Source organism: Mustelus asterias, chromosome 29 (genome assembly GCF_964213995.1).
Source record: "Mustelus asterias chromosome 29, sMusAst1.hap1.1, whole genome shotgun sequence".
In the NCBI taxonomy this organism is placed as follows: Eukaryota; Metazoa; Chordata; class Chondrichthyes; order Carcharhiniformes; family Triakidae; genus Mustelus; species Mustelus asterias.
Window position 1 is genome coordinate 25482869 of NC_135829.1, and position 72089 is coordinate 25554957.

A 72089-nucleotide genomic window follows, 5' to 3' on the forward strand; every position below is an offset into this window, starting at 1 on the left:
CTGGAGAGGTATCCGTCATTGCAGTTTCTGTTAGTATCAATCCTGTGGAAGCATCTCAGACTCCCAGAATTACACCGCTCCTCAAAAAACAGAAAAACCCCTCAAAGACTCCATTTATTCATTTCAACTCGAAAGGACTGTGTAAGTTACTTATTGAAGATTGTAGAAATGAGTTAAAGAGGGAGGGATGTGGTGATTTGTGCCGCTTGTTGATTTTCAGGCAGCACAGCAGAACAGGGTTACCTGGTTAGCAGGGACCAATTGGGATGGAGTCCTCTCTCAGACAGAAGGCATGTAGGGAGTAGGGCAGCTCGATGTGCTGCTCGAGCGCAGCCGTGTAAACTGCAAACCTCTGCACAGTTTTTCTTACTAATGTAAACCTTTTGTGTTTTTAGTGATGTCTGTGAACAGGCAGCATTCCAGACGAACCATTTTTTAACACAGTGCCCTGACCCCACGTTCTAGGTGCTGCCACAAGAGAAAACATTCCTACATGCAATATGTTGGGGCAGGGCTGGCACGGCGGCACAGTGGTTAGCACTGCTGCCTCACATTGCCAGGGACCCGGGTTCAATTCCTGGCTTGGGTCACTGTCTGTGTGGAGCTTGCATGTTCCCCCCGCGTCTGCGTGGGTTTCCTTTGGGTTCTCTGGTTTCCTCCCACATTCTGAAAGACGTGCTGGTTAGGTGCATTAGCCCAAACAGGCCCTGGAGTGTGGTGACAAGTGGAATTTCACAGTAACTTCATTGCAGTGTTAATGTAAGCTTGTGACTAATAAATAAACATTTTTTAAAAATTGAAGTTGAAAGTAGAGCCTTTGGATCTGCTAATGCTCTTTTAATTACAAACACTGCACTCACAGATTCCCAGATAACTGCCGATACTCCAAGTGCACTTCTTCTTCCCCGAGAGATACACAAAGGATAACCGCAAAACTGATTTAAAAAACGTTCCAGTTTTTCATCGTCATTTGGAGGAGTCTCCTTGTCGGTGTTGGAGAGCTGCTGCTTTTCCTGATCTGCTTCCATTATTGACTCTGAGCTCAGCAGGTTCTGCTTTGAAGTCTGCAATCTCAGGGGAGGTTGAGTTGTCAGCCTGTCTCAGTTCTGGCTTTACAGACGTGCAATCCTCATGCTCTACAACAGAAGAAACAACGAGAAACTAAACTGGAAACAACACGAATTACATTCAATTGCTGACTCTGCCCTCTCTGCACTGTCCAATAAATTCTCCAAGGACATTTTAACACAACATTCAAGGATTTTTGCGGGATCATATTAAGTGAGAAGTTTAAGTGCTTTTACAGAAACTGCACCATAGAATCCCTACGGTGCAGAAGGAGACCACTCGGCCCATCGAGTCTGCACTGACTCCCCAAAAGAGCATCTTACCCAGGCACAGGTGATTAGGTCTCCTGGGGGAGAGGGTGATGCCTGGGCACTGACCCTGACACTGTTGGGGTGAGGGTACCGTGTGGGGGTGTGGCTGTTCTATTTTGGGGAGGGGGTTCTCTGGGTGGGAAGCTCTGTGAAGGAGGATGGAGGTGGGCTCGGTGAAGAGGGAGTTTCTGTCGGGTGAAGGTTCTATTTTTATTTCTTAACTTTGTGGCATTCTTAAAAAATGGTGCCTGGGCCCAGTGTGGGCTGTATCCCATTTCCTGCCCAACTTTATCTGTTCCATTTTCTTGACCTGTCTGTCACACCTGCTGTATCCCTCTCTCTCTGTCCTTTGCCATGTTCTCCACTTTATTCTTTAACGGGATGTGGGTGTCACTGGCTGGGCCGGCATTTGTTGCCCATCCCCGATTGCCCTTGAACTCAGTGTCTCACTCAGCCATTTCAGAGGACAGTTAAGACTCAACCACATTGCTGTGGATCTCGAGTCACATGTAGGCCAGACCGGGTAAGGATGACAGATTTCCTTCCCTAAAGGACATTAGTGAATCAGATGGGTTTTTACAACAATACTTCAAAAGCAGAATACTTTTCATAGAAATCATAGAATCATAAAAACCCTACTGTACAGAAAGAGGCCATTCGGCCCATCGAGTCTGCACTGACCACAATCCCACCCAGGCCCTACCCCCACATATTTACCCGCTAATCCCTCTAACCTACGCATCTCAGGATTCTAAGGGGCAATTTTTAACCTGGCTAATCAACCTAACCCACACATCTTTGGACTGTGGGAGGAAACCGGAGCACCCGGAGGAAACCCACGCAGACACGAGGAGAATGTGCAAACTCCACACAGACAGTAACCCAAGCTGGGAATCAAACCCAGGACCCTGGAGCTGTGAAGCAGCAGTGCTAACCACTGTGCTACCGTGCCGCCCTATTTTGCAGCAGAATGCTGGAAATCTGAAATAAAAACAGAAAATGCTGGAAAAACTCAGCAGTTTTGGCAGCATCTGTGGAGGGAGGCAGAAAAATAGTTAATGTTCTGAGCTCCTGTGACTCTACTTCAGAGAATTTTTACAAACAATGATGATAGTTTCACATTCGCCATGACTGAGACTGTCTTTCATTTCTGGATGTCTAAAAATTGTATTCTAAATTTCACCATAGAACCATAGAATCCCTACAGTACAGGAGCAAGTCACTCAGCACATTGATCCTGCACTGACAACAATCCCTATCCCCATAACCCCCTGCATTTACCCGAGCTAGTCCCCCTGTCACTTTAAGGGGCAATTTACCAATCCACCTAACCTGTACGTCTTTCGGACTGTGGGAGGAAACTAGCGCACCCGGAGGAAACCCATGCAGACACAGGGAGAATGTGCAGACTCCGCACAGACAGTAACCCAAGGCGGGAATCGAACCCGGGTCCTTGGAGGTGTGAGGCAGTAGTGCTAACCACTGTGCCATCATGCTGCCATTGTTCATCAGTTTGGTGGATCGTATTGTTAACAACAATGAATAAAAATCAGAATCTGGGATGTCAGAGCTGGTGCAGTGCTCCTGCACTGAAGGAAACAGGAGTAGTTATTGCCCACAAATTTACAAAGTAGTAACTTACTTTGCAATGTCTCAGAGCTGTTCAGTGATGATGAACCCTTTTCGATCCAATGCAGTTGCCCAGAGGCTGCTGACTAGGCCACAGGCTCTCGCTAAATGCTCCCATTCAGCATTGCCTCCAGTTTTAATTGGTCACCTTATCTTCAAATTGTAACATCTTCACACATTTTGTCTCACTGTTGCAGAATACATTAGCTGCTTTTCCAGGGTCGCACTGTTCCTGGTGATGGTGAAGGCCCATCAGTTGGTTTGTGGTTGTCAGGGGCATGCAGTGGGGTGAAGTGACAAGCTGGCAGCATTTTATTGTGTCAAGAGAGCTTTCCAGCACCTCATCTGCTGAAGTGCTGTTCATAAAGAAACCGGATTGTCTGATCCTGCCAAAAATCAATGGACTTTTGGCTGGCCATCTGCAATGGGGGCAGGGTGGGGCAGCAGTGCAGTGGTATTGTCACTGAACTAGTAATCTAGAGACCCACGATAACTCTGCGACCCAGGTTCAAATCCCACCACAGCAGATGGTGAAAGTTGAATTCAATAAAAATCTGGATTTAAAGGTCTAAAGATAACCCCGATACATTTGTTGGAAAAACCCATCAGGTTCACTAATGACCTTTAGGGGAGGAAATCTGCCGCCCTTACCCGGTCTGGTCTACATGTGACTCCAGAGCCACAGCAATGTGGTCGACTCTTATCTACCCTCTGAAAGTTGAAAAGCAATTAAAGATGGGCAATAACTATTAGCGAGATCGGAGAAAGATTCGCAATGGAATTCCTCAGGTGCAACTTGAAACTACACAGATGTCTCCACATCCCATGAATACATTTTTAAAAATCGTTCCTTTTAATGAACTTTATTTAGGTTTTTTCCTCTCAGCACTTTCTAAAGACAGTTTCTATTTTTTATAACTGTGGATTAACGAAACCTTTGGGTGGGTGAAGTGGTGCACAAGGACTTTTGTGTGGATAAGGAAGTTCACAAAAGAGGAAGCTATGAAGGGTGTGAATTTACTGTATTGTAAAAGATGTCCTCGGACAATTTTACTGCTGTGTTCCAATTTATATTGCAATCGGCTTCAGTTAAGCTCTTACACATTGCTCAACTCTTGCATCATTGCACACAACAGTGGCCAGATTGTGGTCACTAAAGACCTACATTTTGAATAAGTTGTTCAAACACTAATTCTAGAGATACATCATGTTCTTCAGTAACACTGTCCATGGTGTATCACTGCCTCAGCCACAGATCGGAGAGTCCTATGGATGTAGCAACCGTTATGCAATAGTGACGATGCTTAGCCTTGCATGGGACAACCCAAGGCTGCAGGGAGCACAGTGTTAATTGAGTCATAATAAGTAGGACTTCCACTCAGACTACGTGGTAACTACTGCAAGGAAAGTCACTATTTTAGCTCCACATCAAGAGGATCTAGATTGGAATTGCATGTGGAGTGCAACTTGAAACTACACAGATGTCTCCCAATACTGACACCTGAGGAATTCCATTGCAAATCTTTCTCCGATCTGAAAAACACCCATTTATCACACCACTCTCTGTTTCCTGTCACTCAGCCTATGATCCAAGTGCCTACTTTCCCTTTTATTCCATCAGCTAGAATCTTGCTCACAAATTCAAAGGGCCTCTCTGCACTGTAGATTCTATGATTCTATTCTTCTAAGTCAAAAGGACGTAGACAAGTTGCTAGAGTGGGCAGAAAGGTGGCAGAAGATGCTCAACTCTGAGAAGTGTGAGGTGATGCATTTTCAGAGGAAGAACATGGAGGGACAAATAAAGTAAGGGGTAAAATTCTTCAGGGATGCAGGACCAGGCTGTATGTGTGCAATGATCATTGAATCATAGAATCCTACAGTGCAGAAAGAGGCCATTCGGCCCATCGAGTTTGCACCAACCACAATCCCACCCAGGCCGTATCCACATATCCCGACATATTTACCCACTAACCCCTCTAACCCATGCATATAAATGATTTGGAAGAAGGTGTAACTGGTGTAATCAGCAAGTTTGCGGATGACACGAAGATGGCTGGACTTGCGGATAGCGAAGAGCATTGTTGGGCAATACAGCAGGATATAGATAGGCTGGAAAATTGGGCGGAGAGGTGGCAGATGGAGTTTAATCCGGATAAATGCGAAGTGATGCATTTAGGAAGAAATAATGTAGGGAGGAGTTATACAATAAATGGCAGAGTCATCAGGAGTATAGAAACACAGGGGGACCTAGGTGTGCAAGTCCACAAATCCTTGAAGGTGGCAACACAGGTGGAGAAGGTGGTGAAGAAGGCATATGGTATGCTTGCCTTTATAGGACGGGGTATAGAGTATAAAAGCTGGAGTCTGATGATGCAGCTGTATAGAACGCTGGTTAGGCCACATTTGGAGTACTGCGTCCAGTTCTGGTCGCCGCACTACCAGAAGGACGTGGAGGCGTTAGAGAGAGTGCAGAGAAGGTTTACCAGGATGTTGCCTGGTATGGAGGGTCTTAGCTATGAGGAGAGATTGGGTAAACTGGGGTTGTTCTCCCTGGAAAGACGGAGAATGAGGGGAGATCTAATAGAGGTGTACAAGATTATGAAGGGTACAGATAGGGTGAACGGTGGGAAGCTTTTTTCCAGGTCGGAGGTGACGTTCACGAGGGGTGACGGGCTCAAGGTGAGAGGGGCGAAGTATAACTCAGATATTAGAGGGATGTTTTTTACACAGAGGATGGTGGGGGCCTGGAATGCGCTGCCAAGTAGGGTGGTGGAGGCAGGCACGCTGACATCGTTCAAGACTTACCTGGATAGTCACATGAGCAGCCTGGGAATGGAGGGATACAAACGATTGGTCTAGTTGGACCAAGGAGCGGCACAGGCTTGGAGGGCCGAAGGGCCTGTTTCCTGTGCTGTACTGTTCTTTGTTCTTTGTTCTTAAGACCTACCCTCCAAACTAGGCAGCATCCTGGTAAATCTCCTTTGCACTCTTTCCAGTGTCTCCACATCCTTCTTATAGTGAGGTGACCAGAACTGCACACAATATTCCAAATGTGGTCTCACCAAGGTCCTGTACAGTTGCAGCATAACCCTACGGCTCTTAAATTCAAACCCCCTGTTAATGAACGCCAACATACTATAGGCCTTCTTCACGGCTCTATCCACTTGAGTGGCAACCTTCAGAGATCTATGGATATGAACCCCAAGATCTCTCTATTCCTCCACATTCTTCAGAACCCGACCTTTGACCCTGTAATTCACATTTAAATTTGTCCGACCAAAATGAATCACCTCGCATTTGTCAGGCTTAAACTCCATTTGCCATTTTTCAGCCCAGCTCTGCAACCTATCTATATCTCTATGCAGCCTACAACAGCCCTCCACCTCATCCACTACTCCACCAATCTTGTTGTCATCAGCAAATTTACTGATCCACCCTTCAGCCCCCTCCTCCAAGTCATTTATAAAAATGACAAATAGCAGAGGACCAAGCACTGATCCCTGTGGCACTCCGCTGGTAACCGGTTTCCAGTCCGAAAATTTTCCATCCACCACCACCCTCTGTCTTCTGTTAGATAGCCAGTTACCTATCCAGTTGGCCAAACTTCCCTCTATCCCACACATCCTTACATTCTTCATAAGCCGACCATGGGGACTTTATCAAACGCCTTACTAAAATCCATGTATATGACATCAACTGCACTACCTTCATCTACATACTTAGTTACCTCCTCAAAAAATTCTATCAAATTTGTGAGGCAAGACTTGCCCTTCACAAATCCGTGCTGACTATCCCGGATTAAGCTGCATCTTTCTAAATGATCGTAAATCCTATCCCTAAGGACCTTTTCCATCAATTTACCGACCACCGAAGTAAGACGAACCGGCCTATAATTACCAGGGTCATTTCTATTCCCTTTCTTAAACAGAGGAACCACATTCGCCACTCTCCAGTCCTCTGGCACCACCCCCGTGGACAGTGAGGACGCAAAGATCAATGCCAAAGGCTCTGCTATCTCATCCCTTGCCTCCCAAAGACTCCTAGGATATATTTGATCAGGCCCAGGGGACTTATCAACTTTCAGTTTATTCAAAATTACTCGTACATCTTCCCTCCGAACATCTACTTCCTCCAGCCTATCAGCCTGTGACACCCTCTCTTTCTCAAAAACATGGCCCCTCTCCTTGGTGAACACCGAAGAAAAGTATTCATTCATCACCTCTCCTATCTCTTCTGACTCCATGCACAAATTCCCACTGCCGTCCTTGACCGGCCCCAACCTCACCCTGGTCATTCTTTTATTCTTCACATAAGAGTAAAAAGCCTTGGGGTTTTCCTTGATCCGACCCGCCATGGACTTCTCATGCCCCCTCCTAGCTCTCCTAAGCCTTTTTTTCAGCTCATTTCTTGCTAACTTGTAACCCTCCATCGAGCCAACTGAACCTTGTTTTCTCAACCTAACATACGCTTCCTTCTTCCTCTTGACAAGACATTCCACCTCTTTTGTGAACCATGGTTCCCTCACTCGGCCATTTCCTCTCTGCCTGGCAGGGACATACCTATCAAGGACACGCAGTATTTGTTCCTTGAAAAAGTTCCACTTTTCATTAGTGCCTTTCCCTGACAATTTTTGTTCCCATCCTATGCTTCCTAATTCCTGCCTGATTGCATCATAATTACCTCTCCCCCAATTGTAAACTATGCCCTGCCGCATGGCCCTCTCCCTCTCCATTGCAATAACAAAAGACACCGAATTGTGGTCACTATCTCCAAAGTGCTCTCCCACAACCAAATCCAACACTTGGCCCGGTTCATTTCCCAGTACCAAATCCAATGTGGCCCCACCTCTTGTCGGCTTATCCACACATTGTGTCAGGAACCCCTCTTGCACACACTGCACAAAAACTGCCCCATCCGAACTATTCGACCTATAAAGGCTCCAATCAATATTTGGAAAGTTAAAGTCCCCCATGACAACTACCCTGTGACCTCCACACCTATCCATAATCTGCTTAGCAATTTCTTGCTCCACATCTCTATTACTATTTGGGGGCCTATAGTAAACTCCTAACAACGTGCCCGCTCCTTTCCTCTTCCTAACCTCAGCCCATATTACCTCTGTAGGTAGATCCCCTTCGAAATGCCATTCTGCAGCCGTTACACTCTCCTTGATTAACAGTGCCACTCCTCCACCTCTTTTACCAGCTACCCTACACTTACTGAAACATCTATACCCTGAAACGTCCTACAACCATTCCTATCCTTGTTCTACCCATGTCTCCGTAATGGCCACAACATCGTAGTCCCAAGTGCCAATCCACGCCCCAAGTTCACCTACCTTATCTCGGATGATCCTTGCATTGAAGTAGACACACTTCAACCCACCTTCTAGTCTGCTGGTACCCACCTTTGACCATGATACCCTTCCCAGTACCTCACTACACTCACTGACCTCCGGACTACAACTCCTTTTCCCATCCCCCTGTCAAATTAGTTTAAACCCCCCCCGAAGAGCTGTAGCAAATTTCCCTCCCAGGATATTGGTGCCCCTCTGGTTCAGGTGCACCCCGTCCTGTTGGTACAGGTCCCACCTTCCCCAGAAAGTGTTCCAATTATCCACATAGCTGAAATACTCCCTCCTACACCATCCCTGCATCCATGTGTTTAACTGCACTCTCTCCCTGTTCCTCAACTCGCTATCTCGTGGCACCGGCAACATACCAGAGATGACAACCTGTTTTGTCCTGGCTCTCAGCTTCCACCCTAGCTCCCTGAATTCCTGTTTTAAATCCCCGTCCCCTCTCTTACCTATGTCTTTGGTGCCGACGTGCACCACGACTTGTGACTGTTCCCCCTCCCCCTTTAGAATCCTGAAGACACGGTCGGAGATGTCACGGACCCTGGCATCCGGGAGGCAACATACCATCCGTGAATCTCTCTTGGTGCCACAGAACCTCCTATCTATCCCTCTAACAAACGAGTCCCCAATAACTATAGCTCTACCGCTCTCCCCCTTTCCCTTCTGAGCCACAGGGACGGACTCAGCGCTGGCGATCTGGTCACTGCGGCTTACCACTGGTAGGTCGCCCCCCTCACCTGTATCCAAAGTGGAATACTTGTTGCTAAGGGGAACGACCACAGGGGATCCCCAAACCGACTGCTTCCTCCCAGCCCCTCTCACTGTCGCCCATCTATTTTTATTCCCTGGAGCAACTATATCCTATATATAACTATATTCATCTGGCAACATTTAGAGATTAAGGCAGTCTCTTTGCAAATTTGCTATCACATTCGCTTCCCCAATTACCTCGCAACCTCATTCTTGTGGCGTCACTAAAACTGTGCATTTCCACCAGTGTGACTTCACCCAACATTGCCACTATCTCAGCCCATCGGCTGCTGAAACACTCATTCGCAACCTTGTTTCATCTAGACTCAAATATTCCAACATATCACTGGTTGGTCTCCCAAATTCTACATGCCATTAACTTAAAGAAATTCAAAACACTGTTGCCATTGTCTTCCTGACATCCTCGGTTTCTCCCTCTGTGTCTGGATCCTAGACTTCCGAACCCACAGACCACAATCAGTGAGCAATAGACAACAACACCTCCTCCACGATTATCCTCAACACTGGTGCCCCACAACGCTGTGTCCTCAGCCCCTTACTATACTCCTATACACCTATGACTGTGAAGCCAAATTCCCCAGCAAACCACTTTTAAGTTTGCTGTTGACACCACCATACTGGGTCAGATCTCAAACAATGATGAGATGGAGTAGAGGAAAGTGATAGAGAATCTGGTGAAATGGTGTGATAACAATAATCTCTCCCTCAATGTCAGTAAAACGAAGGAGATGATCACCAACTTCAGGAAGCATAGTGGAGGACATGCCCTTCTCCACATCAATGGAGATGAAGTGGAAATAGTCGAAAGTTTCGAGTTTCGAGATGTTCAGATCACTAACAACCTCTCCTGGTCCCTCCGTGCCAACTCTATTGTTAGGAAATCCACCAACGCCTTTACTTTCTCAGGAGGGTAATGACATTTGGCATGTCCTCTACAACTCTCACCAACCTTTACAGATACACCATAGAAACCATCCTTTCCGGATGTATCACAGCTTGGTATGGCTCCTGCTCTGGCCAAGACCATAAGAAACTACAAAGGATCATGAACGAAGACCACGCAAACTAGTTTCCCATTCATTGACTCTGTCCACACCTCCTGCTGCCTCGGGAAAAGCAACCAGCATAACCAAGAACCCCATGCACCCAGGACATACTCTCTTCCACCTTCTTCCATTGGGAAAAATATATAAAAGTCTAAGATCAAGTACAATGAGGCTCAAGAACAGCTTCTTCTCTGCTGCCATCAGACTTTTCAATGGCCCTACCTCATATTAAGTTGATCTTTCTCTACACCCTTGCTATGGAACACTGCATTCTGCACCCTCTCCTTCCCTTCTCTATGAACGGTATGCTTTGTCTGTGATACATTGAAACATGGTTTAGAGAATTATTACCTGGAGACAGAGCCTTACCAAGAACTCCAAGGACACCAACAGGGGATAATAAATCTCTTCCATCCTCACAAGGACGGTCAAATATCAGCGACTCTAATGCATTACCGTACTCCATTCCCTCTGTCTCTGTGAAGCCTTTGGTTCCTGTTATTGCTGGTGGTGATCTCTCACTTCCATTGTGGAATGACGGATTGAAAGCATTCTCTATTAATAGAAAATGGGGAGCCTCCTGTGACACATTTAGTGTTCTTAGAGACTGCCATTAATTACAGTTACTGAACAAACACTTTCAGTTCATCCCTTTCACATCGAAACATTCTCAAACGATATTTTATTAATGACATGTAAAATCAAACTCTCTGAAGCCAATCTATAGTTTTCATAGCTCCATGTTTATCATCGGGGTTGTACAGAATGGATCTGTAATTACAGGGCCCAATTTTACCATCAGGTTGCGTCCGCTTGCAGGTGTGAAAACGTGGTAAAGTCGGGCGTGAGGCGAGTAGCACTATCCGTGCCCGTCTCCGCGCCGGTTCCCCCTTTACCACCGCGTTCGCCAATCCTGAATCGGCGTGAAACAGACACGCTTCATAAAAGTCCGATTCGGGCGCTCCATCAGTGAGGGTTAGTGAGGAGGTAAGTGCCGAGTGTCCGACGGCTCTCTGTTCCTCACAGGTGCCCTTTTGTTGTGGCCATTTTCTGTCTCGGGTCGGTGGGGGCTCTGCGAGTGTGTGGGGGGCAGGGGGGCTGTTGCTCAGCAGGGTCTCCAATGTCCGACTTGCAGCACGGACCCGGGTCTCAGCACTGACCTCGGGTCTTGCGGTGCTGCTGGGTCCTCGTGCACTCAGTTCACGAGGGGCTGTGATTGTGGGGAGCTTGTGGCTGGGGGAATTTGGGGTGGGGGCTGTGATTGTGGGGAACATGTAGCTGGGGGAATTGGAGGGAGGGGGCTGTGATTGTGGGGAGCATGCAGCTGGGGGAATTGGAGGGAGGGGGCTGTGATTGTGGGGAGCATGTAGCTGGGGGAATTGGGGGGGCTGTGATTGTGGGGAACATGTGGCTGGGGGAATTGGGGGGGCTGTGATTGTGGGGAACATGTAGCTGGGGGAATTGGAGGGGCTGTGATTGTGGGGAACATGTAGCTGTGGGAATTGGAGGGGCTGTGATTGTGGGGAACATATAGCTGGGGGAATTGGGCGGGCTGTGATTGTGGGGAACATGTAGCTGGGGGAATTGGAGGGGCTTTGATTGTGGGGAACATGTAGTTGGGGGAATTGGAGGGGCTGTGATTGTGGGGAACATGTGGCTGAGGGAATTGGGGGGGCTGTGATTGTGGGGAACATGTGGCTGAGGGAATTGGGGGGGGGGGGCTGTGATTGTGGGGAACATGTAGCTGGGGGAATTGGAGGGGCTGTGATTGTGGGGAACATGTGGCTGAGGGAATTGGGGGGGCTGTGATTGTGGGGAACATGTGGCTGAGGGAATTGGGGGGGCTGTGATTGTGGGGAACATGTGGCTGAGGGAATTGGGGGGGGCTGTGGTGGTTGTGACTGTTGATGTGCTCGGGGCAAACAGCATTCCTTAACCGCTACATGTTCCTTTCCACCCCCCCCCCCCACGCCCTACCCACGCCCCCCCCCCCTCCCCACGCCCCTCCCCCCCCCCTCTTCAGAGTAATGAGATGTCTTTTGTGATGTAACCAATTGATCTTGCTGTTCTTTTGGTTGCTGCTGGAGCTGAGGAGGAGGAGCTGGAGGAAGAATTGCGGGCACAGGAGTCTCAGACCTTACCACTTGCAGGAGTAGAGGGGGACGACCACTAGAGGTAGGAGATGGCCGCCATTCACCCAGAGGCTGGGCACAGGAGAAGGGACAGAGACACAGCAGAGACCCGGGCAGTTCCGTGCACAAGTGTCATTTGAACAGATGTCGGACACCGTGTGCCGCCGACGCCTCCGAGTCCGAAAGGAGACTGTGCAACACCTGTGCCCCTGCTGCAGGACCTGGCACCTAGAGGTGGGCGTGGGGGGAGGGGGGGGGGCGGCAGAGGGGGGGCACCCACTCTCGGTGGCTGTCAAATTAACGGCCTCTCTGAACTTTTACGCGACTGGCTCCTTCCAGACCCGGAGCGAACATGTCTGTGGCATCTCCCAGTCAGCTGTACACACCTGTGTCAAGCAGCTCATTGAAGCCCTATGTGCCCGGGCTGGGCAGTACATCAAATTTAACCTGAGGCCCAGCAGGAAGCCCGGGCTGCAGGGTTCGCAGCCATTGCGGGAATGCCTAACATTCAGGGAGCCATCGACTGCACACAGTCGCCCTCAAGGCCCCCCTACAGAATCCGCAGGGATTCATGCTGGAGGGCTGGCAGCCCAAATGAGGCATGCGAGGGCGGCAAGAGAGGCCCCGGTCACCAGATGGTTCACCCCCCCCACCCCACCCCCACCCCCTGCCCCCCCCCCCCGCCCCAAAGAATTCCTTCTATATCCTGCAACATTTTCACACCAGAGTGGTGGGCCTGGGTACTCTGTGTTAGCGAGTTATTTGGCAGGCAGGAGGGTGATGACGACTCACGAAGCACCAATATGGTGATGGCCCGGTGCAAACTAGTGTGACTCCTACCTGAGCTCCGCTGGCACCTGGGCCCACAGCTGTGTAGTGGGTAAGGGATCTGAAACCCCCATACAGGGCCCTGGGGCGGGGGGGGGGGGGGCACGGGTGGGAATCACTCATGGGGAACCAACGGCTTCCTTTTCTCAGTGACACAGCATTGAGGGGCCTCCCCAACTGGCATTAACATGAAGCATCCCTCTGGCGATCATCAATAGAAGAGGATTCCTATCCGAGACAAATCTGAGATGCTGACCTCGCCCCGTGGCCTGTGATGCATGTGGCGGGCATCCTCTAGAGGTCCTGGACCTTGAGGGCCCTGGCCTGCTTCCAGGTGTCTGGGATGTTTCCATGACACCCTCTTCATCCCGCTGCCCCTGAGATGCCCCAGTGTCAGGAAGGGGAGAGTCAGAAGGTGTTGCCATAGACACAGTCTCCTGGCTGGAAGGCCCCGGCATGGGCTCGAGCCCTTCCTCCTCCCTTGGGGTTGCTGTGGTCCCCTGGGTCACTCCATGGGACGGCGATGCTGCTGCAGTGAGCTCCAGAAGCTCCGGTGTCATCTGGTACTTGCAGTCCTGGAGGACCACCTGCGTCCTACCCATGGTGGTCGACCCCTCCACGATGGCCACTTGAGTCGGGGGCCGCCTCTCAATGGCCGCAGCAAGTGCCCTGTGAGACTGGGCCAAACTCTGCAAGCCCTCAGCCGTGGCCCTCTGAGACTGGGCCACCTTCTCAAGGGTTGCTGCCATTGCCCGCTGTGTCTCAGTGCTGTCCCTCTGGGTCTCCTGCAAGCTCTCGAGCCTCTCAGCCATGGGCCACAGAATCTCAAGAAGCCTGCTCAGTCCCTCCGCTGTGGCCTGCTGTGACTCGGCCATCGCTTGGAGCCTGCCACTCATGGGGAGGATCCCCTGCCCCAGGCTTTCCACCGCAGACGCCACCCTTGCAGTGTTGGCCTGGGAAGTAGGCAAGACAGGCAAAAGCTGGTCTGCCTAAAAGCTTTGGGGCTCTTCCCAGCAGCCTGGCAGTTGGTCCAGTGTGGCCGCCAGCCCCTCCTGCATTCCCTGGCTCTGTTGCTGCATCTCCAGCAGCTGAGGGAGAAGTGATCTCAGAGGCCCAGCATGTAGCCTGGGGCCAGTGGAGTCCACACTTCCAGCAGGCCCCTGCGTGCCAGAGGCCTCGGACGTTCCCTCCTCCACCCGATGTACATTATCAGATGTGTCATGCTCACCAGAGAGTGACCCAGAAGCCTCACCACTAACTGGACCCACCGACGTGTCAGTATCTGAGTGAGTTGTGAGGTGGAAACTGACGCCAAAACTATGCCACCCTCAGAGTTCCCTTCACCCATATCCTCCGAGGACTCACTGAGCTGTCTGAACCAGGGTGGGCAGGAGCTGCAGTAGGGGCCTGGAGTCCAGAGGGCCCCGGGGTGTCCAGATCTGTCCCTGTAACTCAGGACACAAGGTTAAGTGCAAGAGAGGGAGGGGAATCCGGGATGCCAAGCATGTGATTCACATTTCCCCATTGAACATAGAATAAAGCACCAAAAAATTATATCACAGGAACAGGCCCTTCGGCCCTCCAAGCCTGTAGCGACCAGGCTCCCCATCCGATTTGTTACCCCCTACCCTTCCGGGGACCGTATGTCTCTATTCCCATCCCATTCACATAGCTGTAGAGGTGCCCATTAAAGGTCACTATCGTTTCTGCGTCCGCGAACCCCCCCCGGCAGTGAGTTCTAGGCACCCACTATCCTCTGTACAAATAAACATGCCTCGTACATCTCCTTTAAACCTTGCCCCTTGAAACTCGTGCCCCTGAGAAGTTGCCTCAAAGTGAATGGAGGAATGACAGGCGCTTACGTCTTGACGGCAGCCCAACCATGCTGTCGCTGGCAGCCCACATCTCTCCTTCCCTTGACAGCTCCAGCGCCCGCTCCTTAAAGAGGGTGAGGACCCGGAGGTCTGGCTCACCACCCCCCGCCCTCTCATGGGTTTTATGGTCGGTCTTCTCCTGTGGGGACAGAAGGAGCCATGAAAGAAATGATGGCGAGACTCCTGCAGAGTATCAGGTGATGGCCCTTAGAGGCCAAGCGCAGTGGGGCTCTTGGGGGGGGGGGTAGGAAGGAGGTGCTTGGGGGTCAGGAGCTGGAAGCATGCAGGGTGCTGGGGAGGATCTGGGGGAGATTTGGAGGAAGATGCAAGATGGGGTTCAGCACTCACCCTTGCTGCACGGATGAGGTCATTGACTTTTTTCCGGCACTGCTTCACGGTTCGGGGGGGCCAGTGCCCTGGCACTGACCGAGGCGGCGACTTCTTCCCAGGCCGCATTTCCATCAGCCCCCCTGGGTTTGCGTCCTCCTTGTGGGGGGCGGGGGGGGTGGAGGTGAAGAGGGTGTCCTGCCTCGCGTCTGCTGCATCCAGAAGCCTCTCCAGGTCAGCCTCAGTAAATCGGGGGGCTGGTCGTGCGCACATTTTGTGCGGGAATGTCTGCCTGGCCATTGTCGTGTTTTTTATGGAGCTGCCCCTCGTTAGGGCAGATCAGCTGCAGGCAGTCTGGCAGAACATTTCAGTGAGTTCCATGCAGTTTGCTTGTCAGCATTGAGGGGAAGGCAAGTGAGCACTTGCAGGTGTGCTGATGGGGCAGGGCGGCGGGGGTGGGGGGGCGTGGGGGGGGGAATCAGTGCCGCAATGACTGGGGACAGGGGAGAGAGAGGGAGATGTCACACAGCCATCGGAGTGCGGAGGAGATGGGGGCCTTGTGCGTGGGGGTCCGGGGTGGGTGTGAGGGGGATCACCCTGCCTGATATCTGTAGGGTGGAGGGGGGAGGGTGGATCTCTCTGCCTGAGATCGGTGTGGTGGAAGGGCGGGTCCACTGACACTCTGCCTGAGATCATTGGGGTGGGGGGGGGGGGGGTGAAGGGGGAGTCCGCTGCCACTCTGTCCGAGATCACGGGGGAAGGGGGGTCTGCTGCCACTCTGTCCGAGATCGGTGGAGGGAAGGGAGGAGGGGCCTGGGATTGGTCTGGGTGGGTGGGGGGATTGGGGGGTCAGTAATATTGTGGGGATGGGGCAATGTCTATGGGGCCAGTGGGGAGGTATTATCCGCCATGGAGCAAAGTGGCAGGGGAGCGTTATTCTATATTTTTCTTCTGCACATGCGCAGTTTGAGGCGCTTATGGGAGTTGCAGGGTTTCGGGCGCGGTAAGCCCCGCCCACAGGCTTGTGCAGCGCAGTTCATACTCGCTGATATTTGTTCAGGCTGAGTGCGTATGGGGGAGCCTGAGAACGGGTTGAAAAGTCAGATCTGAAACACTCCCAGATTAAGTCTACCCAGCACTTAGAATCAAAATGGGAAAATAGGGTCCACATAGTTTGAGTATTGTGAGAGAACAAAACTGAACACTGTCTGGTTTTATAAACTGTATCCTTATTATTTCTTATTTTGAAATGAGACTTTTTGACTGAACAAAGACCATGAAGACGGCTGAGCCTCTGTCTATCGGTTATCATCGAAGAGTCTCTTCTTGTTTTTGGGAATGTCACACCACGTTATCTCTGAACAGCTTCCACCAGACCACCTGGAGACTGCGCAGCCCAACCTGAAAGGAGCTACCATAAAGACATATCCAACAAACCAGAGTTGCCAATGGAGTGTGTGAGTCTACAAAGGCAATGACTTCCCAAACACCAAACCCTCAACAAATAGCATCACTTTCAAACCATAATGTTATCAGCCTGGAACACAGAACATTGTAAGAAGTTTAACAACACCAGGTTAAAGTCCAACAGGTTTATTTGGTAGCAAAGGCCACACAAGCTTTCGGAGCTCCAAGCCCCTTCTTCAGGTGAGTGGGAATTCTGAATTCTGGCCTGCCTGGGCTTGCTTTGGTGAGGGTTGTTTTCACTCACCTGAAGAAGGGGCTTGGAGCTCCGAAAGCTTGTGTGGCTTTTGCTACCAAATAAACCTGTTGGACATTAACCTGGTGTTGTTAAACCTCTTACTGTTTTTACCCCAGTCCAACGCTGGCATCTCCACACAGAACATTGCCAGACACTGGGTAAACATCCTTTGTCGAAGACATTGTGGAGAGGTACGGTCACATGATCTCAGACTCTGGCTTGTTTACCAAGTTAACGTTGCCTTCCTAACATTCTCTGCTGTTTAAACTCTGACCGGGAAACCATGGTGACCATGAAACCATTGGCGATCGTCATCAAAACCCCTCTGCTTCACTCATTTCCTTTAGGGAGGAAAATCTGCCATCTTTACCCAGCCTGACCTACATGTGACTCTAAATCCACAGCAGTGCGTTTCACTCTTAAATGCCCTCTGCAAGCCAATCAGTTGCAGGGCAATTTGGGATGGCCTTTAGGTTAAGATCGAGTGGAGTTTTTGACCCTGCAATTGGTCGAAGCTTGGTTACACTGAGGCTTCACTTGAAGCAATTTTTCAAAATTTCATCTTGGCCTTTTGGCTAAAATGAAGCTCAGGTCAAGCACTGGAGGGGGTGAAATGCCTCATCCTATCAGCTTGGATCTGGTTTGATCGAGCCCAAGACAGGAGTCTGGACTGTCTTGTCAGCTTGGATCTGTAATGTCTCTCATGCAGGGACTTGGTTTGGGCCAAATTGGACTTTTGATTGGAAATAAAGTACCAAAAGGTACAAACAAAATGCTGGCACTGCTGACGAGGCTTATTTCCATCCAATGAATAAAAACAGCCCTCACCAAAGCAAGCCCAGGCAGGCCAGACAACTGGCCTCTCATCTCACTTCAGTCTGCTTGTTGCTTTGTGCTATCACCTACAAAGCTGGTTAATCTTTGCGTCCCCTGCAGTCTGACGGTTCTGGGCCACTGCGCATGTGCAGAATTCCGGAACAGTCAGATACTGGCGTGAATAGGCCCCGCCCCCGAGTGTTTAATGAGATTCATGATTGTGACCTCTGCATTGCACAGAGCGTGGGTCATTCGAGTCTCAACTCCCACTGAAAAAACAATCGCGATTTACACCAGTTTTCCCACAAAATTCATCACTTAGAACTTCTTGGGAGAATTGCCTCCCCATCTGATTTGGTAACACTTCTCTGCACCTGTCCTACTACATTTAATGATCTATGGACAAATATCCCCAGCTCCCTCTGCTCCTGTATCCCACTTCACTGTATGCCTTATTTTACATTCTGTCCATGTGGTTCCGAGCAAATACTTCTCCATATTGAACTTCATCTGCCACCTATCTGCCCACTCCACCACTTTCGAATCATAGAATCCCTACAGTGCAGAAGGAGGCCATTCAGTCCATCGAGCCTGCACCAACATCAATCCCACCCAGGCCCTATTTAACACCACATCATTCCCCTAGTAATCTCCCTTGTACGTTTTTCGGGCAACTCAGGCCTTTTTATGAGCTGGGAAAAGGACTTGAACCCTAAAGAACTGTGAAAGTGGCCACATTTGGCTGCAGGACTTGACCAAAAATGTCCCAGGGAGCCCAGCCAGCCTGTGTGTGTGTGTGTGTGTGTGAAGGGGCCCAGTCCAAAAATTGCAAGCAGCCAGAAACCAGATGGACTGCTGATTAGGTTATCAGCAGCACAAAAAGGAACTGACGACGTCACCAGACTAGGCAGGCAGCAAGACAATACACCTGGTCTGGACTCAATATAGGCCTTGTCCCAGAGCGAGGAGAAGCCCATTTCCATAATGGGAAAACAATTAAACGATCTCCGATGGAACAATAAAGGACAACAAGAGACCTATCACCTGGGATGGGACTATCTGGTCTCTATGGACTGTAAGATCGCAGCTGCAGATAACCCTAGCAAGCCTTTGTCTGTGGAACTGCCGGTTGGAAGGGGGGTGGAGTTGGCAGGAAAAAAATTCAAGTTTTACAATATAAAAGAATGGTCAGGCCGGCCATCTCCCGCTTTTCTCTTCGGACCAGCATAGCAGCACTCCTCTCCTGTTTCCTGCCTCTCGTTCGTCTCCAGCACGCAGCCCGAAGCCCACTGAGCAATTTAAACTAGGATTGTGAGTATCCCCTGGTAATTCGCGAAGTTCCCGAGATCATCATAGTGGATGAGGCTTTGAGGCTTTTGCATCCAACTTTCATAGTTTAACACATGGTAAACTTGTGTAAAGTAAGCATTCCGGTGTGTCCGTTTTAGTATTCCTTCCATAGCTATAGTCTTATAGAGCATAAGGCATGGTGTGTTGTTTTCCTGATGTTTGGTGATTGACCTTGATGTTTTAATAAATTTATATATATATATATATATCTTTGACTTCCATTGGAGTCCGTTTTGATCTTTTCAATTTCTCACCAATGATCTCTGACTAAGTCACAATATGAAATATTCCTGACCATAATTCCGGAGTCGAGAACTGAGGGTACCCTGGGCGCTTCGAAACCGCCCACTCAGGAAAGGCTGCCAGGTAGTGGATAGGCAGCAGTTTCCTTTTCTCTCTCTTGGGAGCGCTACTCTAGTGAAGTGGACGCAAGGTGGCCGTTGTTCCATCGGCGAGAGAGAATCACTCGGGCATTGGTGGGGTTTGGGTGACGGAGAACCAAACCTAAAATAAGCCCAGTGGAGTTCAAAAGAGGGATCCCGCTACAATGGCGACCGTGACAGGACTCCGGTGGTCTGGAATATGTGACTTGTCAGAGGGGGTGAGGGAAAGAAGCAAAATGGAGGAGAGAATCTCCTCATATCTGTGGAAAAAGGTCAACCTCACCAAAACTTGGGTATTAGCACTAATCAATGCAGAGCAGCCCGTAATGACTGCGGCTGCATGGACGGGGAGCAAGGAATACACTAAAGGGTTGGAAAAGGCAGTTTGGCTAGCCTGCCTGTCCCAGCAGGTAGCCAAAATGGAAAGGAGAATTGCTGTTCTGGAGGGAGTGTTGAGCAAAGTTAGGGCCAGCGCGGGGGACAGCGCTCGAACAGAGGAACAGTTATTTAATGAATTAACTGATGCGAGGCAGTGCATCCTACAAGCTAGCGAGTCACACCGATACGAAAAGGAATTCCGCCAATGCCAGGTAGTTGAGGCAAAGGCGAGGGAACGGAAGGCCCAGGAACTCCTGGCTCAAGGTGCGCAGAGGTACAAGGAGCTGGAAGGGAGGTTCAGGGACATCCAGGCAGCGTACAGGGTGTCTTGCGACGAGTTAGGTGACGGCGAGCATGGGCCATGCCAGGCATGGATAGAAGAGCTGGGGGAGGCTCTGTCCAAGGTCAGGGGACGGGTGCACCTGGGAGGTCCAGGAGGGTCCCCTAGGGGCAGAGGGCTCCTCGCAGCGGATGATTCCCCGGGCGCTAAGGGGAATAGACCGCCTCCTGAGGCGCCGGAAACGTGTCTGGGTCGGCAGGTGGGGTTCGGGCTGTCCAGAGAGGGGCAGGTCCAAGGGGGGTCAACGGGGTACCCCCAGGTGGCGGCGTGTCCGCCGGGTATAGCGAACCATTCCTTTGGGAAAGGGAACAGACTGCTGCCTAAGATGCCGGTAATGTGTCCGGGTCAGCAGGTAGGGTTTGGGACGTCCAGGGAGGGACGGGTCCAAGGGGGGTCAGTGGAGTATCCCCAGGTTGTGGTGTCTCCGACATGGGTAGCACACCCCGGAGTGGTGGGGCTATCGAGCATGGAGGGAGAGCCAGATGCCGATGAGGCAGGGGGGCAACAGCCTCAGGTGGGGCAGATGTGCCCAGTTAGACAAAGAAAGTATGGTCCCCCGGTGGGAGGGGACGCAAGGGGACCGATAGAGAGCGATATAATAATTCCCCATGGGGCACATGTGCTCAGGGGGATGGTAACCCACATCCCAAAACTGACTAGGGCGGGAGACCCGTCGTTACATTTTATGGAGGTGCAACAGGCAGCCGACATAAATGATTGTGATGAGGTGGAACGGTGAAACTACTGCTGATGACCCTGGATTCCTATTTATGTAAGGCAGTCACCTCCAGGGAAGGGGGAAGACCTGCCACATGGGCAGCGGCACAGACAGCAGTTCTGGAGGCCATGGGGTTAAATCAGGGTAGTCCCTTCACGAGGGTGTGGGAGACAAAGCAGCAAGTTGCAGAGTCCCCGGACATGTTCGCAGACAGGCTGTGGACGGTGTATGAGGGAGCGTGTGGGACTCCCTTAGACAGGCAACATCTGGACGAGAGGACAGCCCACTGGCTGAAGACTCTCGTGGCTAACTGCCTTCCGCGAGTTAGGACAAAGGCCGAGCATTGGTTCGACCCGCTGGACCCCAACCTTAACGAGGCGGAGGTAATAAGGAAGCTCACCCTTGCGTATTGCAACAGGGAGAGAAGTGAGGAAAAGCCCCATGAGGGCCAGGTGCATGAGGTCGCACCGGCACCCCTCCCGAGGAGGGAGTGGAAGCAGGAAGGCAGCCGGGCCTCAGACCGGAGGCCGGTGTGCTACGGGTGTGGGAAGCCCGGGCACTTCAGGAGGGAGTGTAGGAACCCGAGCAGGGAGGAAAGGGCTCCCATGAAAAAGACACCAACCCCGATGGTAGGAGCACTTACCCCGGAGACGATCGATGCAAAGGATCTGCTGGCTTATCTGCAGCCAAGGCAACAGGGTCCGGGCAGGTAGCGATGGCAACAGGCCAGGGCCAGCCCGCACCCACACCGCGAGCTCCATTATGACTGCCAGCGGGGCAGCCCACCTTCCTATGTCCATTAGAGTATGGCCCATGCGGGAGACCCTGGGTCAGGATGGAGGTCCAGGATGTGGTCGGGAGTTACCTACTGGACACAGGTGCTTCCAGTACCATTGTCCACACGGACAATCCCCAAACATCCCCTCTATCCAGCGGGGCACCCTACAGTCTTGTCGGCTTCACGGGAAACGAGAAGACTGGTTTTTTCTCTGTTCCCCTGTCCATCAGGTTGGGGACACTCCAGGCGCGGTGAAAATGCGTCCTGATGAGATGGGAGCAGGAGGGAAAGGGGATCCTAGGCGCCGATTTTATAGTGGCTCATCAGGTCTTAGTGGACCTGAGGAACCACTGTTTGTGGGGCATAGCAGGGGAAGGGGCTGAGAAGGAAGTCATGGTCATAGAGAGGGCACAAGAAAGGGGGGCTTTGTGTGTAGTGAAACCCAAGGAGGGGTATGATTTGGAAAAGCTTATGGCATTTGCTACCAAATAAACCTGTTGGACTTTAACCTGGTGTTGTGAGACTTCTTACTGTGCTTACCCCAGTCTAACGCCGGCATCTCCATCTTATGATTTGGAAGCCATGGTAGGGATTACCTCAGAGGAACATAGGGGGTATGTCCGGAAGAATTTGGCCGCCTTTGCGACCCACAAGCACGATTGCGGGTGGGTCACTGGGACAGAGGTCAGGATAGATGGAGACCCCATGTCCTGACCCCAGAAACAGTATAGTTTCCCCCGGGAAGCGGAGGCAGATTTAGAGGTGGCCCTAAATTCACTGGCAAGGCAAGGCATTTTGAGGCCAATTGCCACACATGTGAACTCTGCTCTGGCCGGTGAGGAAGCCAGATAATTCCTGGAGGGCCACAGTGGACTACAGAGTCCTTAATAAGAATATTCCGGCATGCGCCCCAACGGTAGCAGCCGTGGCGGACCTGTTAGGAGAAATTCCAGCATCAGCCTCTGTTTTAACAGTGCTGGATATTTCGAATGGGTTTTGGTCCATTCCAGTCAGGCAGGAGGACCAGTATAAGTTCGCCTTCACGTTTAAGGGGCAGCAGTATACATGGAGCTGTCTCCCACAGGGTTTCCACAACAGCCCCAGCATTTTTCACCAGTGCATGGCCGAATACCTGAAAGGGTTTAGTGAGCCCCACAGACTGGTCCAGTATGTGGACGATATACTACTGTTCACGGACAGGAGCGAGGAACATGGCCCCCTGGTAGACGGGTTGTTGGGGTTACTCCAGAAGGGAGGGTTAAAAGTTAACCCCAAGAAAGCCCAAATCGGGTTGAGGGAGGTCAAGTTCCTGGGTTTAACCCTTAGGGCTGGGGAGAGAGGGACAGATGCGGCCAGGAGACAGGCAGTGCAGGACCTCCTAGTCCCGGTAGACGTTAGCGGGAGGGGGGGGGGGTACGATCTATTGTGATATATATATAAATGATTTGGAAGAAGGTGTAGCTGGTGTAATCAGCAAGTTTGCGGATGACACGAAGGTGGCTGGAATTGCGGATAGCGAAGAACATTGTCGGGCAATACAGCAGGATATAGATAGGCTGGAAAATTGGGCGGAGAGGTGGCAGATGGAATTTAATCCGGATAAATGCGAAGTGATGCATTTTGGAAGAAATAATGTAGGGAGGAGTTATACAATAAATGGCAGAGTCATCAGGAGTATAGAAACACAGAGGGACCTAGGTGTGCAAGTCCACAAATTCTTGAAGGTGGCAACACAGGTGGAGAAGGTTGTGAAGAAGGCATATGGTATGCTTGCCTTTATAGGACGGGGTATAGAGTATAAAAGCTGGAGTCTGATGATGCAGCTGTATAGAACACTGGTTAGGCCACATTTGGAGTACTGCGTCCAGTTCTGGTCGCCGCACTACCAGAAGGACGTGGAGGCATTGGAGAGAGTGCAGAGAAGGTTTACCAGGATGTTGCCTGGTATGGAGGGTCTTAGCTATGAGAAGAGATTGGGTAAACTGGGGTTGTTCTCCTTGGAAAGACGGAGAATGAGGGGAGATCTAATAGAGGTATACAAGATTATGAAGGGTATAGATAGGGTGAACAGTGGGAACCTTTTTCCCAGGTCGGAGGTGACGATCACGAGGGGTCACGGGCTCAAGCTGAGAGGGGCGAAGTATAACTCAGACATCAGAGGGACGTTTTTTACACAGAGGGTGGTGGGGGCCTGGAATGCGCTGCCAAGTAGGGTGGTGGAGGCAGGCACGCTGACATCGTTCAAGACTTACCTGGATAGTCACATGAGCAGCCTGGGAATGGAGGGATACAAACGATTGGTCTAGTTGGACCAAGGAGCGGCACAGGCTTGGAGGGCCGAAGGGCCTGTTTCCTGTGCTGTACTGTTCTTTGTTCTTTGATCCTTTCTGGGAGTCACAGGCTATTGCCGTGACTTCATTGAAGATTACGCCGCGACTGCAGCGCCTCTGCTCAGGCTGCTGCACAAGGGGGTGGAATGGGAGTGGGACAGCAAGTGCAAGTCGGCATTCGTCCGACTCAAGGAGGACTTGCAAAAGGCCCCAGCTCTGGGAGCCATTGACCCCCGGGAGGAATTTTTCCTGGAGGTAGCAGCAGGCAGTGATAGCCTGAGTGCTGTACTCCTCCAAGAACGGCATGGCAAGTTTAGGCCGGTGGTGTATTCCTCCCGCGTTCTCACAGAAGTGGAGCGGGCATACTCCAACTGTGAACGGCACCTGCTAGCCACATACTGGGCGGTGAAGCGGGTGCAAGTTTTTATTAGAATGGCACCTATCACCCTCCTGACCCATCACACCCCAACCCAAATGTTGTTAAACGGCCGGATTAAAGATGGCACGGTCAGTAGCGCCAGGATCACCCGGTGGACTCTCTTGTTGTCCCAAATGGTGCTACGGGTGAAGGGGCTGAGTGAGCCACAGCTCGCAGCCAAACTGGTGTACCCAGGGGAGCCACACCATTGTTCCGTAGAGGGGGTATGGGAGGTAGGTTTTGATTTTCGGGCAGGGCTGCATCCCACGGGTAGGGAGATATATGTAGACGGATCCAGTTCCGTATCGGGGGGCATCAGATTCATGGGTTGTGGGATCTGGGACCCCAAAGCAGAGATAGCCTGGCCCTCAAGCTCCCCCACACACTGAGCGCTCAGCAGGCAGAGCTGGCCGCAGTGATGTATGTGGTCACACATTCGGAGCGTTTCCCCATTCCATACACCATCTGCTCGGACAGCATGTTTATGTGCAACTCGTGCACAGAGTATCTGGCCATCTGGTCCCGCCGAGGGTACACCTCCTCGGATGGGAAGCCCCTCGCTACAAAACCCCTGTTAGAGAGGATCGTGGCTGCTGTAGGAGAGGGCGGGGATAGGTACATCCATAAGGTTAAAGCCCACTCCAAGACAGAGCCACGGGGTGAGGGGAACCAGAGGGCAGACAGTCTGGCCAGAGCGGGGGCTAGGTACGGGGTAGAGTGGGATCCTTACGGGGAAGGACAGGTGGCAGCAGTCAGGGGACAGCCCCGGAGAGGGGACCCAGGAGTGACCTTGGCCCCAGACCGAGCCACTGTTCAGGCACAGGACCCCGAGTTGAAGACCGCCATAGCAGTCCTGGTTAGGCAGGAAAGGGTAGAGGGTCCTTATGGAGAGAAGGACATGACCCTAAAGGAAGGCATGCTCTTTAGAGGGGACCAGTGGATAGTGCCTTCCCAGCATAGGAGGGAATTCATAGAGGTAGCTCATGAGAGCCCGGGAGCGGGACACCCCGGTCCCGAGACCACCTGGCAGCGGGTAGAGAAGGCAGGATGGTGGCCTGGCCTCCGGGAGGACGTTCGTGACTTTTGTGCGAACTGTTTAGTGTGTGCCAGGAATAACCCCGATCCCCAAAAGAGGAAGGTTTCACTGGGGCACGTCCGTAGGGTGGAGGGGCCCTGGCAGTCGGTACAGATCGACTATATTGGACCCCTTCCCACCGCCGCAGGGGGATACAAGTACTGCCTTGTATTAGTGGACGTGTTTTCGAAGTGGGTGGAAGTCTTCCCGTGCCGAACAGCCACCGCTGTAGGCACGGCCAAGATCCTAGTCAGGGAGGTGTTCTCCAGGTGGGGACTCCCGCAGTTTGTGGAGTCGGACCAGGGGAGTCATTTCACGGGGCAGGTCATGCAGGCGACCCTTAAAGTCCTGGGCATCAGGGCAAAATGGCATGTGGCCTACAACCCCCTGTCCTCGGGTCCTGTAGAGAGGTTGAACCGCACCATCAAAGAGAGGTTGCGGAAGGAGACCGGCAATTCTCCTAACCGGTGGGTGGAAGTTCTGCCCCGAGTCCTCATGGGGATCGGGGCTAGTCAGTCCAGCATTACAGGATATTCCCCACACGAGCTCATGACCGGGCGAGTCATGAGGACTCCGATTCATGTCATGGTACCTGCCCTGACAGAGAGACAGCTCAGGGAGGTCAATAGGGATAAGTTCGCAAAACAGCTGTTGGAACAGCTGAAGCAGGTTCACTGGCAGGCAGCCAGTAACATGGGGGCCCAGCACCGCAGAAACAGGCTGCTGCTGGAGCCCCGCACAACTTACGAGTGGGCCATAGGAGAGCAGGTGATGGTCCGCAACTTGGCGCGGGTGGGGACCTTTGAGCCACTGTATGCGGGCCGTACAGTATAGTGGATAAGGCCAGCCCCATGGTATACGCTGTTCAGCTCCCCTGCAAGGTGAAATGGTTTCATGTAAACCAATGCAAGCTCTTCGACCCCGCCAGGGCCGGGAAGAGCAAGAAGGGAGTGAGGAAGGGGGTAGCAAGTGAGGAAGCCCCCGTAGAGGTGGAAACAGTAAGGGAAATACCTGGCCCCACCGTTACCCAACAGGTGACAATGTGCTGTCCCAGCTGGGCAGCACCGGAGGTAACGGCCGCAGTGAGGTTAACGGTGATACAAGCACCCAGCCCGGGTAATTTTAAACTACCCGAGCATCAGCTCACCGGCCGGGTCAACTGCCTCAGTGAGGCCGAAGTTAGGGAGGCAGAGGAGATGGAGGTATCACCTCTGGTATGGGAGTCAGGGAGGGGTCGTTGGAGCAGCAGGGTCTCCAGATCCCCGGTAAGGTGGTCTCCCTCACACATGGCACTCGGGGCCCGACCACGCAGCAAAAGGGCCCGGGTGGAAAGTAGAAGGCGTGGGGCACTACCAAGTGCGGCCACGGGTAGCCCAGTCTCCGCAGGGAACGGAGAGGGATTCCGGAAACCCTTTGGGGAAGGGGAGGCCAGGGGCAGTCAGGACCCTCGGCCCACGGAGGTCCGGACCGGACGGTCGGGCCAGGCAGACGACTGGCCTCAGCAGGGTGAGGATCAGCTTGAAGTTGGCCACCCGGAGACGGGTAGCGGTGTAAATAGATATACGATTCACGTTTTGGTTTTTAGTAGTTTTCCGTGTAGATTTTTCTGTGTATGTGATGTTTTCCGAATTGGGAACAGGAGTGTGGAGGTCGGGAACTTCCCTTGTTTAAGAATGGACGCAGGGTACAAGGACCCTGGGGAGCCGGGCTGCGAAATACAGTACCGCAGCCGGCAGCTTGTGAAATTGCACGGCGGCAATTTCAAAAGCGGTAACTGCAAGCGAGGAATACAATGGCGCCCTTCCGTTTGAAGTGGTTCCAGGAAGGGTGGACGGCAATGTGGAGGCAAGGAGGTCTTCTGTTTTGTTTTACAGATGGGTCGTCCTGCCATATGGATACTGAGTATAACAATGTGCCTGGAGATGTGCGAGACCCGCAGAGGGGAAATGGAGGAGTCGTTGGTATATGGGTGCTCTGGCGGCAGGGCACCCCTCGTAACTACCGGTCAGGGAGACCTGGTGGCCTCGGAGCAGGCACGCTACTCCCACGTGGGGAGGTGGCCTGGGTGGCTGGGGTCGAACTCGACTAGGTACCCCAGCCACCAGAGCTTCACATACGGAGAGGCCTCTGTACTCTGCAGAGAGATACAGGTGGCGACTGACCGGGTTAGGGTGACTGAGGGCAGGCGGGTGTGTTTAACCTGTAAGGGGGATGTTCCTTTGGGGAGGTGGTGGTGGCTCAGGAAGCTGAGCCCGGACATGAGGGATCGATCCTCGGACTGGGAACGACTGGACAATGATACCTACCGGACCATCATGTGGTCACCAGGAGGGATTACTGTATGTTGGGAGAAGTGGTGGGCTTATGACCAGGGGATATATTTGTGCCTATGGGGGTCTGCCAGGGTATGTCCACAAGGGGCATCGATCACCTTCGTGAGGTGGTGGCAGGACTCCGGGGGCGGCATAAATTGGGACCGCGGTGGGAAGGGATGCGTAACTCCCTGGGCTGGGATGACTGTGAAAGCTACCGAACTGCTGGTTCAGGTAAAGAGACCCCTACCCACGGCCCAACCGATCGACTCCCACAACTGTCCGACAACCACCAAGGGGTCCGAGAATGGCCTAGTGCTCGTCCCCACCAAGAAGGTATTGTACCAGGGGGTACACTACGCTGTTGCCTCTGTTGTGTTAAATATGACTGAAGTGCGTCTACCAGCATGGTGCCCTCGCGAGACGGAGCTATTATACCAGGTGTTGTTAAAAGAAAAACCGCTACTGTATCCCAATGCTGTGAAGTTTCTGTATATATATGCGGTAACCCCTACGTTTGGGGGCCGCTGGTTTATTGCTGTGCTTCTTGGATTTAATGTTTGTCCATCCCTCATATTGCAAGGGATTGTTGTAATGTACCTACCTATGTCACCTTTCTCTGTGTTGCTGTATATAAAAGGGGTGTAGCTCAGATTAAGGGGACTCCTCGGGACACAGAGCTTCGCGGGTTAGTAGAGGGTGCTTACATTCACAAAGGAGGAGAAGTGTTGCCCCTCAAACGTTTATGTCGATACGGTCCGAGCGAGTCTGGACGTATCGAAGGGGCATCTGTAAGTTTTTCGGGCAACTCAGGCCTTTTTATGAGCTGGGAAAAGGACTTGAATCCTAAAGAACTGTGAAAGTGGCCACATTTGGCTGCAGGACTTGACCAAAAATGTCCCAGGGAGCTCAGCCAGCCAGCGTGTGTGCGTGCGCATGCGTGAAGGGGCCCAGTCCAAAAATTGCAAGCAGCCAGAAACCAGACGGACTGCTGATTAGGTTATCAGCAGCACAAAAAGGAACTCACGACATCACCAGACTAGGCCGGCAGCAAGACAATACACCCTGGTCTGGACTCAATACAGGTGATAATGGCCTTGTCCCAGAGCGAGGAGAAGCCCATTTCCATAATAGGAAAACAATTAAACGATCTCCGATGGAACAGTAAAGGACAACAAGAGACCTATCGCCTGGGATGGGATCATCTGGTCTCTATGGACTGTAAGATCGCAGCTGCAGATAACCCTAGCAAGCCTTTGTCTGTGGAACTGCCGGTTGGAAGGGGGCGGTGTTGGCAGGAAACAAATTCAAGTTTTACAATATAAAAGGATGGTCAGGCCAACCATCTCTCTCTTTTCTCTTCGGACCAACATAGCAGCACTCCTCTCCTGTTTGCTGCCTCTCGTTCGTCTCCAGCACGCAGGCCAAAGCCCACTGAGCAATTTAAACTCGGATTGTGAGTATCCCCTGGTAATTTGCGAAGTTCCCGAGATCATCATAGTGGATGAGGCTTTGGGGAAAGGGGGGGGGGCTTTTGCATGCACCTTTCATAGTTTAAGACATGGTAAACTTGTGTAAAATAAGCATTCCGGTGTGTCCGTTTTAGTATTCCTTCCATAGCTATAGTCTTATAGAGCATAAGGCATGGTGTGTTGTTTTCCTGGTGTTTGGTGACCTTTGACCATGATGTTTTAATAAATTTTATATATATATATCTTTGACTTCCATTGGAGTCCGTTTTGATCTTTTCAGTTTCTCACCAATGATCTCTGACTAAGTCACAATATTAAATATCCCTTACCATAATGGGGACATCGGGGACACACACACACCCCTCCCTGGGACATTTTTGGTCAAGTCCTGCAGCCATATGTGGCCACTTTCACAGTTCTTTAGGGCTCAAGTCCTTTTCCCAGCTCATAAAAAGGCCTGAGTTGCCCAAAAAGCTTACAACCATGTTTACCCACAATATTGTTTTTGTCCTTTACTCTGCCCCGTTGAGGCTGCTGTTTGTGCTGGTTAGTCTCAAACCAGTTCCTCACTCAGACAATTATGAACCTATATTACTGATCTTGTAATTTACTGTCTCACATTTGCTGCTGTTATTGCTGGTAAATCTGTATCTTCTATTATTCAATATTAAAACCCATTTCAGGGCATTATGGCTCTTTAGAATCCTTGAAGTGCAGGAGGCCATTCAGCCCATCAAGTTTGCACCAACCACAATCCCACCCAGCTCCTATCCCCATAACCCCACATATTTACCCTGCTCACCTCCCTGACACCTATTCACTCAGTTAATGGGAGGGAGTTGGGGAGAGTTACAGAACAAAGATCCAGGGGTACATGCTCATAGCTCCTTGAAAGTGGTGTCACAGGTGGACAGAGTGGTGAAGGCAGCATTCAGCATGCTTGGTTTCATCAGTCAGAACATTGAATACAGGAGTTGGGACATCTTGTTGAAGTTATACAAGACATTGTTAAGGCCACACTTGGAATACTGTGTACAAATCTGGTCACCCTATTGTAGAAAGGATATTATTAAACTAGAAAGAATGCAGACAAGATTTACTAGAATGCTACCAGGACTTGATGGATTGAGTTATAAGGAGAGGCTGGATAGACTGGGACTTTTTTCTCTGGAGCATAGGAGGCTGAGGGGGTGACCTTAGTACCATAGAACCATAGAAAATTACAGCTCAGAAACAGGCCTTTTGGCCCTTCTTGTCTGTGCCGAACCATTTTATGCCTAGTCCCACTGACCTGCACTTGGACCATATCCCTCCACACCCCTCTCACCCATGAACCCATCCAAGTTTTTCTTAAATGTTAAAAGCATTTACCACTTTATCCGGCAGCTCATTCCACACTCCCACCACTCTCTGCGTGAAGAAGCCCCCCCTAATATTCCCTTTAAACTTTTCTCTTTTCACCCTTAACCCATGCCCTCTGGTTTTTTTCTCCCCTAGCCTCAGTGGAAAAGCCTGCTTGCATTCACTAACTATACCCATCAAAATCTTATACACCTCTATCAAATCTCCCCTCAATCTTCTACACTCCAGGGAATAAAGTCCCAACCTATTCAATCTCTCTCTAACTCAGCTTCTCAAGTCCCAGCAACATCCTTGTGAACCTTTTCTGCACTCTTTCAATCTTATTTACATCCTTCCTGTAACTAGGTGACCAAAACTGTACACAATACTCCAAATTCGGCCTCACCAATGCCTTGTATAACCTTAGAGGTCCTTGTAGACCTTTTATAGACCTTGTAGAGGTCTATAAAATAATGAGAGGCATTGACAACGTAGATCGTCAATATCTTTTCCCAAAGATAGGGGAGTCTAAAACTAGAGGGCATAGGTTTAAGGTGAGAGGGGAGAGATACAAAAGTGTCCAGAGGGGCAATTTTTCCACAGAGGGTGGTGAGTGTCTGAAACAAGCTGCCAGAGGTAGTAGTAGAGGTGGGTACAATTTTATCTTCTAAAAAGCATTTACATAGTTACATGGGTACAGAGGGATATGGGCCAAATGCAGGAAATTGGGATTAGCTGAGGGATTTTAAACAAAATAAGGGCAGCATGGGCAAGTTGGGCCGAAGAGCCTGTTTCCATGCTGTAAACCTCCATGATGCCAAGTGGCAATTTAGCATGGCCAATGAACCTAACCTGCGCATCTTTGGGAGGAAACCCACACAGACAGAATGTGCAATCTCCACATGGACCGTAACCCAAGCTGGGAATCAAACCCAGGTCCCTGGCATTGAGGCAGCAGTGCTAATGACTGTGCTACTGTGTAATGTAGTTACTGAGAAGAGCAAAGCCATTGTCCTGGAATCACATGATAATCTTCATTCTTAATTCACTGACTCTTCCCACACCCTGGACATCACCTTGGGGGTGCATCAGACTGTCAGCAGCCTCAACATTCCTTTTGACCCAACACCCATATCCTCTTCATTATCAACCTTAACCCTGACCACCTCTAACATCACTCAACTCCGCCTCTACTTGAGCCCATCTGCTGCATAAAATGTCACGCAGACCCGTGTCTGATCTCAGATCGTCCATTCAAATGGGATCCTGGTAGCCTCCCAGTTACAAACCTCTAACTTTGGCCTTACCTGAAATTGTGGCATGAATTGGAATTTGCGTTATGTCCGATTCACCCACCATCCTGTGCTCACTGACATTGCTTTGATTTTAATATTTTCATCCTTGTGTTATAATCCCTATAACCTTACATCTCAGACCCATTGGCAACCACATTCCCCATTATACTGCAAATGTTTCCAATTCAAACATTTATCCAACTCTGTTTTTCTCTCTCCCTATTTTTGCTCTTTCCTTTGTCTCAATCTATCTTTCTCCCTGAATCTCACTCCCTACTTTTTCTCATTAAACCGTAGAGAGTAGGACTATAAGACATCAGGAGGCCATTCAGCCCACTCTGCCAGTGGCATATCTTCAGAGCTGTATTTATTTACATTCCCTTTTATTTTTTTCTTGTCTGATCTTTTTCCCCCTTTAAGGTTAAATCCAATTTCCTTTTGAGTCATTATTGAGTCTCTCATTCATGATTTCACACATGCTGATGCACTGTGCAAGAAAACTTTCCTCATTTTACCTTAGATTCTAAATCCATCTCTTCAAAGAACAGTACAGCACAGAAAACAGGCCCTTCGGCCCTCCAAGCCTTTGCCAGTCATTGTTCCAACTAGATAATTCGTTTGTATCCCTCCATTCCCAGACTGCTCATGTGACTATCCAGGCAAGTCTTAAACGATGCCAGCGTGTCTTCCTCCACCACCCTACTTGGCAGGGCATTCCAGGCCTCTACCACTCTAAAAAACATCCCTCTGATATCTGAGTTATACCTCGCCCCTCTCACCTTGAGCCCGTGACCCCTCATGATCATCACCTCCGACCTGGGAAAAGCTTCCCACTGTTCACCCTATCTATACCCTTCATAATTTTGGACACCTCTATTAGGTCTCCCCTCATTCTCCGTCTTTCCAGGGAGAACAAGCCCAGCTTACCCAATCTCTCCTCATAGCTAAGACCCTCCATACCAGGGAACATCCTAGTGAACCTTCCCTGCACTCTCTCTAAAGCTTCCACATCCTTCTGGTCATGCGGCGACCAGAACTGGACACAATACTCCAAATGTGGCCTAACCAGCGTTCTATACAGCTGCAACATCAGACTCCAGTTTTTATACTCAATACCCCGTCCTATAAAGGCAAGCATACCATACGCCTTCTTCACCACCTTCTCCACCTGTGCTGCCACCTTCAAGGATTTGTGGACTTGCACACCTAGGTCCCTCTGTTTCTATACTCTTGATGGCTCTGCCTTTTATTGTATAACTCCTACATTAGTTCTTCCAAAATGCATCACTTCGCATTTATCTGGATTAAACTCCATCTGCCATTTTTCCGCCCAATTTTCCAGCCTATCTATATCCTGCTGTATTGTCCAACAATGTTCATCGCTATCCGCAAGTCCACCCATATTACTCCTGCCACTGACTATCAAACCCTTCATGAACTGCTGCAGAATCTTGGCCCTGGTCTTTTGCAATCTGTGTCTTTATTTAAAGGTGTATGTATACAAACCAGCCCAAAATCAATCACAAGTCTATCCAGACAGCCAGGTTTATAAACAAAACATAAAAGTGAAACCAAAAGCATTTTTACTTTTACACACATTCAATTTGATTCATATTGTTTACAACAATCTAATTGACAATACTACTAATCATGTTACTGCCACAACAATAGTATCCAGTTTTTTTTCTGATGCTGGATTCTGGACTAAATGACCTGTAGTTTCCTATTTTGTCACTCTCTGCTTCCTGAATCATGTTACTTTTTTTGAACTTGCAATCCACTGGATCCTCTAGATAAGAGTAATTTTTGAAATCAGAAACAGTACATCTCAATCTATAGAGCACTGAGCAAGAAGTCAGTAAAATACACTTGCAGCCGTGTGCAAACACGGGTGACGCAAGTTGGAGGGCCACCTGGCTGAAAGATCTGGAGCAATCCCAGTTCAACACCAACAAGATAAAAAGGAGAATCAAGTGAACTCCAAGACCTGTGGCACATGTTGGGTTGTGTCCCTGAAGAAGTTAAAATGTGAAGGCTCATGTTATAATTTCTTCAGGTGATGAGCTTACAGATCATTGAAATGTCAGGTGGGCTCAGATCAGTAAATGAGCTGGCCACCGAGTTCTCAGGTGCTAAACTAATGAACAAATTCATATCAAATTAACACTGCAGTGTGGGTGACAACTGGTCACAAACATTCCAATAGACTGGGCCCACTCTCCCAGGGAGTGAGCATCACCATGGGAGGGGAGGCAGCCCCAGCAGCCAGGCTCAGCTCCACGAGGACATCCTCAGACCTGATCACACATCCTCCCCCACACTGGGCTCTGAAACAGACAGAAAACCAGCAGCAGCCCCATCAAATCCAGAGAGTTAGTGTTTCTCTCTCAACCCTCTGTAAACCAATCATAAATTGTTTGGATTTAATCTCAGCTGTTTGGATTTAATCTCAGCTGTTTGGATTTAATCTCAGCTGTTTGGATTTAATCTCAGCTGTTTGGATTTAATCTCAGCTGTTTGGATTTAATCTCAGCTGTTTGGATTTAATCTCAGCTGTTTGGATTTAATCTCAGCTGTTTGGATTTAATCTCAGCTGTTTGGATTTAATCTCAGCTGTTTGGATTTAATCTCAGCTGTTTGGATTTAATCTCAGCTGTTTGGATTTAATCTCAGCTGTTTGGATTTAATCTCAGCTGTTTGGATTTAATCTCAGCTGTTTGGATTTAATCTCAGCTGTTTGGATTTAATCTCAGCTGTTTGGATTTAATCTCAGCTGTTTGGATTTAATCTCAGCTGTTTGGATTTAATCTCAGCTGTTTGGATTTAATCTCAGCTGTTTGGATTTAATCTCAGCTGTTTGGATTTAATCTCAGCTGTTTGGATTTAATCTCAGCTGTTTGGATTTAATCTCAGCTGTTTGGATTTAATCTCAGCTGTTTGGATTTAATCTCAGCTGTTTGGATTTAATCTCAGCTGTTTGGATTTAATCTCAGCTGTTTGGATTTAATCTCAGCTGTTTGGATTTAATCTCAGCTGTTTGGATTTAATCTCAGCTGTTTGGATTTAATCTCAGCTGTTTGGATTTAATCTCAGCTGTTTGGATTTAATCTCAGCTGTTTGGATTTAATCTCAGCTGTTTGGATTTAATCTCAGCTGTTTGGATTTAATCTCAGCTGTTTGGATTTAATCTCAGCTGTTTGGATTTAATCTCAGCTGTTTGGATTTAATCTCAGCTGTTTGGATTTAATCTCAGCTGTTTGGATTTAATCTCAGCTGTTTGGATTTAATCTCAGCTGTTTGGATTTAATCTCAGCTGTTTGGATTTAATCTCAGCTGTTTGGATTTAATCTCAGCTGTTTGGATTTAATCTCAGCTGTTTGGATTTAATCTCAGCTGTTTGGATTTAATCTCAGCTGTTTGGATTTAATCTCAGCTGTTTGGATTTAATCTCAGCTGTTTGGATTTAATCTCAGCTGTTTGGATTTAATATCAGCTGGTTTGGGTTTTAATCTCAGTTGGAGGGTTTAAAAGTAGGACGCACCTTTGAGCGGGCAGCAGAGTGAGCAGGGGACAGAGTGAGAGCTAAAAGGGCTTTGGCTCACAGGGCTTCGGCGAAGGCGAGGAAGGTTGTTTGTTTGTTTTTCTTCGGTTACACCCCCTTTTTGTTTTATCCCCAAAACTAAAAAGGACATGGCTGGTATGAGTGGGAGGCCAGTATACTGCATTTGGTGTGGGATGTGGGAGTTCCTGGAGACAACTTGCCTCCCGGAAGTCCATATCTGTGCCAGATGTGTGGAACTGCATCTCCTGAAGGATCGTGTAAGGGAGCTGGAGCTGAGGCTCGATGAACTCAGTTTAGTTAGGGAAAATGAGAGAGTAATAGATAAAAGTTATAGTCAGGTAGTGACACCAGGGTCTCGGAAGGAAGACACGTGGGTCACAGTTAGGAGGGGTAATAGTCAGAAGGGTGATGTGCCAGAAAGTACCCCAGTGGCAGTCTCCCATAAAAGAAAGGAATGGGCAACAGATGGGAGAAGGGAAGGGAGTGAGCAGTCTGTGGAGGGATCCCCTGTGGTTGTCCCCCTCCAAAATAGGTATCTTGTTTTGGATTCTGTGGAGGGGGATGACCCTCCAGGGGTAAGCCACGAGGACCAGATCGCCTCCACGGAGACAGGCTCAGGGGTCCGGAAGGGAAAGAAGGGGTTTAGGAGAGCGATAGTTGTGGGGGACGCAATGGCTAGAGGCACGGACAGGCGCTTCTGTGGGACTGAACGAGAATCCAGGATGGTAGTCTGCCTCCCTGGTGCCGGGGTACTGGATGTCTCCGAGAGGGTAGGAAGCATATTTTAAAAGGAAGGTAGTCAAACGGATGTGATTGTACACATTGGGGGAAATGATGTAGGTAGGAAGAGCAGGGGGGTCATACGAGAGAAATTCAGGGAGTTGGGTGCTAGGCTAAAAAGAAAGACCTCCAGGGTAGCAATATCTGGACTGCTCCCGGTGCCTAGTGCAAGTGAGGCTCGGAACAGGGAGATTCTACAGTTGAACGCATGGCTAAAGGACTGGTGCAAGAGGGAGGGTTTTAAATTCATAGATAACTGGGAAATCGTCAAGTCAGGATGGCAACTGTACAGAAAGGATGGGTTACACCTTAACTGGAAGGGAGCAAATATCCTGGCTGGGAGTTTTGCTAGAGTGTTTCGGCAGAATTTAAACTAGTGTGGCAGGGGGGTGGGGAACAAAACAGGAGGTCAGTAAATACTGAGGCTGGGGTCGAGCTGGGGGCCAGGGCAAGGCTAGCTAAGAAGAGGAGCACTCTGGAGGAGGACCTGACTGGGCCTGGAGGTCTGGAGTGCATCTGCTTCAATGCGAGGAGTGTAACGGGTAAAACAGACCAACTTAGGGCCTTAATGCTTGTGCGGAATTTGGATGTGGTTGCGGTGACGGAAACTTGGTTAAAAGAAGGACAGGACTGGCAGCTGAATATTCCGGGGTATAAGTGTTTTAGGCGAGACAGAGGAGGGGCTAAAAAAGGTGGGGGAGTAGCGATATTAGTTAAGGAGCATATTACCGCAGTACAGAGGGTAGACAACTTAGAGGGGTCATGTACTGAGTCGCTGTGGGTGGAACTCAGAAACAGGAAGGGTGCAGTCACTATGCTGGGGGTGTACTACAGACCACCCAACAGCCCACGGGAAGTGGAGGAAAGGATATGTCAGGAGATTCTGGATAGGTGCAGAAAAAATAGGGTTGTTGTAGTGGGGGACTTTAATTTCCCTGGCACAGACTGGAAAGTGCTGAGAGCTGGGGGACCGGACGGGGAGGAACTTGTAAAATGCGTACTGGAAGGTTCTTTGGAACAGTATGTAGATAGCCCGACTAGAGAGGGGGCTATACTGGACCTAGTTCTGGGAAATGAGCCCGGTCAGGTCGTCAAAGTTTCGGTAGGGGAACATGTGGCAAATAGTGACCACAACTCTGTTAACTTTAGGATAGTAATGGACAAGGATGAGTGCTGTCCTACGGGCAGGGTGCTAAATTGGGGGAAGGCTGACTATAGCCGGATTAGGCAGGAATTGGTGGATGTTGATTGGGAGAGGATGTTCGAGGGTAAGTCCGCGTCTGGCATGTGGGAGTCTTTTAAGGAACTATTGATAAGGCTGCAGGATAGGCATGTGCCTGTAAAAAGGAAAGATAGGATTCGAGAGCCGTGGATAACCAGGGAAATTGAGGATCTGATTAAAATGAAAAGGGAGGCGTACGTTAAGTCCAGGCAACTGAAAACAGATGGAGCTCTGGAGGAATACAGAGAGAGTAGGAAAGATCTCAAACGGGGAGTTAGAAGGGCAAAAAGAGGTCACGAGATGTTCTTGGCAGGCAGGATTAAGGAGAATCCTAAGGCATTCTATTCATACGTTAGGAACAAAAGAGTTGTCAGGGAGAAAATCGGACCTCTCAGGGACAAAGGAGGGGAATTATGCTTAGAACCCAAGGGAATAGGGGAGATCCTAAATGAATACTTTGCATCGGTATTCACGAAGGAGAGGGGCGTGTTAACCGGGAGTGTCTCGGAGGAAGGTGTTGACCCGTTAGAGAAAATCTCCATTACAAGAGAGGAAGTGTTAGGTTTTTTAGGGAACATTAAAACTGACAAAGCCCCAGGGCCTGATGGCATCTATCCTCGACTGCTCAGGGAGACGAGAGGTGAAATTGCTGGGCCTCTGACGAAAATCTTTGTCGCTTCTTTGGACACGTGTGAGGTCCCTGAGGATTGGAGGATAGCGAATGTGGTCCCGTTGTTTAAGGGTAGCAGGGATAACCCAGGAAATTATAGGCCGGTGAGCTTGACGTCCGTGGTAGGGAAGTTGTTGGAGAGGATTCTTAGAGACAGGATGTATGTGCATTTAGAACGGAGCAATCTCATTAGTGACAGACAGCATGGTTTTGTAAGAGGGAGGTCGTGCCTTACAAATTTGGTGGAGTTTTTTGAGGAAGTGACAAAAACGGTTGACGATGGAAGGGCCGTGGATGCCGTCTATATGGATTTCAGTAAGGCATTTGACAAAGTCCCACATGGCAGGTTGGTTAAGAAGGTTAAAGCTCATGGGATACAAGGAGAAGTGGCGAGATGTGTGGAGAACTGGCTTAGCCATAGGAGACAGAGGGTAGTGGTCGAAGGGTCTTTTTCCGGCTGGAGGTCTGTGACCAGTGGTGTTCCGCAGGGCTCTGTACTGGGACCTCTGCCATTTGTGATATATATATATAAATGATTTGGAAGAAGGTGTAACTGGTGTAATCAGCAAGTTTGCGGATGACACGAAGATGGCTGCAATTGCGGATAGCGAAGCGCATTGTCGGGCAATACAGCAGGATATAGGTAGGCTGGAAAATTGGGCGGAGAGGTGGCAGATGGAATTTAATCCGGATAAATGCGAAGTGATGCATTTTGGAAGAAATAATGTAGGGAGGAGTTATACAATAAATGGCAGAGTCATCAGGAGTATAGAAACACAGAGGGACCTAGGTGTGCAAGTCCACAAATCCTTGAAGGTGGCAACACAGGTGGAGAAGGTGGTGAAAAAGATTATGAAGCGAAAAGATAGGGTGAACAGTGGGAAGCTTTTTCCCAGGTCGGAGGTGACGAGCACGAGGGGTCACGGGCTCAAGCTGAGGGGCGAAGTATAACTCAGACATCAGAGGGACGTTTTTTTACACAGAGGGTGGTGGGGGCCTGGAATGCGCTGCCAAGTAGGGTGGTGGAGGCAGGCACGCTGACATCGTTTAAGACGTACCTGGATAGTCACATGAGCAGCCTGGGAATGGAGGGATACAAACGATTGGTCTAGTTGGACCAAGGAGCGGCACAGGCTTGGAGGGCCGAAGGGCCTGTTTCCTGTGCTATACTGTTCTTTGTTCTTTGTTCTTTTATCCTACCAGCTACAGCTACAAGATCTCTCCTTCCTCTGGATCCAAATCCCAAATCCCTTGTGCCACAGTTCCCCACATGGCAACAGGCACAAATGTCAAAGCTCGATTCCTCCAATGGGGTCCAGCTAAGCAAGAGAAATCAGTCAGTCAACCAGGTTGTGCATCACCTCTCCACACAAACACATCCCTGAGGGAGAGAGGGGGAACTTACACATTCTGCATCTTCTGCAAAGTACAAGCTTTGTTCCTGGAATCTCTCCGATCCACTGGAACAACTTTCAGGTGACAGGTGATGAAAATCTGAGGGACACATTCAACACAAGTGGTTATTTAGTGACTCCCTCCCAACATGGAGACCCCAATGATCAGCTTCCTCTTACCAAGGAACGCTCATCTCCAAAGAAACGGAAGGCATCCAGGTCAAAGCGGAGCTTGTTCGGCTCCCGCTCGTCTCCTGACGACACAAAGGTTGAAAAGGAGTCCTCAGCTTTGCTGTCCAGGAGGCAACTGAAGAAAGATGGAAAAAGGGACATGAAGTGAATCCAGAGAAGCCAGTGAGATGGGAGCAGCTGGAGAAAGCAGATAGCTCCTTACCCATTGTAGTCAATGATGCTGTATCTGAGGCTGGAGTCCTTGTCTGGCCTCAATGTCGCTACACAGCGGTCAATGTAGAGCTTCAGGGCCATGTGGTTGCTCATTGAAACAGAGGCCTCAATGTGAATGAGCTCACCCAGGTAGTAGACAGTCGAAGTGCGCTCTGTAAGCCAGTCACCTGAAGGACAAGAGGACAAGGGTTGGAGACAGTGGGTGTAACTCCCAGTGAGTGAGGACAGGAAATCACTCCCCATCCACCCATCACATACCATTCATTAGGCGCAGTGAGAATGACAGATGCCCTTCTCCAGACCTGGTGGAGCTGAATGGGATCCAGGTGGGCTTGATGGGGTTACTGCTCACATTGCCCTTCCTGGAAAGACAGTGGAGCCATTTTAGGACAAGGTCAGAGGTCACAAGCAGCTGGAGATCTTATTGACAATCAAGTAAAGATTCTCACCTAAAATAACGACACTCAATGGGAACGACCGCTCCATTGGTTCTCACAATAACAGATCCATGATACTCTGGGCTGTGGCTCAGGTGGGTGCTGTAGATCAGGAAATCTCCAGTCATCTGAAAGACAGCAGCTTAAGGGATGAAGAACTGATCTGAAATGAGAATGCTCTACACTGGGGTTAACAATGAACTCATCCCATTAAAACAATTCTTCAGGGGGATTGACAGGGTCAGTGTGAAGAGGCTGCTTCTCCCAAGCTGGAGTGTGTTAGCAGGGAGTCTTCTCAAGTCAGGGGTCAGTCATTTCTGATTTATGTGACGACGAATTTCCTTCAGCAGCTGATGAATCTTTGGAATTCTCTCCAGCCCCAGAGAGCTGGGAATGGTCACTCACTGAGGATATTCAGGACAGAGGCATTTATTTTTGGCCATTGAGGGAATCATGTTGTGAGGACAGGAACATGGAGGCTGTGGGAAGCTCAGTCCTGATCATAATGACTGGGGAACAGGCTGAAGGGCCTCATCTGGTTAGCAGTGTTGCTATGCAACCTCAGCCCTTACTGCAAGGAGAGATCATTAGCACAAGACCAGAATCAATTAACAGGGAAGTGATTCAATAAAAGCTTCAGTTAACAGCAAAAGGAGGCTCAAGTTGTCAGAAATTTGGAGCATGGAAATAGAACAGTTTGTAATCAGAGCCCCATTTATTCCAATGACTGGGAAAGTGGGACGTGTGGAGTTCCTCTTTCGTCCAATGCATTTCAAATCCCATTTCATTCAGACTCAACCCATTTGGACTAAATTGGACTGAAACTCAACCCTCAGTTGAGTTGATCTGAATGAGGGGAAATCAAACTGTAAAAATCTCCAAACTAGGAAACGCTTGGAGGAAGCAAAGAGAAGCTTCCAGAACAATGGGGTTGGAGAGACTCAGACCAGTGAAAGTAAAGTACAATCCTGAATAGAAAGCTAGTTTGGGGGGTTATAAAGCAGGAGACAGCTATCTCCTCAATATCAATGACATCTCAACAAGTGCTGGAGTGAAGAGTGGGGAACAACCTACAGCCCCAGCTCAGAGGCAGAGTTTGAGGATTCACATTACCTGCAATCTGCTGCCACACTCATGGAGTCCATAGTCAAAGAGGACAGTGTGGTTCTGAGAGTAGATCCTGGTTGGCCGACAACCTGCTGTCCCCAGGGTCAGATCAGCAGCTTTAACCAGGTGCCTGGTTCCCAATAAATCCAGCTGGACCCTGAGCAGCAGCTTGTCCTCTCCACACTGCACCCTCACATTCTGCACTGGAGACACACCTTGACCCTCAGAAATGGGAATCAAAGGGAGGCCCAGGAGGAGGGAATGTCTGAGGCCTAGGGGTGGCTTTGACGATTATCCATGGAAACCTGTGGCCTGGAAACTGTTGCTCAGAATCAGAGCAACAAACAGCTCCAACTAACACCAGCACTGGGAGGAAAACCCTCACTCCAAAATCCCCCATCATCCCAAACAACTGAACCATACCTTCAGGCACCAAGCGACACCTTTTATACACACAGCCCACACTCAGCTGACAGCAATTATTCCAGAATCAATAACAACAATTGAACAAATTACCCAGCTCTTTTTTTTTATTGTGGTCCACGGAGGGGACTCATCAGGTAGCTTTTTCGGGTAGCTTTTTCGGGTAGCTCTTTCGGCACCAATCAAGTAAACGAACTCAAATTAACTTCGGGACAAAGTAAAAGGGGCGGCTCCCCAAAAGGAAGGGGGGAACAGCCCGAACCAAAATCAAAGTCGAAAGGAAACTTAAAACGTCAAACCAAAAGGTGATTATCGGGGTCGATAATACACCCCAGCCCCTGCGGCGCCCAGCGGTCGCGGAAGGCGTCAACCGCGCCCGTGGACACCGCATGCTCCCTCTCCAGAGACACCTGGCCGCGAATGTAGCCGCGGTAGAGGGGCAGACAGTCGGGATGGACGGCCCCGTCGATCGCCCGCTGCCTGGACCTATTGATGGCGCGTCTCGCCAGGCCCAGGAGCAGGTTCACGAGGAGGTCGGCATCCCGACCCGCCCCTCTCCGCACCAGGTGCCCGTAGATCAGGAGCGTGGGACTGAAGTGCAAACAAAACATCAGTAAAAGGTGTTTGAGGAAACCAAAAAGGGTGTGCAGCCTAAAACACAGAACGTAGACATGGTCCACGGACTCCACGAGGCCACAGAAAGGGCAGTCTCGGGAGCCCGTGTACCGGAAAAACCTACGGTTGCACGGCACTGCTGCGTGCAGCACCCTCCACCCCAGGTCCCCGAGATAATTGGGGGAGATCCCTCCGTAGAGGGACCTCCACTGGGGACCTCCGCCGCCCGGCGGCAACAAGGCCCGCCAAGGTGTATCCGGGCGACGGGCGAGGACGCGGTAGTGAAAGGTGTGCAGCAGCAGCCCGTACAGGAAACGCCTCCGCGCGGTGGAAAAGGGCACGGAGGGCATTTCCGCGAGGCGGCACACGCAGTGGGGCACCTGACCCGGGGGGGGGAGGTCTAGGCTTCGGGCCAATGTGAAATTCCGTCCGAGCAGGGGAACGCTCGGGCGGGATCCCACCGCACGCCTGCGCCGCCTCTAGACCGCGTGCGCACTCGGGGCCGAGCACGACCGTCCTAAGGTCTTGGATGGCTTTGGCCGCGCGCCGGACGGTCACCCCCGCGCGCTCAGCCAGCACGTCGGGGCTCATCCAACCCGCTCCTCCGCCATCCAGCACGTCCCCAATCCTGGTCACCCCGGCGTCCACGGCCCTCCTCTCCGCCAGCCACCTGAAGTCGTAAGGCTGGAGGTGCGGATTCCTGAGCAGCGGCTCTCGCATGAGAGCCACTACTCCTGACGGGGGAGAGCTGCGTCGCGAGGCGACCGTGTTCCAGACCGTGAGCAGGTCCTGGTAAAAGACGGGCAACTCCCGCAGAGAGGTGGGAATACGCCCCAGGTTGATGTGCAGGAGCTGCACGTCGTAATTGAGGCCGTGCAAGTGGCGGAAAAAATACGTCGCCATTGCACGCCATCGTGGAGGAGGCTCGACGTAAAGGTATCGCTGCAGGGTCTGGAGGCGGAAGGTCGCTAGCTGCGTGCGGAGGCACACCAGACCTTGTCCGCCCTCCTCAATCGGGAGATGCAGCACCACGGCAGCGACCCAGTGCAGTCGGTTGTCCCAGAAAAACCGCACGAGGGCTTTCTGCATATCGGTGACAAAGCCAGGGGGAGGGGTCAAAGTGACCAGCCGGTACCACAGCATGGAGGCGACCAGCTGGTTTATGACGAGAACTCGCGCACTGTAGGACAGCACTCGGAGCCGTCCTGTCCAGCGACCCAGGCGGGCAGAGACTTTGGCCTCCAACTCCCGCCAGTTCGCCGGCCAGGATTCCTCGGCTGGGCAGAGATGGACCCCCAGGTAGAGGAGGTTGGTCCTGCTCCAGGTGAAAGGCCTGAGCTCCTCCGGAAGGGGGTCCGTCTCCCACGGACCGACCAGGAGTCCGGAGCACTTGGCCCAGTTGATCCTGGCGGAGGACGCGGCGGAGTACACCGCCTGGCATTCTCGCATCCTCCGCAGCTCAGCCGGGTCCGTGAACACGAGGAGCACGTCGTCGGCGTAAGCAGACAGGACCACCCCTACGTCCGGGCCGCGCAGAGTCAAACCCGACAATCTCCTCTGCAAGAGGCGCAGGAATGGCTCCACGCATATAGAATACATGTTGTTCATGTTGTTCCATTGTTTAAAAAAGGTTCCAAAAGAAATCCGGGAAATTATAGGCCAGTACGTTTGACGTCGGTGGTGGGCAAGTTATTGGAAGGTGTGATAAGGGATAGGATTTACAAATATTTGGATAGACAGGGACTTATTAGGGAGAGTCAACATGGCTTTGTGCGTGGTAGGTCATGTTTGACCAATCTATTCGAGTTTTTCGAGGAGGTTACCAGGAAAGTGGATGAAGGGAAGGCGGTGGATGTTGTCTACCTGGATTTCAGCAAGGCCTTTGACAAGGTCCCTCATGGGAGGTTAGTTAGGAAGGTTCAGTCGCTAGGTATACATGGGGAGGTAGAAAATTGAATTAGAATCTGGCTCAATGGAAGAAGCCAGAGAGTGGTTGTGGAGGATTGCTTCTCTTAGTGGAGGCCTGTGACTAGTGGTGTGCCGCAGGGATTGGTGTTGGGTCCATTGTTGTTTGTCATCTATATCAATGATCTGGATGATAATGTGGTCAATTGGATCAGCAAGTTTGCTGATGATACAAAGATTGGAGGTGTAGTGGACAGTGAGGAAGGTTTTCAAAGCTTGCAGAGGGATTTGGACCAACGAGAAAAATGGCAAATGGAATTTAATGCAGACAAGTGTGAGATATTGCACATTGGAAGGACAAACTAAAGTAGAACGTACAGGGTAAATGGTAGGACTCTGAAGAGTGCAGTTGAACAGAGGGATCTGGGAATACATGTACAGAATTCCCTAAAAGTGACGTCACAGGTGGATAGGGTCGTAAAGAGTGCCTTTGGTACATTGGCCTTTATAAATCGGAGTATCGAGTATAAACGTTGGAGTGTTATGGTAAGGTTATCTAAGGCATTGGTGAGGCCGAATTTGGAGTATTGTGTACAGTTTTGGTCACCTAGTTACAGGAACGATGTAAATAAGGTTGAAATCCAGAACTGGATCCAGAATTGGCCTGCCCAAAGGAGGCAGAGAGTGAGTAGAGATGGGTCTTTTTCTAAATGGAGGTCGGTCACCAGTGGTGTGCCCCAGGGATCTGTTCTGGGACCCTTGCTGTTTGTCATTTTCATAAATGACCTGGATGAGGAAGCGGAGGGATGGATTGGTAAGTTTGCCGACGACACAAGGTTGGTGGGGTTGTGGATAGTCTGGAGGGATGTCAGAAGTTACAGAAGGACATAGATAGGATGCAAGACTGGGCGGACAAGTGGCAGATGGACTTCAACCCAGATAAATGTGTCGTGGTCCATTTTGGTAGGACAAATGGGATGAAGGAGTACAATATAAAGGGAAAAACTCTTAGTACGGTAGAGGATCAGAAGGATCTTGGGGTCCGGGTCCATAGGACTCTGAAATCGGCCCCGCAGGTGGAGGAGGTGGTTAAGAAGGCGTATGGTGTGCTGGCCTTTATCAATAGAGGGATTGAGTTTAGGAGTCCGGGGATAATGATGCAGCTATATAAGACCCTCGTCAGACCCCACTTGGAGTACTGTGCTCAATTCTGGTCGCCTCATTATAGGAAGGATGTGGAAAAGATTGAAAGGGTGCAGAGGAGATTTACAAGGATGTTGCTGGATTGAGTGGCATGCCTTATGAGGATAGGCTGAGGGAGCTCGGTCTTTTCCCCTTGGAGGGACGTAGGATGAGAGGACACCTAATAGAGGTATATAAGATATTGAGAGGCATAGATCGGGTGGACTCTCAGAGGCTTTTTCCCAGGGTGGAAATGTCTGCTACGAGAGGGCACAGGTTTAAGGTGCTGGGGGGTAGGTACAGGGGAGATATTAGGGGTAAGTTTTTCACACAGAGGGTGGTGGGCGAGTGGAATCGGCTGCCATCAGGGATGTTGGAGGCGATCTCAATAGGGTCTTTTAAGAGACTCCTGGATGAGTACATGGAGCTTAATAGGATGGAGGGTTATAGGTAGGTCTAGAAGGTAGGGATGTGTTCGGCACAACTTGTGGGCCGAAGGGCCTGTTTGTGCTGTAGTTTTTCTATGTTCTATGAAAGAGTGCAGAGAAGGTTCACAAGGATGTTGCCGGGACTTGAGAAGCTGAGTTACAGAGAGAAATTGAATAGGTTGGGACTTTATTCCCTGGAGCGTAGAAGATTGAGGGGAGATTTGATAGAGGTGTATAAGATTTTGATGGGTATAGATAGAGTGAATGCAAGCAGGCTTTTTCCGCTGAGGCTAGGGGAGAAAAAAACCAGAGGGCATGGGTCAAGGGTGAAAGGAGAAAGGTTTACAGGGAATATTAGGGGGACTTCTTCACGCAGAGAGTGGTGGGAGTGTGGAATGAGCTGCCGGATAAAGTGGTAAATGTGGGGTCACTTTTAACATTAAAAAAAAACGTGGACGGGTTCATGGATGAGAAGGGTGTGGAGGGATATGGTCCAAGTGCAGGTCAGTGGGACGAGGCAAAAAATGGTTCGGCACAGACAAGAAGGGCCAAAAGGCCTGTTTCTGAGCTGTAATTTTCTATGGTTTTCTATGGTTCTACAGTTGGCCGGACAAGGGGCAGCCCTGCCATACTCCTTTCCCAAAGTGAAGGAGCACCGTTGGGGACCCATTAACCTTAATTAGACACTCTGCGGCAGAGAAAGGTTTCATGGGACAAAAGATAAAGGCATTGGGAATGGGGAAAGTGAAGAAACAGAATGGGTGCGATTTTCTCGGCCCGCTGCACTGCTCAAGTACCTTTTGAGGCTGTTCCACCATTCATTTTGATCATGGCTGGTCATCACATTCAATATCCTGAAGTGTTCAATAGCGCAGTGTTGGACCTTCACCTGACACTTTTCGCCCTTTGTGTAACTCACTGCGTAATGTGTCTGAGTTAAAAAGGGCCACTGCAAACTGGTCAAGGTTAGTAAGGTTAGTAAGAGTACATTTACCCACCCTTCACTTTACAACGCACTGCTCCACATTAAACTCTGCTGCCATCATTCTACTCACCTACTTCATGCTTCAATGTCTCTTTCCCACTTGCTGCTTCCATTGGCACTAACTACAATACAATCAGTAAAGATAGGCAACTATACCTCCTCCACGATATCCTCAACATCGGTGCCACACAAGGCTGTGTCCCTGGCCCCCTACCATAATCCTTTTATAGCTTTGGCTGTGTGGCCAAATTCCCCTCCAACTCCATTATCAAGTTTGCTGATGGCACCACCATCGTGGGTCCGATCTCAAACAAAGACTAGAGAAAACAGGAATGAGAGAGAGAATCTGGTGAACTGGTTCAGCGACATTAATCTCTCCCTCAGTGTCAACAAAACAAAGGAGATAGTCATCGACTTCAGGAAGCGTAATGGAGGACATGCCCCTGTCTGCATCACTGGAGATGAACTGGAAAAGGTCGAGAGCTTCAGGTTTCTCGATGTCCACATCACCAATAACTTGTCCTGGTCCCTGCATGCCGACACTCGGTTAAGAAAATCCACCAATGCCTCTACTTTCTCAGGAGGCCAAGGAAATTTGGCATGTCCTCTACAACTCTCACCAACTTTTGCAGATACACCATAAAGAGCATTCTTTCTGGTTGTATCACAGCTTGGTATGGCTCCTACTCTGTCCAAGACCGCAAGAAACTACATCATGAATGAAGCCCAGTCCATCACTCAAACCAGCCTCCCATCCATTGACCCTGTCCACACTTCCCGCTGCCTTAGACAAGCAGCCAACATAATCAAGGACCTCACATACCAAGCGACACCAGAACAGCTTCTTCCCGGCTGCCATCAGGCTTTTGAATGGACCTACATCATATTAAGTTGATCTTTCTCTACACCCTAGCTATGACTATAACGCTACATTCTGACTCTCTCCTTTCCTTCTCTATGAACGGTATGCTTCGTCTGTCTTGCGTGCAAGAAACAATGCTTTTCACTGTAAACCAATGCATGTGACAATAAGAAATCAAATCAAAATCTTCTGACCCCATCGTGATTTCTCATTGAATGCACCCCTCGCCTCTGCAAAACCCAAGGAGGGGCTTCACCATCGGCAGGACCATAAGAACCCACCAGCCCAAGTGGCCAGAAAATCCTACCCAATGTTTAACCAATTTATTGGAGTTGATTGAACAAGTAAAATCAGAGAACAAATCATAGAAACCCGACAGTGCAGAAAGAGGCCAATTGGCTCATCGAGTCTGCACCGACCACAATCCCACCCAGGCCCTATCCCCATATTCCTACATATTTACCCACTAATCCCTCTAACCTACACATCTCAGGACACTAAGGGGCAATTTTTCAGCATGGCCAATCAACCTAACCTGCACATCTTTGGACTGTGGGAGGAAACCGGAGCACCCGGAGGAAACCCGTGCGATGCAGCAGTAACATCTTCACGGTCAGATATCTATTTCCAGCTCCCACTTTAACCAAAAATCAAAACACAAACAATCACAGAGAGAACGTCAGAAAGGTTACAGCATAGAAGGAGGCTCTTCCGATCTTGTCACACCCAGGTGCCCTTTCAAACACCACCTTCCAGCAGCCAGCCCAGAGTCCTGCAGCTTACAACATTCAGAGTGCTGATCAGGGTACTTACAACTGGAATTGCGTTTCACTCTCAAGATACGGTATGGTACGGTGGCACAGTAGTTAGCATTGCTGCCTCACAGCGCCAGGGACCTGGGTTTGATTCCTGGTTTGGGGCACTGTCTGTGTGGAGTTTGCACATTCTCCCCGTGTCTGCGTGGGTTTGCTCCGGGTGCTCCAGTTTATTCCCACAGTCCAAAAGATGTGCTGGTTAGGTGCATTGACCTGAACAGGCGTCGGAGTGTGGCGACTAGAGAAATTTCACAGTAACTTCATTGCAGTGTCAATGTAAGCCTTATAAGCTTTAAAAAAAACTTTACTAAGCAGCCCTGGGGAGCCGAGTAAACAGCTTCAATCACACTCGCTACAAGCAGGGTTCGAAGCAGCCCAGGGAACCCATTCAGTTTCAAGTCCAACGCCTTAACCACTCGGCCATCGCAGCTACTTATTTGTCAAAACGATGTAACCACCTCCGTAATGTTCATATTAACTTCATCAGGCACCGGGATTAAAGAGATCACAGTCAGTGAGGTAAATGTTTCTCTTTCTCTTGATTTTATATATTTGTCTCTGACTGAAAACCCATTTATGAGTTCAGATACGACTTCCTCTATTTCTTGATTTGATTTATTGTCACATGTACGAACATACAGTCAAAAGTATTGTTTATTGCGCGCTATACAAAACATACCGTTCATAGAGAAGGAAATGAGAGACTGCAGAATGTAGTTTGATTAGTAAGTTTGTGAACGACACAAAACGTTGGTGAATTTGCGGATAGCGATGAGGACCAGAGGATATAGCAGGATATAGGTCGGTAGGAGACTTGGGCAGAGAGATGGCAGATGGAGTTTACCCTGGACAAATATGAGGTAATGCATTTTGGAAGGTCAAAAACAAATAGGAAATATACAGTAAATGGCAGACCCCTTCAGAGTATTGATGGGCAAAGGGATCTGGGTATACAGGTAGAGAGTTCACTGAAAGTGGCAATGCAAGTGGAGAAGGTAGTCAAGAAGGCATACGGCATGCTTGCCTTCATCAGCCGGGGCATTGAGTTTAAAAATTGGCAAGTCATGTTGACGCTTTATAGAACCTTAGTGAGGCCACACTTGGAATATAGTGTTCAATTCTGGTCGCCACACTACCAGAAGGATGCTTTGGAGAGGGTACAGAAATGATTTACCAGGATGTTGCCTGGCATAGAGGGCATTAGCTATGAGGAGAGGTTGGAGAAACTTGGTTTGTTCTCACTGGAATGACGGAGGTTGAGGGGCGACCCCTCATAATCTACAAGATGATGAGAGGCATGGACAGAGTGGATAGTCAGAAGCCTTTTCCCAGGGTGGAAGAGTCAATGACGAGGGGGCACAGGTTTAAGCTGCGAGGGGCAATGTTTAAAGGAGATGTACGATGCAGATTTTTTTTTTTTACACAGATTATGGTGGGTGCCTGGAACTCGTTGCCGGGGCAGTTAGCGGAAGCGGATACGGTAGTGACATTTAAGGGGCATCTTGACAAGTACATGAATGAGATGGGAATAGAGGGATATGGTCCCCGGAAGGGTCGGGGGTTTTAGTTAAGTCGGGCACCATTGTCGGTGCAGGCTTGGAGGGCCGAACGGCCTGTTCCTGTGCTGTAATTTTCTTTGTTCTTTGTAGAGTTACAGTCATAACTCGGGTGTAGAGAAAGATCAACTTAATGCAAGGCAAGTCCATTCAAAAGTCTGACAGCAGCAGGGAAGCCGAAGGATCGCCAAATCCGTAAGAAATTGCATTAAAGCATTGTTACAGAGTTTAAAAGAGTTAGAATGAAGTTTTAGAAGCAGAGAACGAGAGTGAAAGATAGAATTAGAAGGTACGCTGGGCACAGCTTGAGTCGCCTCGCCCCGGCACTATCGCCTCGCCCCAGCACTATCGTGGAATCTATTTCAATAACCTTTCATAAAATTCGGGTTCAATTCGTTTTTAATGTCTGAAAAATAAAACCAGTTTACTTCATAGTCGTCAAATTTGGCGTTTAAACCAGGAGGCCGTGGATAAGGTTTGAAATAAATTCTCAATGCGATGGCCGGGAATCAAACCCGGGTCAACTGCTTGGAAGGCAGCTCTGCTCATCACTATACCCAGTAAGAAGTCTGACAACACCAGGTTAAAGTCCAACAGGTTTATTTGGTGGCAAATACCATAAGCTTTCGGAGCGCTGCCCCTTCGTCAGATGGAGTGCTCCGAAAGCTTATGGTATTTGCTACCAAATAAACCTGTTGGACTGTAACCTGGTGTTGTCAGACTTCTTACTGTGTTTACCCCAGTCCAACATCTCCACATCACGCCCTATTCCAGTTCGCAGACAGACAGTTTGTTTCACTTTTCAAGGTCTAGTTCAATAAAATAAATCCCAATCCCACGATCTGATTTCCTCCTGTTCTCCCACACATTCACTTTCAACAAGTGCGCACTAACTGGTTTTCAGAGCAAGAGTCAGGCTGCAGCCCCCTGGTTCGTATTTTGTACAGGCGGTTATTTCCTGTGGAGAAAATAGTGCAATTTATGACATGGGCGATTAAAAAAATATCAGAATCTGAGTTACAGACATTAATTCCCTAGTCTGAGTTTGATTCAAACTTCCTGGGCCAAGCTGCGCATGTCCAAAGGAATGGAACAGCTGCGCATGTGCGGCGCGTTTCTCCCCCCACCCCACCCCCCCCCCCACCACCACCCCCCCTCCCCCGCCCGCCCACCCCTCCCCCGCCCGCCCACCCCTCCCCCGCCCAACAAATTGCATTCATTGTTATTGACCAATGGGAAATGTTGGAGGACCGGAAGCAGCCTGGACCTCCAGCAATCAGAGCCGCCTATTGTCTGTATGCGGAAGCTGGACCATGAGCTTGTTGAACCGCTCATTCCTGCCCAGCAAAGCTGCTGCTCCTCTCTCTGAAGGAAGATTTGTGCTTCACACAGACTAAAACCTCCTCCTGTCGGCAACATCTGTGAGTAAAACAACTTTTCTTTCTCCCACTTTTCATTGCTTTTCTCGTTCGGGGTGGCGGGGATTGTTGACTTGCAGGAACTGGAAGCGAATCCAGGGAGGGTGCAGAGTCTGGAAAGGTTGGCCCAGGTCTCTCTGTCCTGAAGACATTGTCATCTTTTGCTCCGTCAGCTTGACACATAGAAATATAGAAACTAGAAGCAGAAACTTAGGAACCCTACAGCACAGAAAGAGGCCATTCGGCCCATCGAGTCTGCACCGACCACAATCCCACCCAGGCCCTACATCCCTACATATTTACCCACTAATCCCTCTAACCTACGCATCTCAGGACACTAAGGGCAATTTTAGCATGGCCAATCAACCTAACCCGCACATCTTTGGACTGTGGGAGGAAACTGGAGCACCTGGAGGAAACCCACGCAGACACGAGGAGAATGTGCAAACTCCACACAGACAGTGACCCAAGCCGGGAATCGAACCCAGGTCCCTGGAGCTGTAAAGCAGCAGTGCTAACCACTTAGAGAAATGGTGGAAATGTGGGGACTGTGCAAAGGGATTCAAGCTCCCATCTCAGCTGGAAATTCATCGCGCAGTCACAATGGAGAGTGGCCGTTCACCTGCTCTGATTGTGGGACCGGATTCCCTGTGTCATCCCACCTGAGACACACCAGCAAGTTCACACTGTCCTGGGAGAGACCGTTCACCTGTCCTGTGTATGGGAAGGGATTCATTTGGTTCCTCCATCTGCAGACACACCAGTGCAGACACACTGGGGAGAGGCTGTTCATCTGTTGTCCGAGGGCAGCTGAGAGTCAACCACGTTGCTGTGGATCTGGAGTCACACGTCAGTCAGACCATGTAGGACAGCATATTTCCTTTCCTAAAGGACATTTGTGAACCATCCACACTGATTACTGGGGTTGGGTTCTGCAGTTATTGCTGCTGTCAATCACATCCTAGACTGGGTGAGAGGGGTTGGCATGGCCTTTAACAGTGTGAGTCCCTCAAAAGTAATTAACAAAGGAGCCCGAGGGGAGGTGAGGTTTTCTTTTATTTTTTAATGCAGTGAGTAGTTCTGATTTGCCTGAAAGTAGATTCAATAGTATCTTTCCAAAGGGTTAATACTTGAAAGGGAAGAATTTGCAGGAATGTGGGAAAAGAGCAGAGCACTTGGATGAATCAGAGTCGTTTCAAAGTGATAGCAGGGGCACAGTGGTTTGAATGGACCCCTCCTGCGGCCTGTCAATCTGAGCCTTCTGTTTTTGTGCAGGTTAAAAGCGACATATTTCATTGCAACCTCTTCCCTGTGTATGCATTTAAACACAGTAAGAGTTTCAACAACACCAGGTTAATGTCCAACAAGTGTATTTGGTACAAGAGGTAGAAAGGTAAGAGAGGAGTTGAGGAGGAAGATGTTCACTCAGACGGTGGTGAGAGTCTGGAACTCACTGCCTGAAAGGAGTCAGAAACTCTCGTAACATTTGAGAAGTATTTAGATATGCACTTGCGCTGCTATAACCTCCAGGGTTATGGGCCAAGCTCTGGACAATGGGATTAATGTCGTCAGATCTTTGTTGACTGGCATGGACACGATGGAATAGTCTCCTCCTCTGCTGTAAGTGTCTATGGATATTTGGATCTATGGATCTATGTATTATACTAAGAGTTTTAACAACACCAGGTTAAAGTCCAACAGGTTTATTTGGTAGCAAATGCCACTAGCTTTCGGAGCGCTGATCCTTCGTCAGATGGGACTCCATCTAACGAAGGAGCAGCACTCCGAAAGCAAATGGCATTTGCTACCAAATAAACCTGTTGGATTTTAACCTGGTGTTGTTAAAACTCTTACTACCACTCCATCTGTTGAAGCTCACCTGAGCCAATTGTTGGAAAGTAGCCAATTGGTCCAGAACTTGCCAATTATGAAATTGGTTTGGGTTTTTAGCTAATTGCACACAATGTCTTAATTTAAAGGACACCCGATCCTCTGTCAGTGGTGTGTGACCTTTGATATCCTGTTGGTGATGCCAATTTTTTTAGGTAAGAATTACTGAAGATAAATTACTCGACACTCAGGTCAGTTCCAATCATCAGATGGTCATTATTTTACACCAGCTGGGAGCAAGTCACTGACTTACCATGCAACCTCTCCATCGAACAAAGCAAATCACACATTCTTATACATTTACTTCAGCCCATCTTGGCTGGTTACAAACTAACCACAATATTAATTGATTACATACTTATCCAATCAAGCCAACCATTTGGCATCATGTTGCTGTGTGATCAGCTCGTGGACAGCTCTGGACCATCTCATGATGTGTATCAGGCACCTTATATTAACTGTCCTTGGGTGTTCACAATGAATCATGATACTCAGAACTTTGTCATCTCCACTACATCCCAGCTATTCTGTTAGAAATCGGTTACACTGTGCAGCTTCCTGTGTGCTGGTAAGAGGGGTCCTGCTCAGCAGCTTTAATGGTCTGTGACCGCAGTAACTGGGCAGTCACAGGAATGTGGTCAGTGGTGGCACAGTGGTTATTTAACGCACTGTTGCCTCACAGCACCAGGGACCTGGGTTCAATTCTGGCCTTGGCTGACTGTCTGTGTGGAGCTTGCACGTTCTCCCCATGTCTGCGTGGGTTTCCCCTTACACTCCAAAGATGTGTGGGTTAGGTTGATTGGTCATCCTCAATTGCCCCTTGGTGTCAGGGGGATTAACAGGGTAAATAGGTGGGGTTACAGGGCCAAGGCCTGGTTGGGATTGCTGTCGGTGTAGGCTCGATGGGCCAAATGGTCTCTTCCTGCACTGTAGGGATTCAATGATAAGTCAGTCAAGTCCTATAATGCCTCATATTCAATCTGCGGTACTTCAATTGTAACAGAATATGTGGCTATACGTAGCTGCCTTGGCCATAGTCAACCCCAACACCCTCTTGAACTACTGCAATCTCTGAGGTGTAGGTACATCCACACTGCTGTTAGGGAGGGATTTCCAGTGACACATTCTGGACTTTCACTAGAATGTAGCTGAATCCTAGATTGATATATTCCATTCAACCACACTCAAGGTGAGTTATTCCAGTTCCCTTACTGTCCTGGACAATATATTCACAATATCTTGAGAACAGAAATTAAAGACCTCATATGATTTCAGGTGTTAGCATATTTTGTTAATTTGTTCTTCATTGTCGATGTCAGGCTGGGGTTGTTCTCCTTGTAGCAAAGGAGGTTGAGGAGAGATTTGATAGAGGTGGACAAGATTCTGACAGGTTTAGATAAGGTGGACAAAGTAAAACTGTTCCCATTAGCTGATGAGATAAGGATGAGGGGGGCACAAATGTGAGGTTTTGGGAACAGAGATGTGGGGGGGATGTGAGGAAGGATATTTTGATGCAGCTGGTAATGACCTGGAACACGCTGCCTACAAGGAAGTGGAGACGATAAACAACGTCAATGGAAATTGGATGGACATTTGGGGGGAGTGGTTCCAAACAGAAATGCTGACTAAATATCTCTTAACTTCCTAACACTCTGTGATCCTTGTGAAATTTGAAACCAGGTATTTGCAACAAGATTCATAGAGCATCAGGCCAGTGGAGGGAATGTTGTGGGATTGGCCAGTCCAGCGGAAAAAAAACCTTCCCATTGACCAACTGTAACAATTAACAACACAGTCAAAAGAACAAAGAACAATACAGCACAGGAACAGGCCCTTCGGCCCTCCAAGCCCGTGCCGCTCCCTGGTCCAAACTGGACCATTCTTTTGTACCCCTCCATTCCCACTCCGTTCATTGACGATTGGCTGTCAGACAGAAGGCAGAGAGTTGGGATAAAAGGTTCTTTCTCAGAATGGCAACCGGTGACAAGTGGTGTCCCGCAGGGTTCAGTGTTGGGGCCACAGCTGTTCTCTTTATATATTAACGATCTAGATGACGGGACTGGGAGCATTCTGGCCAAGTTTGCCGATGATACAAAGATAGGTGGAGGGGCAGGTAGTATTGAGGAGGTGGGGAGGCTGCAGAAAGATTTAGACAGTTTAGGAGAGTGGTCCAAGAAGTGGCTGATGAAATTCAACGTGGGCAAGTGCGAGGTCGTACACTTTGGAAAAAAGAATAGAGGCATGGACTATTTTCTAAACGGTGACAAAATTCATAATGCTAAAGTGCAAAGGGACTTGGGAGTCCTAGTCCAGGATTCTCTAAAGGTAAACTTGCAGGTTGAGTCCGTAATTAAGAAAGCAAATGTAATGTTGTCATTTATCTCAAGAGGCTTGGAATACAAAAGCAGGGATGTACTTCTGAGGCTTTATAAAGCACTGGTTAGGCCCCATTTGGAGTACTGTGAGCAATTTTGGGCCCCACACCTCAGGAAGGACATACTGGCACTGGAGCGGGTCCAGCGGAGATTCACACGGATGATCCCAGGAATGGTAGGCCTGACATACGATGAACGTCTGAGGATCGTGGGATTATATTCATTGGAGTTTAGGAGGTTGAGGGGAGATCTGATAGAAACTTACAAGATAATGAACGGCTTAGATAGGATGGACGTAGGGAAGTTGTTTCCATTAACAGGGGAGACTAGGACGCGGGGGCACAGCCTTAGAATAAAAGGGAGTCACTTTAGAACAGAGATGAGGAGAAATTTCTTCAGCCAGAGAGTGGTGGGTCTGTGGAATTCATTGCCACAGAGGGCTGTGGAGGCCGAGACGTTGAGCGTCTTCAAGACAGAAATTGATAAATTCTTGATTTCTCGAGGAATTAAGGGCTATGGGGAGAGAGCGGGTAAATGGAGTTGAAATCAACCATGATTGAATGGTGGAGTGGACTCGATGGGCCGAATGGCCTTACTTCCGCTCCTATGTCTTATGGTCTTATGTGGCTATCTAGATAAGTCTTAAACGTTCCCAGTGTGTCCGCCCCCACCACCTTGCCCGGCAGCACATTCCAGGCCCCCACCACCCTCTGTGTAAAATACGTCCTTCTGGTATCCGTGTTAAACCTCCTCCCCCCCCCTCCTCACCTTGAACCATGACCCCTCGTGAACGTCACCACCGACCTGGGGAAAAGCTTCCCACCGTTCACCCTATCTATGCCTTTTATAATTTTATACACCTTCTATTAGGTCACCCCTCATCCTCCGTCTTTCCAGGGAGAACAACCCCAGTTTACCCAATCTCTCCTCATAACTAAGCCCTTCCATACCAGGCAACATCCTGGTAAACCTCCTCTGCACTCTCTCTAAAGCCTCCACGTCCTTCTGGTAGTGTGGCGACCAGAACTGGGTGCAGTATTCCAAATGCGGCCGAACCAACGTTCTATACAACTGCAACATCAGACCCCAACTTTTATACTCTATGCCCCATCCTATAAAGGCAAGCGTGCCATATGCCTTATTCACTACCTTTTCCACCTGTGACGTCACCTTCAAGGATCTGTGGACTTGTACATCCAGGTCCCTCTGCGTATCTACACCCTTTATGGTTATGCCATTTATCGTATAGCTCCCTCCTACGTTAGTTCTACCAAAATGCATCACTTCGCTTTGATCTGGATTGAACTCCATCTGCCATTTCTTTGCCCAAATTTCCAGCCTATCTATATCCTTCTGTAGCCTCTGACAATGTTCCTCACTATCTGCAAGTCCAGCCATTTTCGTGTCGTCCGCAAACTTACTGATCACCCCAGTTACACCTTCTTCCAGATCGTTTATATAAATCACAAACAGCAGAGGTTCCAATACAGAGCCCTGCGGAACACCACTAGTCACAGGCATCCAACCGGAAAAAGACGGTTCCACTACCACCCTCTGTGTTCTGTGACCAAGCCAGTTCTCCACCCATCTAGCCACCTCCCCCTTTATCCCATGAGATCCAACCTTTTGCACCAACCTACCATGAGGGACTTTGTCAAACGGTTTACTAAAGTCCATATAGACGACGTCCACGGCCCTTCCCTCGTCAACCATTCTAGTCACTTCTTCAAAAAACTCCACCAGGTTAGTGAGGCATGACCTCCCTCTCACAAAACCATGCCGACTATCGTTAATGAGTTTATTCCTTTCTAAATGCGCATACATCCTATCTCTAAGAATCCTCTCCAACAACTTCCCCACCACGGATGTCAAGCTCACCGGCCTATAATTACCCGGGTTATCCTTCCTACCCTTCTTAAATAACGGGACCACATTAGCTATCCTCCAATCCTCTGGGACCTCACCTGCGTCCAGTGACGAGACAAAGATTTGCGTCAGAGGCCCAGCGATTTCATCTCTCGTCTCCCTGAGCAGCCTTGGATAGATTCCATCAGGCCCTGGGGATTTGTCAGTCTTTATATTCCCAAAGAAACCTAACACTTCCTCCCTTGTCCTGGATGTAATTGAGAGCAGAAAAATTAACAACAGACTCCATCCCCTGTAATCACCTGTGAACCCACTGGTGAGGCAGCTGATGGAGTGAATAACTGAATCCCTTCACACACGGTACACGTCTAGCGCCTCTCCCCAGCGTGACTTGGCTGATGTCTCTGCAGACTTTATAATCGAGTAAATTCCTTCCCACAGATGATGCAGCAGAACAGTCTCTCCCCAGTGTGAATGTGCTGGTGTGTCCGCAGGTTGGATGAATCATTGAATCCCTTCCCACACACACAGCAGGTGAATGGCCTCTCTCCAGTGTGAGTACGTTGATGAATTTCAAACTGAAATGGGAACCTGAATCCCTTCCCACAGTCCCTACATTTCCACCGTTTCTCCATGGTGCGGGTTCCTTGTGTCACTCCTGGTTTGACAATCAGTTGAAGCCACAGTATGCAGTCTCTCCCCTCTGTGAATGGTGAGATATTTTTTCTGTGTAATTGGTCAGTTCACAGGAACAAGCTCAGTGTAGTGTGTGTGTGTGTCTCCAGTCACACTTGTGTTTAAAGTATTCTGCAGCAGACAGAACCGAGAAACATTTCTCCATCTAGATTCAAAGGTTGATGATATTCTGCTCCCGATAAATTGAGTGACTTTGTCAGAGGTTGATGTGAAGATTGGTTTGAGATTGCTGTCTGTAATTTCTCACCTTCTGATATCCTGTAAGAGGAGTTTACAAAACTCATGACTGTCAGTACAGGACAGAAATTTAGAACAGACAAAGAACAGGGCGGCACGGTAGCACAGTGGTTAGCACTGCTGTTTCACAGCTCCAGGGACCTGGGTTCGATTCCCGGCTTGGGTCACTGTCTGTGTGGAGTTTGCACATTCTCCTCGTGTATGCATAGGTTTCCTCCGGGTGCTCCGGTTTCCTCCCACAGTCCAAAGATGTGCGGGTTAGGTTGATTGGCCATGCTAAAAATTGCCCTTCGTGTCCTGAGGTGTGTAGGTTAGAGGGATTCGTGGGTAAAATATGTAGGGATATGGGGTAGGGCCTGGGTGGGATTGTGGTCGGTGCAGACTCGATGGGCCGAATGGCCTCTTTCTGTATTTATGATTTCTTGATTTTATGGTTTCTATGATTTCTATGAACAAAGGAAAGTACAGCACAGGAACAGGCCCTTCGGCCCTCCAAGCCTGTGCCGATCTGACTAAACTTCAAAAAAAACCTTCTGCCCTGACTCAGACTGTATCCCTCTATTCCCTCCCCATTCATGTACCCATCCAGATGCCTCTTAAATGTTGCTAATGTGCCTGTTTCCATCACTCCTCTGGTCCAGGCACCGATCACTCTCTACGTGAAAAGCTTCCTCCACACATCTCCCTTAAACTTTCCCACTCTGACCTGGAACCTGTGCCCCCTTCGAATTGACACTTACACCCTGGGAAAATGCCTCTGACGAAACAACCTGTCTATTCCTTTCATAAGGAGTAGACCGCTATCAGGGTCTCCCCTCAGCCTCCGTCTTTCCAGTGAAAACAATCCTAGTTTATTCAATCTCTTCTCATAGCCAATGCCTTTGAGACCCGGCAACATCCTGGTGAACCTTCTTTGCACCCTCTCCAAAGCTTCCGTGTCCTTCTGGTAGTGTGGCGACCAGAACTACACATAATACCCCAAATGCTGCCTAACCAAGGTTTTATGTTGCTGCAATATGATTTGCCAACTCTTGTACTCACTGCCCCGGCTGATAATTCATGGTCGGCTTATGAAGAAAGTAAGGATGTGTGGGATAGAGGGAAGTTTGGCCGATTGGATAGGTAACTGGCTATCTAACAGAAGACAGAGGGTGGTGGTGGAAATTTTCGGACTGGAAACCGGTTACCAGCGGAGTGCCACAGGGATCAGTGCTTGGTCCTCTGCTATTTGTCATTTTTATAAATGACTTGTAGGAGGGGGCTGAAGGGTGGATCAGTAAATTTGCTGATGACACCAAGATTGGTGGAGTAGTGGATGAGGTGGAGGGCTGTTGTAGGCTGCAAAGAGACATAGATAGGATGCAAAGCTGGGCTGAAAAATGGCAAATGGAGTTTAACCCTGATAAATGTGAGGTGATTCATTTTGGTAGGACTAATTTAAATGTGGATTACAGGGTCAAAGGTAGGGTTCTGAAGAATGTGGAGGAACAGAGAGATCTTGGGGTTCATATCCATAGATCTCTGAAGGTTGCCACTCAAGTGGATAGAGCCGTGAAGAAGGCCTATAGTGTGTTGGCGTTCATTAACAGGGGGTTTGAGTTTAAGAGCCGTGGGGTTATGCTGCAACTGTACAGGACCTTGGTGAGACCACATTTGGAATATTGTGTGCAGTTCTGATCACCTCACTATAAGAAGGATGTGGAGACACTGGAAAGAGTGCAAAGGAGATTTACCAGGATGCTGCCTGGTTTGGAGGGTAGGTCTTATGAGGAAAGGTTGAGGGAACTTGGGCTTTTCTCTTTGGAGTGGAGGAGGTTGAGAGGAGACTTGATAGAGGTTTATAAGATGATGAGGGGGATAGATAGAGTGAACGTTCAAAGACTATTTCCTCGGGTGAATGGAGCGGTAACTAGGGGGCATAACTATAGGGTTCATGGTGGGAGATATAGGGAGGATGTCCGAGGTAGGTTTTTACCTCCGAGAGAGTTTGGGGTGTGGAATGGACTGTCTGCAGTGATAGTGGAGTCAGAAATGTTAGGAACATTTAAGAAGCTATTGGATAGGCACATGGAGTACTTCGGGATGATAGGGAGGAAATAGCTTGATCTGGGTTTCAGATAAAGCTCGGCACAACAACGTGGGCCGAAGGGCCTGTTCTGTGCTGTACCGTTCTATGTTCTATATTGGAATAGTGTAGATTAGAGGGGCTTTAGATTGGTTCCACTAGTCGGCACAACATCGAGGCCCGAAGGGCCTGTACTGCGCTGTAATGTCCTATGTTCCTATAAAGGCAAGCATGCCATCTGCCTTATTTATTACCTTGGCCACCTGCGTTGCCACTTTTATGGAACTGTGGACCTGCATGCCCAGATCCCTCTATTTTAATATTCCTTAGGGGTCTGCCATTTACAGTATAATTCACACCTAAATTTGATCCTCCAAAATGCATCACCTCACGTTTGTCCAGATTAAACTCCATCTGCCATTTCTGTGCCCAAGTCTCCAATTTATCTATATCCTGTTGTTATCCTCTGACAATCCCCAGCACTATCAGCAGCTCTACCAATCTTCGTGTCATCTGCAAACTTACTCATCAGACCACCCACATTTTCCTCCAGACCATTCATATATACTGCAAACAGAGGTCCCAGCACTGATCCCTGCGGAAAGCCACTAGCTACAGATCTCCATTCTGAACAACACCCTTCCACAGCTACTCCCTGCTTCTCTAACCAAGCGAGCTCTGTATCCATCTAGCCAGCCCACCACGAATCCCACGTGATTTAAGTTTTTGTACCAGTCTGTCATGTGGGACTTTGTCAATTGCCTTACTAAATTCCATATGAACTACATCCACAGCCCTTTTAGGTTAGGGTTAGGGCGGCACGGTAGCACAGTTGGGCGGCACGGTAGCACAGTGGTTAGCACTGCTGCTTCACAGCTCCAGGGATCTGGGTTCGATTCCCAGCTTGGGTCACTGTCTGTGTGGAGTTTGCACATTCTCCTCGTGTCTGCGTGGGTTTCCTCCGGGAGCTCCGGTTTCCTCCCACAGTCCAAAGATGTGCGGGTCAGGTTAATTGACCATGCTAAAAATTGCCCTTAGTGTCCTGAGATGCATAGGTTAGAGGGATTAGTTGGGAAAATATGTAGCGATATGGGAGTAGGGCCTGGGTGGGATTGTGGTCGGTGCAGACTCGATGGGCCGAATGGCCTCTTTCTGTACTGTAGGGTTTCTATGATCTGTCCTCATAAATTATCATTGTCACCGCTTCAAAAAAACTCAATCAAGTTGGTGAGACATGACCTTCTCGATACAAAACCATGCTGCCTGTCACTAATTCGTGCAATTTCATCCAAATATGCAAGATCTCTCGAGAAAGTGATAGGGCATGGGATCCAAGAGGCTGTTGCCTTGTGGATCCAGAACTGGCTTGCCTGCAGAACGCAGACAGTGGTTGTAGATGGGTCTTTTTCTGAATGGAGGTCGGTCACCAGTGGAGTGCCCCAGGGATCTGTTCTGGGACCCTTGCTGTTTGTCATCTTCATAAATGACCTGGATGAGGAAGTGGAAGGATGGGTTTGTAAGTTTGCCGACGGCACGAAGGTTGGTGGTGTTGTGGATAGTTTGGAGGGATATCAGAAGCTGCAGCGTGACATAGATAGGATGCAAGACTGGGCGGAGAAGTGGCAGATGGACTTCAACCCGGATAAATGTGTAGTGGTCCATTTTGGCAGGTCAAATGGGATGAAGGAGTATAATATCAAGGGTAAGATTCTTAGCAGTGTCGAGGATCAGAAGGACCATGGAGTCCGGGTCCATAGGACTCTAAAATCGGCCTCGCAGGTAGTGGAGGTGGTTAAGAAGGCGTATGGTGTGCTGGCCTTCATCAATCGAGGGATTGAGTTTAGGAGTCGGGAGATAATGATGCAGCTATATAAGACCCTCGTCAGACCCCACTTAGAGTACTGTGCTCAGTTCTGGTCGCCTCATTACAGGAAGGATGTAGAAATTATTGTTTACCAAATATTAACGATAGAAGGTTGGTAGGAGGAGAGGTACTCAATCCAATTAATGTTACCAGGGAGGCAGTGCTTGGTAGACTAACGGGACTGAAGGTGGACAATCCCCGGGCCCGGATGGAATGCATCCCAGGGTACTGAAAGAAATGTCAGAGGTAATAGCGGATGCGTTAGTGGTTATTTATCAAAATTCGTTGGATCCTGGGGTAGTGCCGGCGGATTGGAAAACGGCTAATGTTACGCCGCTGTTTAAAAAAGGAAATAGACAAAAGGTGGGTAACTACAGGCCGGTTAGCTTAACGTCTGTAGTTGGGAAAATGCTGGAATCCATCATTAAAGAAGAAATAGCAGGTCATCTGGATAATAATGGTTCGATTAAGCAGATGCAGCATGGATTCATGAGGGGAAAGTTGTGCTTGATGAACTTGTTGGATTTTTATGAAGATGTGACTAGTGCGGTTGACTGAGGGGAACCGGTGGATGCGGTGTTTTTGGATTTCCAAAAGGCGTTTGATAAGGTGTCTCACAAAAGGTTGCTGAAGAAGATTGGGTCACACGGAGTTGGGGGTAGGGTATTAGCATGGATTGGGGATTGGCCATCCGACAGGAAGCAGAGAGTCAGAATAAATGGGTGCTTTTCTGGTTGGCAGATGGTAACTAGTGGCGTGCCGCAGGGATCGGAACTGGGGCCTCAACTGTTTAGAATCATAGAAACCCTACAGCACAGAAAGAGGCCATTCGGCCCATCGAGTCTGCACCAACCACAATCCCACCCAGGCCCTACCCCCTTGTCCCTACATATTTTACCCACTAATCCCTCTAACCTACGCATCTCAGGACACTAAGGGGCAATTTTAGCATGGCCAATCAACCTAATCTGCCCATCTTTGGACTGTGGGAGGAAACCGGAGCACCCGGAGGAAACCCATGCAGACACGAGGAGAATGTGCAAACTCCACACAGACAGTGACCCAAGCCGGGAATCGAACCCAGGACCCTGGAGCTGTGAAGCAGCAGTACTAACCACTGTGCTACCGTGCTGCCCAGAATTTGTCTACCTTAATCAAATTTAGGATACCCAACACTTCCTGCTCTGATATAGACATTCTCTGGAGCGTTCACACACCCATCCCTGACCTCAGCATCTGCCATGTCCTTCTCCTTGGTGAATACCAATACAAGTACTCATTAAGGATCTTACCCACTTCCTGTGGCTCCACGCATAACTTCCCTCTGCTGTCCTTAAGTGGGTCTATGCTTTCTCTTGCTGCCATCTTTCTTCTAATATATAGAACATAGAACATAGAACATTACAGCGCAGAACAGGCCCTTCGGCCCACGATGTTGCACCGACCAGTTAAAAAAAAAAACTGTGACCCTCCAACCTAAACCAATTTCTTTTCGTCCATGAACCTATCTACGGATCTCTTAAACGCCCCCAAACTAGGCGCATTTACTACTGATGCTGGCAGGGCATTCCAATCCCTCACCACCCTCTGGGTAAAGAACCTACCCCTGACATCGGTTCTATAACTACCCCCCCTCAATTTAAAGCCATGCCCCCTCGTGCTGGATTTCTCCATCAGAGGAAAAAGGCTATCACTATCCACCCTATCTAAACCTCTAATCATCTTATATGTTTCAATAAGATCCCCTCTTAGCCGCCGCCTTTCCAGCGAAAACAATCCCAAATCCCTCAGCCTCTCCTCATAGGATCTCCCCTCCATACCAGGCAACATCCTGGTAAACCTCCTCTGCACCCTCTCCAAAGCCTCCACATCCTTCCTGTAATGTGGGGACCAGAACTGCACACAGTACTCCAAGTGCGGCCGCACCAGAGTTGTGTACAGTTGCAACATAACGCTACGACTCCTAAATTCAATCCCCCTACCAATAAACGCCAAGACACCATATGCCTTCTTAACAACCTTATCTACTTGATTCCCAACTTTCAGGGATCTATGCACACATACACCTAGATCCCTCTGCTCCTCCACACTATTCAAAGTCCTCCCGTTAGCCCTATACTCAACACATCTGTTATTCCTACCAAAGTGAATTACCTCACACTTCTCCGCATTAAACTCCATCCGCCACCTCTCGGCCCAACTTTGCAACCTGTCTAAGTCTTCCTGCAAACTACGACACCCTTCCTCACTGTCTACCACACCACCGACTTTGGTGTCATCAGCAAATTTGCTAATCCACCCAACTATACCCTCATCCAGATCATTAATAAATGTTACAAACAGCAGTGGCCCCAAAACAGATCCCTGAGGTACACCACTTGTAACCGCACTCCATGATGAATATTTACTATCAACCACCACCTTCTGTTTCCTATCCGCTAGCCAATTCCTGATCCAATTTCCTAGATCACCCCCAATCCCATACATCTGCATTTTCTGCAGAAGCCTACCATGGTGAACCTTATCAAACGCCTTACTAAAATCCATATATACCACGTCCACTGCCTTGCCCCCATCCACCTCCTTGGTCACTTTCTCAAAAAACTCAATAAGGTTAGTAAGGCACGACCTACCTGCCACAAAACCATGCTGACTATCACCTATCAATTCATTACTCTCCAAATAACTATAAATCCTATCCCTTATAATTTTTTCCAACATCTTGCCGACAACAGAAGTGAGACTCACCGGTCTATAATTCCCGGGGAAGTCTCTGTTCCCCTTCTTAAACAATGGGACAACATTCGCTAACCTCCAATCTTCTGGTACTATACCAGAGGCCAACGACGACCTGAAGATCAGAGCCAGAGGCTCTGCAATCACTTCTCTTGCCTCCCAGAGAATCCTTGGATAAATCCCATCCGGACCAGGGGATTTATCTATTTTCAGACCCTCCAGAATATCCTGCACATCCTCCTTATCAACTGTAATACTGTCTATTCTACTCCCTTGCAACCCAGTGTCCTCCTCAGCTATATTCATGTCCCCTTGCGTGAACACCGAAGAGAAATATTGGTTCAATGCTTCACCAATCTCCTCCGGTTCCACACATAACTTCCCTCTGCCATCTATAACTGGCCCTAAACTTGCCCTAACCAACCTTCTGTTCTTGACATACCTATAGAACGCCTTAAGATTCTCTTTAACCCTATCCGCCAAAGTCTTCTCATGTCCCCTTTTAGCCCTTCTAAGCTCGCTCTTCAACTCCCTCTTAGCCAATCTAAAGCTTTCTAGTGCACTACCCGAGTGCTCACGTCTCATCCGAACATAAGCCTCCTTTTTCTTTTTAACCAACAAAGAAACTTTTTTGGTGCACCACGGTTCCCTAGCCCTACCAATTCCTCCTTGCCTGACAGGGACATACCTATCACAGACTCGCAGTAGCTGCTCCTTGAAAAAACTCCACATGTCGGACGTTCCCAGTCCCTGTAATCTCCTAGTCCAACCTATGTTTCCTAATTCTCTCCTAATAGCCTCATAATTACCCTTCCCCCAGCTAAAACCACTGGCCCGAGGTTCATGCCTATCCCTTTCCATCACTAAGGTGAACGTAACCGAATTGTGGTCACTATCACCAAAATGCACACCAACTTCCAAGTCTAGCACCTGGTCTGGCTCATTTCCCAGCACCAGATCCAATATAGCCTCACCTCTAGTTGGCCTGTCTACATACTGAGTCAAAAAACCTTCCTGCACGCTTTGAACAAAAACTGACCCCTCTAACGAGCTAGAGCTATAACAATTCCAGTCAATATTAGTCAAGTTAAAATCCCCCATAACAATTGCCCTATTACTTTCACTCCTAAGCAGGATTGACTCCGCAATCCTTTCCTCAACCTCTCTAGAACTTTTAGGAGGTCTATAAAAGACTCCCAACAGGGTGACCTCTCCTCTCCTATTTCTAATCTCCGCCCATACTACCTCAACAGATAAGTCCTCATCAAACCTCCTCTCTGACACTGTGATACAATCTCTGACCAATAATGCTACCCCTCCCCCTCTTCTACCTCCTTCCCTACTTCGACTAAAACATTTGAACCCCGGGACCTGCAGCATCCATTCCTGCCCCTGCTCTATCCATGTCTCTGAAATAGCCACAACATCGAAGTCCCAGGTACTGATCCACGCTGCAAGTTCACCCACTTTATTGCGAATACTCCTGGCATTGAAGTATACACATTTCAAACCCTGCTCCACCCCACCTCTGCAATGCCGTGCATTGCAGTCCCCATCCATGCATCCCTCACTTTCAGCCCCACTACTCAGGATCCCTCCCCCCCCCCCCCCGAATCAGTTTAAACCTCCCTGCATGGCCTTAGCAAATTTACCCTCCAGGATATTGGTCCCCTTCTGATTAAGGTGTAGACCATCCTTCTCATAGAGGTCACACCTTCCCCAGTACGAGCCCCAATTGCTTAAGTACCTGAACCCCTCCCTCCTGCACCATCCCCTCAGCCATGAATTCAAACCTTCCCTCTCCCTATTCCTCTCTAAACTATCCCGTGGTACAGGCAAGAGTCCAGAGATAACCACTCTGTCAGTCTTGGCCTTTAGTTTCCACCCCAACTCCATAAATCCCTGCCTAATATCCCCTTCCCCTATCCTCCCTATGTCGTGTGTCCCCACATGTACAATAACTTGTGGTTTATCTCCCTCCCCCCTAAGAGTCCTGAATACCCTGTCAGACACATCCCGGACCCCAGCCCCTGGTAGGCAACACACCAACCCTGAGTCCCTACCTTTAGTTCCGACCCTCCTATCTGTCCCCTTAATTGTGGAGTCCCCAATCACAAGGCCCAGTCTTTTACAGCCCCTAACCACCTGAGCTTTCTCACTCGGCTCACCCCCAGAGATCTGCTCTCTATGCTCAGTTGATTCCTCCTCAACTGTAGCCTCCAGCACCGAAAACCTATTATGGAGGGGAACCGCCCCAGGGGATTGTCTTCCCGATTGCTTCTTACCCCTCCTCCTGGCATTGACCCAAGCCTCATTTCTAGGAGTTACTATTTCTCTATAACTCCTATCAACTTCCACCTCCGCCTCCCGAATTATGCGGAGTTCCTCTACCTCCCCCTCCAGCTCCTTTACACGCTCCTCCAGAAGCTGCAATCTAATGCACTTCTTACAACTAAAATCTCCTGAAACACTACTGGATTTCCTCACCACATACATCCCACAGGAGATGCAGCATACTGCCTGAACTGCCATCCCTGAAGCCATTACCAGCAAGAAAAAAAGAAAACAAAAAACTTCCCCACACTTATAATTAGGTTAGAGGAGGATGGAAGGGTGGGATCCTCTACCAGTGTATGCACCAAAAGCCTTGGGATTTTGTCCAAAGATGTGCGGGTTAGGTTGATTGGCCATGCTAAAATTGCCCCCAAGTGTCCGTAGGTTAGAGGGATTAGTGGGTAAGTATGTAGGGATATGGGGTAGGGCCTGAGTGGGATTGTGGTCGGTGCAGACTCGATGGGCCAAATGGCCTCTTTCTGCACTGTAGGGATTCTATGATTTCTATGATTCTCCTTGACCGTATTTGCTAAAGACATTTTATGGCCCCTTTTAGTCCTTTTAATTCCGCATTTAAATTCCTTCCTACTTTCTCTACACTCCTCAAGGGCTTTGTCAGTTTTTAGTTGCCTCAACCTGTTGTAGGCTTGTTGTCATTTCAATTAAGCTTGCCATTTCCTGAATCCTGCCATTTCCTGAATCCTGCCATTTCTATCTTTCATTTTTGAGTGGACATGCATGTTCTGCACTTCAATCAACTGGCCTTTTAAAGCCTCCCACATGCCACACATGGATTTGCCCTCAAATAGCTGCTCCCAATCCACGTTCCCGGGTTCGTATCAAAATTAATGTATGACGATTCCAGTTTCTGTGGAACATTTTTTCCTCTCTCATTCCTCCAAAGCTGTAAATCTCTATCCGACATACAGCAGAGTGAGAATGGAGGGAGAGTATCTAACATTCACCCAATTCTTCTGAAGGTGTTGATTCAGGCTGATTGACAGATCCACGCTCCCGGCTTCCTGTCCAGGACATTCATCTGAAAATCTTCAAGCGGGCTGCCAGTCAGATAGATACGGTAAGAAGTCTTACAACACCAGGTTAAAGACCAGCAGGTTTATTTGGTAGCAAAAGCCACTAGCTTTCGAAGCGCTGCTCCTTCATCAGGTGAGTGGGATTTCAGTCTGAAAATAAACCTGTTGGTCTTTAACCTGGTGTTGTGAGACTTCTTACTGTGTTTATCCCAGTCCAATGCCGGCATCTCCACATCAGTCAGATAGATTGGTTACAGGGATGGTGCAGGAGGGAGGGATTCAGATACCTGGACAATTGGGGCTCTTTCTGGGGTAGGTGGGACCTCTACCAACAGGATGGTCTGCACTTGAACCAGAGGGGTACCAATATCTTTGGGGGGGGGGGGGGATTTGCTAATGCTCTTCGGGAGGGTTTAAACTAATTCAGCAGGGGGGTGGGTACCTGAATTGTAGCTCCGGTGTACAGGAGGTTGAGAGTAGTGAGGTCATGGATGAGGTTTCAGAGTCGCAGGAGTGTACTGGCAGGCAGGAAGGTGGTTTGAAATGTGTATACTTCAACGCAAGGAACATCCGGAATAAGGTGGGTGAGCTTGCAGCATGGGCTGGTACCTGGGATTTCGATGTTGTGGCCATCTCGGAGACATGGATAGAGCAGGGACAGGAATGGTTGTTGCAGGTTCCGGGATTTCAGTAAGTGCAGGGAAGGTGGTAAAAGAGGGGGAGGTGTTAAATTTGTGAAAAAGTTAAATTTGTGAAAAAAATCGGAGGTTTTTTCTTCAAAACAGGAAGTAGGCCCAGCAGCAGCCTGGGAAGGTTTTGGAGGGTTTAAAAGCAGGCCGCACCTTTGAGCGGGCAGCAGAGTGAGCAGGGGGCAGAGTGAGAGCTGATGGGCCTTGTCTCAAAATGGGCTTCGGCGAGAACAGGCAGAGGCGAGAGTAGTTTTTTTTTCTTTTTCAGAAAGTTTATTCCTGTATTTCCCCCAGAGTAAAAAAAAATGCCAGGCAAGATGTTGGAATGCTCCTCTTGCAGGATGTGGGAGATCAGGGAGACAGCACCTGCAAAAGATGCATCCAGCTGCAGCTGCTGGCACAGCGTGTTAGGGAACTGGAGAAGGAGCTTGATGACCTCCACCTAATTCAGGAGAATGAGAAGTATATAGACAGTAGCTTTAGGGAGGTAATTACACCGAAGCAGCAGAGCACAGGAAATTGGGTTACTGTAAGGAGAGGAAATGGCAATGTGAAAGGACAGGGAGAGCAGGGTTCCCCTGTGGCCATACCCCTCCACAACAGGTACACTCAATTGGATACTGTTGTGGGAGATGCTTTACCTGGGACAAGCTGCGACAGCCGTAACTCTGATACTGAGTCTGGTTCTACAGCGCAAAAGGGTGGGATGAAGAAGAGGAGAGCAGTAGTGATAGGGGACTCGATGGTCAGAGGTACGGACAGGAGGTTCTGTGGTCGGGACAGAGACTCCCGCATGGTTTGTTGCCTCCCAGGTGCCAAGGTCAGCGATGTCTCTGATCGCGTGCACAGCGTTCTAAAGTGGGAAGGTGATCAGCCAGATGTCGTGGTACATGTCGGTACCAATGACGTGGGAAGGAAGTGTGAGGAGGTCCTAAAGAGTGAGTACAACGAGCTTGGAAGGAAGTTAAAAAGCAGGACCCCGAGGGTAGTAATCTCAGGATTGCTACCTGAGCCACATGCCAGTGAGGGCAGGAGTAGGATGCTTGGGCGGATGAACACGTGGCTGAGGAACTGGTGCAGGGGGCAGGGTTTCCGATTCTTGGATCATTGGGATCTCTCCTGGGGCATGTGGGACCTGTACAAGAGAGATGGGTTACACCTAAACTACAAGGGGACCAATATACTTGCCGGGAGATTTGCGAGTGTTATTGGGGACTGTTTAAACTGGATTTGTAGGGGGATGGGAACCAGAGTGCCAGAGCAGATAGTGCAGCAGGGGTAAAAAGACAGATTAGTTCAAGCAAAATCACAAATGGAAGGGTAGAGTGTGGTGGAAATAATCTTTTGAGTTGTGTCTATTTCAATGCCAGGAGTATTGTGGGGAAGGCAGATGAGCTGAATGCGTGGATAGACACATGGAAATATGACATTATAGCCATTAGTGAAACTTGGCTACAGGAGGGGCAGGACTGGTAGCTCAATGTTCCAGGGTTCCAATGTTTCAGGCGGGATAGAGGCAGAGAGATAAAAGGTGGGGGGGTGGCATTGTTGGTCAGGGAAAATGTTACAGCGGTACTCAGGCACGATAGATTAGGGAGCTTGTCTACAGAGGCCCTATGGGTTTAGATGGGGTAGAGTTTGTAAAATGTGTTCAGGAGAATTTTCTACATCAGTATATAGAGGTGCCAACTAGAGAGGATGCGATATTGGATCTCCTATTGGGAAATGAATTGGGGCAGGTGATGGATGTGAGTGTGAGGGAACACTTTGGATCCAGTGATCATAATGCCATTAGTTTCAACCATCATGGATAAGGATAGATCTGGTCCTCGGGTTGAAGTTCTGAACTGGAAAAAGGCCAAATTTGATGAAATGAGAAGGGATCTGGGAAGTGTGGATTGGCACGGGCTGTTCTCTGGTAAGGATGTAAATGGAAAGTGGGAGGCCTTCAAAGGAGAAATTTTGAGAGTGCAGAGTTTGTATGTTCCTGTCAGGATTAAAGGCAAAGTAAATAGGAATAAGGAAACTTGGTTCTCGAGGGAGATTGTAACACTGATTAAGAGGAAGAGAGAGTTGTATGAAATGTACAGGCAGCAAGGAACAGATCGGATGCTCGAGGAGTATAAAAAGTGCAAGAAGCTACTTAAGAGGGAAATCAGGAGGGCTAAAAGAAGACATGAGGTTGCTTTGACAGACAGACTGAAGGAAAATTCAAAGAGCTTATATAGGTATGTTAGGAGCAAAAGGATAGTGAGGGATAAAATTGGTCCTCTTGAAGACCAGAGTGGTAGACTGTGCATGGAACCAAAAGAGATGGGGGAGATTCTAAATGGTTTTTGGGCATCCGTATTTACTGAGGAAACGGGCATGGAGTCTACAGAAATAGGGCAAACAGGTAGGGAGGTCATGAAACCTTTAGAGATTAAAGGGGAGGAGGTGCTCGCTGTCTTGAGGCAAATCAGAGTGGATAAATCCCCAGGACCG

At 49.2% G+C, this 72089-nt stretch overlaps 1 protein-coding gene across 1 annotated transcript; it reads right to left on the reverse strand.

Moving 5' to 3' along the window:
- Window positions 1-34241: 34241 nt before the first annotated feature.
- LOC144480418 (zona pellucida sperm-binding protein 3-like) lies at window positions 34242-47281 on the reverse strand. The gene is made up of 8 exons (XM_078199825.1): window positions 47239-47281; window positions 41637-41833; window positions 40536-40651; window positions 40345-40448; window positions 40076-40253; window positions 39862-39988; window positions 39693-39781; window positions 34242-34380 (listed from the first exon to the last, which is right to left on the reverse strand). Exons 1-8 carry the CDS (start codon window positions 47279-47281, stop codon window positions 34242-34244), a joined length of 993 nt encoding a protein of 330 aa, XP_078055951.1.
- Between the last annotated feature and the right edge of the window lie 24808 nt (window positions 47282-72089).

Bases quoted from the DNA above. Each gene is read 5' to 3' on its own strand.
- LOC144480418 (XM_078199825.1), bottom strand. From the start codon at position 47,281: ATGGAAGCAGCAAGTGGGAAAGAGACATTGAAGCATGAAGTAG. The intron at 40,652-41,636 runs GTAATGTGAATC...GCTGTCTTTCAG, and splicing joins AGTGTGGCAGCAGATTGCAG to ATGACTGGAGATTTCCTGAT. The intron at 40,449-40,535 runs GTGAGAATCTTT...CTGTCTTTCCAG, and splicing joins ATTGAGTGTCGTTATTTTAG to GAAGGGCAATGTGAGCAGTA.